The sequence below is a fragment of the Lepus europaeus genome, chromosome 1 (genome assembly GCF_033115175.1).
Source record: "Lepus europaeus isolate LE1 chromosome 1, mLepTim1.pri, whole genome shotgun sequence".
Taxonomy (NCBI): Eukaryota; Metazoa; Chordata; class Mammalia; order Lagomorpha; family Leporidae; genus Lepus; species Lepus europaeus.
This window is the reverse complement of record NC_084827.1, coordinates 30,753,424-30,825,512: the sequence shown is the minus strand read 5'-3', so window position 1 is coordinate 30,825,512 and position 72,089 is coordinate 30,753,424. Positions and strand designations below refer to the sequence as shown.

Here is a 72,089-nt window from a genome sequence, read left to right as displayed (position 1 = left end):
GAAAAAGCCTTGATAACAATAAAGCCCACAAATACAAAAAAAAAAAAAAGCCTCAATTCAGAAAAATAAGAGCCATATCAACAATGTTAGGCCCACCCAAATGCCCCTGAGGCATTGGTAGTATGTCTGGACTGAAGCTATATTGAATATTCAAAAAGTGGTGGAGTAATGGGTAGGGCTTAAGCACTCCCATTTCTGAAATAGTGGAAGTGTCATGGAGTCAAGTGCCTGATGGGAGTCCTTGTGGCCCCGTAGTACTGAGAGTATAATGACATTGTAATGACCTAAAGGTCACTAGGGAACATTTCCTGCAGTGCTGCTGGATATTTCTAGCTAGAACTGGTTGTAAGTTGATAACATTGTAGAAATTGCAGTTCTGCTACTTGGAAAGGGGTGTGGGCTTGCTGGTGCATGGGAGCTGGGCCTGCCCCATGCACAGAAAGGGATGTGGGGCTTGTGCACAAGAAAGAAAGGGAGCCTGGATGGTGCACAGACAGGAACCTGTCACTCAGGCTGGACTAGGCTGTCATAATATCGGCTTGCAGCTGTCCTGCAACAGGCCGGCTGTGGCAATAGAACATGTGATTGTCCAGAGCTGTCAATCATTGCCTCTGCAATAAATGTTGAACTGTCAATGACGGTTTGGGCTTGCCAATTTTGGACTTGCACTGCTTGGTTGTTCAGCTGGGGCTGTCAAACTTCAGTTTGGCTAGAGCTGTCAATCATTAGCTCCTTCCCCTAACTACCTACCTTCCCACAACAAGAGTTACATATGAAAATAGGAATAAAGTATACATTAAGATATCTATCTTACTCTTCTTGGGCTGTTGTGTAATAAAATTCCATGTAATGGGTATATCAACAATAGAGATTTGCTTCTCTCAGTTTTGGAGACTGGGAAAACCAAGGTCAAGGTGGAGCAGATTTCATATCCAGGCCTTCTTCCTTGTAAAATGGTACCTTCTTGTTTGTCCACTCATGGCAGAAAGGGCAAGGGAACTCCCTCAAGCCCCTTTGGTAAGATGGTGGAGCCCTCAGTCTCCACCTCAGCTCCACCTCTTAATACAGTCACACTGGGTGCTAGGTTACAACATAAGAATTTTGGAGAGACAGCAAAATTCAGACCATTCCACTATCTAAAATGAATTTATTAATTTTCTAAAGGACTGTATTTCTAAGAATGACTTAAAGTGATTATTTGTTCATTTAGTATTTGTTTATATATTTGCAAGAGTTACAGAGAGGGAGAGATAGAGATCGTCCATCCTCTGATTCATTCACCAAATGGCCACAACATCAGGGACTGGGCCAGGCCGAAGGCAGGAGCTTCATCCAAGTCTCCCACGTGGGTGCAGAAGTCCAACCTCTTGGACTGTCTTCCACTGCTTTTCCAGGCCATTAGCACCCAACTAGATCAGAGCTGGAGCCTCTGGGACTCAAACCTGCACCTCTATGAGATGCTGGCATCTCAGGTGGAGGCTTAAGCTGCTACACCACAGTGCCGGCCCCTAAAGTGATTTTTATTCTGTCACTAAAAGAAGTCAAAATAGTACACTCAGTTACTGTAGGCAAGGCTGATGTTTTTGCAAACAAAACTATGTGTAAGGAATTTTCTATGTGTGTAAGAAATGTAAATAGTTATATTACTAATGGAAACTTTGTTGATTTATATGAAAGGAAGCAAACATATGAGGGGCCTTCAAAAATTCATGGAAAATGTGTATTGTGAGAAAACTACATATCAATTAACAAATTTTTTGCACCACAATAAACCTATTTTATAACTTACATTTTCCTCCAAACTTTAGAAAGTACTCCAGCATGTATAAAAGATAACTTCTTTGCAAGTTCCATTTTAGCTTTAATAGACTCTTGAGAAGCTATTAATGTCTAAGCAGGTTTAGAATTTCAATAATAAAAGGATACTCTCTGGATGCAGCATTTTTGTGTTTTTAATTTCAAAGCCTCTGTTATGGCATTCACATACTAATTAGAGACATTAGTTTTTCCATTTTTTCTCTTAATCTTTTAAGCCACAACTTGGATGATCAGAGATGATAAATATAAATATTTAATATGCAGGGTTGTATGTAATCACTTGTATTTATCTAGCACTTTAAGTTTCCAGCTCCATCCATGTTGTTAGTCATTCACCCAGCAGCCCTGTGCCCATGAGCTTATCGGCTTTATTTCTTGCAGAGGAGGCAGGTACAAACGTCGAGATAATGGACTTGGGTGTTGGGCGTCTGACTTTGTTCCTTTCTCCTTGATCTTGATATATGATAGAAGACAATATCTGCTTATTTGAAAGAATCAGCTAATCCCTATTTGAGTCCTATTGACTGGGGGCAGGATAAGGAATTACATGATTAGAATTAGATTAATGGCTTGTTTTTTAAGGGTTGGGTTTATTTGGGAGAGAAATGTTAACAGTTTAACTAGTTTAAACTTAGTACTTCTCCTGTGTTGGGCTATGTTATGGTTAGTGTCCCCCAAAGGCCTATGTATTGAAGATTTGGTCCTCAGTCTTAGATTAATTGTTAATAGTTTAATTCTAATGATAGATGGATTAAGGGTAGAGACATGGAATATTTATGGTGTGTAGGAAGTGAGCCTGGTGGGATGTCTTTTGGTCACGGGGGTGTGCCCTTGGAAGGTAGTTCCCATGGGGCTGTTGGTAATAAAGGCTGAATTAGGCTTAGATGCTCTTTCTCTGCTTCCTGGGCCACCGGGCAATCCTCCTTCTGCACATATTCCACCATGCACTACTATTGTCAGACGCCAGACTGATGACACCACATGATCTTGGATTGGATCCCCCAAAACCGTGAGCAGAAACAAACCTCCTTCATTTGTAAGTTGCTTCTCTCAGAAATTTTGGTTAAAATAACGAAAAGTTGACTAACATAGACCAGGAACTGAAAATTATTAATGCTGTCTTCTGTTACCTGCCTTATTCAGCTTTCATTTTGTCCTTTCAGTCTTGCTACTTCAAATCGTTTCCCAAGCTGCTAACTTCTAGCCACTGAGCAGATGTCTGTTGGTACAAATCTATTATTTACTCCTCAGAGTCTCTCTGGAGCCCCAAACAAGAAAGTCAAGCATCCAAACTGACCTTGTCCCATCTGGGCTCCCAACCTCACTCAGCTCAGAGTTAATGCTGTAGTAATGTGACCCTTCTTGGAGTTTTTTATATCACTGCACCCACACCCTTGCTCCCTGTTCTGTTCCTACTTCCTGGAATATCTTTCTTGAACCTCAGGTGGGCTAAGTATCTCTGCCCCAAGCTACCATCCTTCCAGTTGTCAGGACAATAGCACAATTAACAGCACTGGCCTCACACTGAGTTTGATCTTACAGTCTGCCTTGTACTATTTGGGGAAATTTAACCTCCCCCAACCTTCCATTTCTCATAGTAAAATGGGTATTCACACTAATAGTAGTACGAATGCTAGGTAGCAAGGCAAATATTTTGCCTGTGTATGTTAAAGGGGCCACATGGAAGAGACAAAAGGCTCCTGTGGCAAGCAATATGGCAGCCTTAGAAGCAGAAGCAGGCCTTGGAAGCAGACCAGTATTTACACATCAAAGTCTGCCCATGGCCAGTAACTTTTGCAGGTGGTCACAGCCTCCTATGTCCCCATAGGTTTCAGGAGAATCTTCCCAGCCCAGCACCAAGAAGGCTACCCTGTCTGATAACATCAGGTGGTAAAAACTTGGGAGGAATTTCACACCCAGGAAGCCTTTTTCCAGAAGAAGAGGGAAAAAGGAGGGGAAATGGTGGGAAGAAGTGGACCCCATACTCATATAAACTGCAGCCTACACTTAAACTGCATACTCTCTCAGACTCATCTGAAGATTTGTCCGTCTTGTCTGTTTGATGTACTACCTCATTGACATTTGCTGCCTTGCTTACTGCTACTCTTTGTCTCACATTTAAAGTTCTTATGGGAAGACAAGAACCTCTATTCTAGCCATCTCTGCTAACACTTAACTCATAGTGGGTTCAGTGAATTAATATAAGTGCACCTCAAAAAGTTAATGGAAAATGGAATTCAAAGCTAGATTTATTTTTACACAAAACATGTTTGAAATCCATGATTTTTTTCATAATCCAAATTTCCCATGAATGCTTTAAGGATCCTTCCCATGAATGGATTTCAAAGTATTTTTTACCAAAATAAATTTATATTTTAATTTTATTTTTCCATGAGTACTGTGAAGTTCTCTGGTACAAATAAATCACTTTAACATAGAAACTTCCATGTTGTAAATGTATGATAGATATTTTAATTACAGTGATCATATTTTTACATAACTTACCATCATTAAAAATATCACTGTTAGAACATCTTTTACATTATTCCTTCCATATCATCTGCCACATGAGTTTATCTACTAGATTACCTGCTCCTATAAAGCAGCAGCCATCCTATCTTCATCTTTCATTCCTAAGGGGTATGTTGAGCCTACTTTATAATAGAAAACCAGTAAATGTTAGATGCTTACCATATTCCCAGCTTAAACTCTAAACTTATATTAAAGTGTTGTGCTCTAGAGTTTGCAGAATGGCTAAGTATGATGTTTCCCGTAGGCTGGAGGACCAGAGAATATATTCATGTACCTTTCCAGTTCCTTTAGTGTGGCCTCTAATGACTATGCCTGAGGTTTTCTCACAGTCATTCTCTGTTGTTTCTATAGGGTTCAGATTCTAGTGGACTTACATTCTTTAGCATTTAGAAGGTGTTTAAACATGGAATTCTGTTGTAAAGTTCAGCATTAAATAATATGATCACTTTGTGAAAATATTGATGGTATCATTTCATGCCTTTGCATAAAATCTGAAGGTAGAAACAGCAGACGGCAGCCCTCTTCTACAATATCTTAATTTCACATGTCAATAGAAATTATAGTTCTTTTCTATTTTGAGGATTTTTAAGTTTGTGGATTTTTCACTTATCCAAAAGCAATTCTTTTAAAGAGAGTAGATTCTTCAAATTTAAGGTCTTGAGGAACAAATAATTTCTTGTTTTAATCTTGGCAGGACTTATCAATTCTGATGGCATAGAGTACTAAATTTAAAACCAATATTGTTTAATGGATATGGATTAAAATTTACTACCAAATTCTATTATCCAAGTTGTCTAGTTGACATATTTTTGGTTATATTACTCAAAAGAAGTTCAGGAAGAGTTGTGTCTGTTGAAGAGACAAACCCACTTTTTCCTCTACCCCTCTTGGGTTCATTAAATAGGAAGGACCTACAAATTAGACTGGCAAATGACAAACTGAAAAGAGAAAAGGCAGAAGTTCATTTCTATGAGCATTCAGGCAGATACATGTGAGTACTACTGATGAGTTATTAAAGGAGTGGTTAGAACTTGGGGCTTATGAAGCATTTTAATGAAAGAAAAATTTATAGAGAAGTGACAAGACAGAAGAAAAATGCATTAGGCTTTTAGTGGCAGCAAACATGCAGAACCAGGGGAAGATACTGGTTGTTTTGGCTGAGTTTGTTATGTGGCTTCATTCCTCTGGTGCCTTCACTGCAAGAGTCCAAAATCATCTCTAATAATTAAGAATTCCGCTGATCTTCCTGGTAGAGACCGGGCAGTCAGAATGCTTCTTGTATCTGCTTCTTTCCAGCTGCTTTCAGCTCAGATAATCCTTCAAAGTGGCATGTTTTGGAATGGGCTACTCTAAGCCCTTTCATATAAGAAGTTGCTCCCTTGGAGAGTTTGTCCATACTGTGTCATCTCAATAAGTACTTTAGGATTTGAAATAATTGCAACATAATTATAGATATCTCTGTGGTACTAAAATTCAGCAAGAGATTAGAATAGGAACTTTGGAATTACACTGGTGAGTGTTCCACACCCTACTTACCATTTACTAAATATTACCTGGAGACAGTTATTTTAGTCTTTTCCTCATAGCTACCCTATAGGATGATATGAGTAATATTTCAGAACCTGTTGCTGTAGGCAGCCCCTGAAATTAGGTATAAGATTTAGGAGTTCTAGGAAAGATCTCATTTTTTAAGAAAGCTTTTATTTAATAAATATAAATTTAATGGGTACAGCTTTTGGAATATAGCGGTTCTTCCCCCCCTACCCATCCTTCCACGCCCAAACTGTCCCACCTCCTACTCCCTCTCCCATCCCATTCTTCATTAAGATTTGCTTTTAATTAGAAAGATCTCAGTTTAATCAACCCTATGTCACTTACACTGACTGATTTTAAGAAACAGGAGGGGTATTTCTTGGATGCTTTGGAGAGAAGAACTGCATGAGTATTTTGTTTCACCACAGTTTCTTGTTCTTCACTGAAACCTGATGGCCTCCTGGTCTGCTTATTCTTCAGATAGCAGTGCTGGGATACTCATAAGCCTTCCTGGGATCATGATTTGACTAGACTTGCTACTTCTCCCGGACTGAATGCTAGAACACCAAATGGCTTGGTCCATGTGTGTCATGGTTTCATCTATATAGGAAGGGTATGACAATCTAGTCTTTTTTTTTTTTTTAAAGTTTTTTTATTTATTTGAAAGACACAGTTACACAGAGAGAGGAGAGGCAGAGAGAGAGGTCTTCCATCTGCTGGTTCACTCTCCAGTTGGGCACAACGGCCGGAGCTGCGCCGATCCGAAGCCAGGAGCCAGGAGCTTCTTCTGGGTCTCCCATGTGGGTGCAGGGGCACAAGGACTTGGGCCATCCTCTACTGCTTTCCCAGGCCATAGCAGAGAGCTAGATCAGAAGAGGAGCAGTTGGGATTAGAACCGGTGCCCATATGGGATGCCCGTGCTTCAGGCCATGGCATTAATGCTGCACCACAGCGCCGGCCCCTACAGCTCTAGTCTTAATTCCTGACCAGGCTCCTACATGATTACTTACCCATCTGAACTTGTGTATCTGAAAGAGACACTATATCTCTCAAGGTTATGTTAGAAGTGGAGCCTTTTATTGAATGTTTTTGCCCTTAAATTAAAATACATATATTAGTGGCTAAGTTATTTTCTCTTATTTATGTAAACCAAATAAGTTAATAATATTTGACACCTTTTTGGACTAATACAGACTGATCTCTAATTCACTCAAGTATTATCAAAAACTAATACTTAAACATCTTAAGGATAACTCTCAATTTATTTTTTCCAAGGAAAGAAGTCATAATATTATTTTGGAAATTTAACATATTGATTATGAAAGAGTCTATATGGTGTTCATAATGTAGCAGTTCATTTGATTCTAAAACTTAGATGGAAAGGAAAAGGACTGAATAGCAAAAGTGATTTTGAAAAAGTATAATAAGCTTAGAGGTTTCAAATTACCAAAGTATAAGGTATACCAAAGAACCACAGGTATAAAACAACGTAGTAATAGCGAAAGTTTAGACACATTGATCAAGGAAACAGGTTGACAAATTGAGAAATAGACACACACAAACACAATCTATTGAATTTTGACAAGGGAATAAAAGCAAATGGAGCAACTGCATATCTATATGTAAACACATAAAGTTTAAAACATACCTTACAACTTTCACAAAACTTAAGATGTCATAGACCTAAATGTAAAACACAAAACTAATACTTCTAGATGAAAATTTAAGTGAAATTCTGAGTTTTCTTGGGTGTAGCAAGAGTTTTTATATGAAACATTGAAACCACTAAAAATAAAATAAAATTTGAAATATTTTGTTTTATCAAAATTTAAAATTGTGGAAGATACCGTTAAGAACATTAAAAGACAAATCACTCAGTTTAAATATTTGCAAATTATATGTCTGTTAAGATAGTTGTATGTTGACTACATAATAGTTTCAAAACTGTGAAAATAGAAAAAAAAAGTCAATTTTAAAAATGAACTGAAGATCTGAATAGACAATTTAGCCAGATGACCAAGTTTAACAATACCAATGGCAATAACATATATCAACATCATGAACTTCCTGAAATTATCCCATGAATATAACACCATTTATAATTCTGACCCAACAGATTCATAACTTTATTCTGAACATGAAGATATATTAAACAAATCCATATTTGAGGCACTTCCTAGAAAATATCTGAAAGTTACTTTTAAATGTGTCAAGGTCATGAAAGAAAATGAGAATTTTAGGAGCTATTGAGGAACAGAGAACTGTGAAGGTTATAGGTAAAGTAGGATCCTGCATTGGATCCTTGAACAGAGAAAGGACATTAATAGGAAAGATGCTATAATCCAAGTAAAGTCAACTTGCCTGGGCTGAGGGTTGCCCAGGTAGCTGAAAATACATTATTTTTGGATGTATCCACGAGGGAGAAGACTGAGTAAAATGATCCACTCTCATTGATGTGGGCAAACATCATTCAACCCATTAAAGGTCCAACCAGGACACAAGGAAGAGAAAGAATGAATTCTCTCTTTGTATGAGCTGAGACATCTGTATTTTCCTGTCCTTAGAGACTGTGGTTTTCAGGTCTTCAGACACCAAGCCTTACACCTGTAGCCTCTTCATTTCTCCAGCCTTCAGTGTGAAACTGAGAGGTGTACCACAGGCTACAATCGTTCTCAGGATTTTTTATCTGGATTAATTACTCCACTGACTTTCCTGGTTCTATAGCTTGCAGATGAAATATTGTGTGACTTTGTGGCCTCTATAATTGCATGAGGCCATTCCCATAATGAATCTCCTCATATGTATTTAGAGAAACAGAACCAATAGGATTAACATAAAGAACCTTGACTAATCTAGTATTACATTACTGTAATTTCTTAATTTTGATAGTTGCATGATTATGTAATATCTAACATTAGGGAATTCTAGGTGAAGAATATGAGAGAACTTTGTCCTATTTTTGTAATTCTTCTCTGAGCCTAAAGTATTTCAAAATAAAAAGCTAAAGGTGTATATAATTACATGTCAATTATACATCAAAAGAGTTGTCAAAAGTGTTAGCATTTGAAAAGGTATAAGGTATTTAGGATATATTAGATGAGTTAAAATAAGTACCAAGTAAACTAGACTGAATTTAGAGATCAGAAGGTTTTGGGAGAGAGTTCTCTAGAGATAAAAGGAAATTCAACAGAATATCTAAGAATCGAAAGTTTAGAAAAAAGTTCCAAATATTGTACAACCATAAAAAATGAAAGATTCATTTAACATTATACTGGAATGTTCCCTTTATGAGACAAAGGACTTACCTAACAACCGGATCCATACAGTAGTAAATGTAATTTTAACAGTTTTCTTCTACAAGGAGAGAATTTATGCACTTACCAGTCTCCACCTGACCCTTGCAGGTGACACACTGTCACCAAATGAAAAGTAGAGAGAAATATGCAGTGGTTTGTGGGATAAGGAATTATAGGTTCAAATATCTTTGAATTTGCATAGATCCATCAGAGCAATGATGAAACAGTATCAGCAGAATGGGTGGAGAGGGAGTTAAGAGAGATATGCACATTAGGAAATCAATATCAAAATATGAAGCAGATTATACACTAAAACTTAAATATAACAAAAAGTATTTGGAAAAGATAATTACCAAAAGTACTAAAAAAGATGCAGAAAAGCTGAAAGAAATTGAGGGCTGGATTGTTGATGAAATGGCAAATTTGAGACAAATACCTATTCTTTATTGTAAATATTTGTATGGCCTTTCGCTGCATATTCATATGTGTTATGAGTTGCATAGGATTTCTCTCCCCAAACCTCATACAGCTGTTTAAGCTTTGATGTCTTCACGCTCATGGTTGGTGGATGAAGGACGCAGATTTGATCTAATGATGGTGTCTGAGTGGGGACGATGATGAGAGGTCTGAGTCTTTGGGAGCACAACCTCAGAGGGTGGCGCTTGTGATAGGTTTGATTATTTGAGTTCAAGTTCAGCCTAAGGTTCTTTCTCTGCTTTCTGCCCCACCCTGTGATCCTGTCTCCACACCTGCCGTAACCAGCCTTCACTAGATGCCAGACTATGGGGCCACCTGACCTTGTAACCACCAGCTGTAAGCTGAAGTAAACCTTTTCTTTTCCAAAGAAGCTCCTCTCAGGTACTTTAAAGTAATGAAAAGGAAACTAAGACAGTGTTTTACTTTTTGTTGGAGTGCCTTGTCTATATAAACAATAATCTATTAGAGCCATAAAACTATAACCTATACAAATATGTTTGCATGTGTGTATTCAGTTCTTTTTCATATTTGTATATACACATTTTTTTAAAAAAGGATTATTTATTTATTTATTTGAAAAGTGGTGTTGCAGAGAGAGAGAGAGGTCTTCCATCCTGGTTCACTCTTCAAATGGTTGCAATGGCCAGAGCTGGAAAGATCCAAAGCCAGGAGTCAGGAGCTTCTTCCAGGTCTCCCATGCAGATGCAGGGGTCCAAAGACTTGGGCCATCTTCTACTGTTTTCCCAGGTCATAGCAGAGAGCTAGATGGGAGGTAGAGGAGCCGGGACTTGAACCGGTGCCCATATAGGGTGCTAGAAGCATGGCTTTACCTGCTATGCAACAGTGCCAGCCCCCAAACACATTTGTGTATAAACATGCATATACCTATATGAAAGAGAACCACATATATTCCATATATTAAGCTTTTTTTTTTTTTTTGACAGGCAGAGTTAGAGAGAGAGACAGAGAGAAAGGTCTTCCTTCCATTGGTTCACCCCCCAAATGGCCGCTACAGCCGACGCGCTGCGCCTATCTGAAGCCAGGAGCCAGGTGCTTCCTCCTGGTCTCCAATGCGGGTGCAAGGCCCAAGCACTTGAGCCATCCTCCACTGCCTTCCTGGGCCACAGCTGAGAGCTGGACTGGAAGAGGAGCAACCGGGGCAGTATCCAGTGCCCCAACCGAGATTAGAACCCCGGATGCTGGCGCTGCAGGTGGAGGATTAGCCAAGTGAGCTGCGGCGCCGGCCAATATATTAAGCTTTCTAAAGCTAAATCACCTGAATGTTTTCAAGTAAAATACTAAAATATTCAAGTCTTCAAGTTAATTATTTAGGCAGTAGTGTTCCACATCGCCAAACAGAAAGAAACCAACAGAAATTGGCAGTACATTTTCTTAAACTGAAAAGAACCCAGCTCCCATGTCTAGTTTTACTTGTGTACAACTGAGCAACTTCAGGGGCTAGTGTAGTAGCACAGCAGGTTAAGCTGCCACTTAACATCTGTATCTCATTTCAGAATGGCAGCTCCTTTGCTTCCAATCCAGCTCCCAGCTAAGGCAGCATAATACACCCACGTGCTTGTGCTCCTGCCATCCACATAGGAGCCGCAGATGGAGCTCTGAGATCCTGGCTTCAGCCTGGCCAAGCCATAGCCACTGAGGGCATCTGGGGAGTGAACTAGATGATGGAAGTTCACTTCCCCTCTCTCTCTCTCTCTCTCTCTCTCTCTCTACTCTGCCTTTCAAGTAAATACAACAAAACTTAAAACTAAGAAAGTTCCTTTAGTTGAAAATACCTTGAAAATAAGACTTGTATTGAAACTCCTTAAGTTTATAAATAAAAAATAATGCAGATGAGTGTTTAGGAGTAGATGTCTAGTGAGTAAGTGTTTGGGAAAATTTGACGTGATAGTATCATCCTGTAAGTACACTGTAACCTCATATAAACTGTGCTAGGTCACCATTGAGTGGGTAGTATATCTTGAAGAAGTTAGTTGACTTGCCAGTACTGAGAAATCAAATTTCACAAAGATTTCATAATTGCTGTGCTGAGTCGATTCAGGTCAACTATGAGAGCACATGTGTGAGCATCCTTCTAGTTCAAAGCTTCAAGGAAAGCTAACCTTTCCTGGTGCAGCAGTTCAGAAGAGTCAGGAGCCTCTGTCAAAGTGAGAGAAGGAGAACACAGAGGCAGATGCATATTATTCACGTGTTTCTTGGTTGCTCAGGAAATGACATTTTTAGGAAAGAAGTTGATGTTCAGAGTCTAACTTGGGTAAAATCTTCACTGTGGATAGAAGATTCTGGAAAAATATTTTAGTTAACAATAAGAAAAGAAGAATTTGGTGCTAAAAACACTTGTCTTCCAAGTCCTCAGGGTAATATGACTGCCAATAATTGAGCACTAAATAAATCTGTGTAATTTACTGACTACGATCCAATTTGGGCATCCCAGCTGCTGCTATCCTGGATGTTTATTCCAGAGACACATGGCCAGCTGTCCACAGCTTGGACATGTTCCTGGCTCTCAGATCATCCGTGAGACTTCTAGTAAGAACCCTGGATTCTCTTACTCTGATGGTTTGTTCTGGTACACTGCTCAGGTGGTGACCCTTAGCAATCCCTCTCCAAATGATCTGGTAAATCCCATTCTGATTTCACCCATCATTGCTGTGGGTCAAAGACCCTTCCTTTTCACTGTCTCCCAGGAAGATGGGAAATGAACATAATGAGCACGGGCTGGATGAATTTCTGCGTATTCTCAACTACTCCCCATCATACACACCCTTCTGGCTGCATTCTTTTTCTTTTCCTGCTTTCAAAGACATAAAATGGGCACTGGAGCAGACCTGTTCAAATCCCATCTCTACTACCTACTGGCCGTGTGTTTTTAGAAAACTATTTCTTTTTTCTGAGGCTGAGGTTCTATCTTACAGTGTGAATAAAATTCAATTTCTCTGTAGGGTTCCTGTCAGGAGTAAACAGGATTTTGCCTGTACTGTGCCTGGTTATACGTTGTTGCTACATAGTTGATAGTTATTTTGTTTTTACTTTTTCCTCTGTTGCCAAAAGTATGTAGTAAGAGGGGATTATTTACAAACTAAACCTGAAAAATGTGTCTAAAATGAAACACTGGATTGAACACCCTGCCAGTTTACTCTAAAACCAAGAAAACAAAATGTCTTTACGTTTGTGGTAGTCTAAGCTACTTAATTCTATACTAAAATGTGTGTGTTTAGATGCACACTTGCAAAAATAGTTATTATAGTATGAATTATTGCTTTCAGTGACGTTATCTGGCAAACTCTGGAAAAGCAGGGCTAATAATATTACCTTGAAGTTGAAAATAAAATTAAGAGGTCCTGCATTCTGCCCACTTTCTGAGATAGTCAAATCTCCTTCCTATATTTGTTGAGGAGGTCTTTCTCAGTAAAGTTTACACTGCCCTTGGTCCAGAATAAACTATCTTGCATTCATAAGGTTAAGTTATCTTCTGAAATATATGATGATTATGTTGAAGCTCTTTTTGGTAATGTTTTTCTCCTCCAAGTGATTTTTGTCAAAAATATGCTTTCAACATTCACTTTGATTGTAACTCAAACACTGTCACAGTGTTCCTCAGATGATGTCAATGCAATTTTGTAGTAAATAACATTATAATGTCAATGTATGACCAAGAAGGTGACTTGATATCAAGGATACACCCAGCATGGCTGTATCATAGACCATGGAAATGTATATTTATGCAGGCTTTTTTCAGATGTCAAAATTGAGTCATGCAAATATTAAATAACTGAGAGAAAAGAAATGAAGCCAGAGAAAACTTTGTTAAAGATTATGGAAATTCTACTGAATAAAGAAAATTTCAGTTTATGGCAGTCAAGTGCCTTTAGATTACAAAATGCTATCATATCTCCCATGACAACCCTTCCCCAATCCCATTAACAAGGCTTGATGTCCTTGGACCTGAAGGATTTTATGGAAGCAATTCATAGGTTCTCCCACTGTTATATGCTAGTAATAGAGAATTTAAAGGCATTAGGTAGTGAAGGTGTGTTCATTCTAAGACTTGTCCCCATGACGAGTTTCTTCCTTCTCCTGTCTTAGTACTGGAAGAATGGAATTGTGGTCTCAGGCCTCCTGCAGACCTCTGAGAAGAAGAAAGTCTGCTTCCTTTGGTTTAAAACTTGAAAATGACAGTGATACACTAGGGAGATTAATACATCAGATCTTGTCCACACTTCTTGTCCTTCAAAGTATGTTCAATAGATGGCATGCATCTGAATTTCCTGGATGCTTGTGGAAAAAGCAGATTTCTTCCTGTGTTCTTTCTGAACTGTCCTGAGTTGTAATATCTAGGGATTAATATTTATTGTCTCTCTCAAAGTATGCCCTGAGAAGGTCTGGACACTGAAAAGCATACCCTTTATTTGGTGTAAGAAAAACCCAAGCATTACTCATCCTGGCTCCAAATCTTACACTTTTTCTTTCTCTGCTAGGTTTACAGAGTACTATCTTCCTATCTAGATATCTACTACTCAGTAGTTTTCAAAGATCCTTTGAAGGGACATTAAGTAGGTAAAGATCTTTGTTGTTCTTTTTCATCATCTCATTCATTGTCCTACCAGACCAGATAGACTGAGAAGGAGCACCCCTTACAGCGTATTTATATTTCATGTTTATAAGTAACATGATCATTTAATCTATTGTTAAAATTGAAGCACTGTTGAGAAAGAGTGCCCTTACTTACTAAGTGGGGTTCCAAGAGAAAATCAAAACTCCCCCAGACATCCCTACATATGTGGTCATCTTAACTCTACTTGCATAGAACATTAATAGCAATCAAATTTTATCAATCTATTGTAACTTACAAATCTGCTTATTAATCAAGTACACTGACAGAGTAGTATAACTTAACACCTATTTATCTATGAGGTCAATTATAATTCTTATAGTGTCTTTTGTTTTCTCCATCACCTTCCTCACTCCACTCCCTTAAGTGTGTGCTTTTCTTTTTTTATTTGTTTGGTTTTTTTTTAAGATTTATTTATTCATTTGAAAGTCGGAGTTACACAGAGAGAGGAGAGGCAGAGAAAGAGAGAGAGCAAGAGGTCTTCCATCTGCTGGTTCATGCCCCAGTTGGCCGCAATGGCCAGAGCTGCACAGATCTGAAGCTAGGAGCTTCTTCCAGGTCTCCCACATGGGTGCAGGGGCCCAAGGACTTTGGCTTTCCCAGGCCACAGCAGAGAGCTGGATTGGAAGTGGAGCAGCCGGGACTCGAACTGGTGCCCATGTGGGATGCCAACACTACAGGCGGCGGCTTTACCCGCTATGCCACAGCACCTGCCCTGAGTGTGTGCCTTTCTACATAAAGCCCTTGGCCAGAAATATCAGTACCATCTGGGGGACTTCGGAGAAATCCATCATCAACTCCATCCCTATGTATGACTTGAGTAATTTGGGAATATGGCTCAATAATCAGTGTATTAACATGGTAGCCACTTGATTCTGATACACACTAAAGTTAAGCACAACTTTAAACCAGGAATGCTATTAAATTTTCCCCTCATCCATAGTTCTCTCTTTTGCCCTTCTGCATGATTGAATTTGTAATGTTATTAATTCTATTCCACTCTTACTCAGGTTAGCAAAATCGAAGGTAAGAGGTTTTAGGGTTAAATTTTAACTAAATTTGGTTTATTCATTTATTAGACAACTGTTAAGCATCTAGTGTGTGTTGAAATCAAGGATATGAATGAGAATGAGACACAGGTATTTCTCCAAGAGTTGGCTAGACCGACAGAAATGTAGACTATGATTTCCAAGAGGAGGATGCTATGGAACTGGGTATTATGGGATCAGGGATTCCTTACAGGGTAATCTTGTGGAATGCTCATAGACGCTCACCCAGATTTCGTAGAATTCTCACAGAAGCTCACCTTTGGAACTCTAAGCTCCCCACCCAGCTTCCTCTATGAAACCAAGCGGTCTTTCATCCCTATTCTTTCTTTCTTTTCCTTCCTCCCTTCTTTCCTTCCTTCCCCTCTTATTCTTCCCTTCATTTTTTATAAAATCCGTGATTTTATTTTCATTCTTCATTTTAAAAAATAATCATAAAACTATTTAACCTATGAAAAGAATTCTTATACAGTTGGAAAATGTGAATATTAGCATATTATTACAGGTTTTGGAATAATTATTCATCTCCGTAGGTGTGAAGTTGTATAGTGATTAAGTGGGAAGCAACCTTTATTATTACAAGAATAATGACATTCTTATATGTCATGATGGCTACAATTTACATGTACCTATTATAGCAAAATATGCAAATATTACATGGGAGCATATCAAACATGACAGTATATTAACAGTTGCTGAAACTAGAGAGGATTGTCCAGTGTTCATTATACTGTTTTAACTTTTCCAAATGGATCCTGGCTGTCTTATTGTTAGTTTCTAAGTCATCATGTGTTGTAGGCAGAAAAGCAGAGACTGTCACATAGCTGAGCTTTGGATTAAGAAAAGCAAAAGCATTACGGCTCTCCCTGATTCTTCAAAGACATCACTCATGTGAACTTCACACTCATCAAATGTGGAGATTTCTTTCCCACATTGTTTTTTAAGCAGTTCTATTTCTGAATCTGTTCCTCCTCCCTTCTCACCACCTTTCTGAGTTTTCTATGTGCACAAGAACTTTAATTATCACTTCTCAGTACTAGGGCCTACTCCATGTGTGGCTTCTCTTTTTGGGTCTCAACTGATATTTTGTTGAGAGAAAGAGAATGAATCTGATCTACATGGTTATTGTGTGTATGTGTATGTGTGTGTTTGAGTAACCCTCAAGCTACTGATCACTGGCTAACCCAAGATTTGTTTTCACTTGAGTGATTGTTTAAATTTAAATGGATATAACAAAAAGAACTTTAATAATGCTTGATATGTTAACATCTCTGTTACTAAAACCTATAACTTGACCCAAAATGCCAGAATTATATTCTCTTTAATAACTAGTTTCAAGATTATCTATATGTGAACCTTCTTCATGTTTATGAAACTTTTTCTCATTTTTATAATTTTCTTAATTATATATCACTTTTACAAACTTCATGCAATTTTTTTTTTTTAATTTGAGAGGCACACAAAAGTCAGAAAGACACAGAACAGACAGAGAGAATGCTTGTTTCCTTTCCAAACACCCCCAACAGCTAAGGCTGGACTAGGCCAATGCTAGGATCTGGGAATTCAATCCAAGCCTCCCATATTGGTGGCAGGAACCTAAGTATGTGATATAATACCTGCTGCCTCCCAGGTTGTGCTGGAATTGGGAGCCAGAGCCAGGATTTCAATCCAGACACTACAGTATGAGACATAGGCTTCCTATCCTATGGCTTAACCACTAGATCAAATGCCTGATCTCAAATTTCTTTTAATTAAAAAATAACTTTTTTTAAATAAAAAGGTCATTTTTAAAGATAAATTTCAATATTTATATCTGTAGATTTTTCATAGGTTTTATTAATGTTATTGGTAGCATATAAAAGTTTGAATCAAATAGATATAGATACTGCATATTCAAAATTAATTTTACTTTATAGCAAAAATTGCAACTTTCTCCTTGAAGTTCTTTTGTTATTTCACTCAGCTCTTACAGTTCATATTGTACTATGTCTAAATTAAATCTAATTCATTTATCAGTATTTAGTCAGCATTCCTATCTTATGATTTAAAACTTTCGTGGTGTAAAATTTGATGTATGTTTATGGAGGACTTTTCATTTTGAAGCACATCGGTAACATGTTATCTTTTAATTTTTCCAATGAATTTCAGAGCACCACTCACTATTAAGACCATTTAACCCAGTAGAAAATTGAAACTATAGCATGCTTTGTATGTCACAAAAGAGTGTTTCATGATTTAAGGCAAAATCCTCATTTAATACCTTTCCTTTTTTAAAGATTTATTTATTTATTTGAAAGGCAGAGTTGCAGAGAGTCAGAGGCAAAGATAGAAGTCTTCTATCTGCTGGTTCACTCCCCAAATGGCCACAACAGCCAGAGCTGGACCAATCCAAAGCTGGGAGCCAGGAGCTTCCTCCAGTTCTCCCACATGGGTGTAGGGGATCAAGGACCTGGGGCATCTTCTACTGCTTTCTCAGGCTATACAGCACAAAGCTGGATCAGAAGGGGAGCATCCAGGACTGGAACTGGCACACATATTGGACGCTGGCACTGCAGGTGGTGGCTTTACCCACTAAGCCATAGCGCTGGCCCCTATACCTTTCCTTTTGCCAACAGAATTAAGGCATTAAACATTGTGGTAACTAATAGAGCACCTAAAAGGGAATCTGTAGAAGTAAAATTGACACTCTCAGAAGCAATGACTTGAACAGCCCTTGTCTTGACTGTTGAGGTACAATTTTTTTTTTGTAATACTATTTTTAATATTCTTTACTTAACATAGAGTTAAACACATGTGTATAAAGTCAACTGAAAATAGATCTCAGTACAAAATAAGAGTGGAAATGGGAATAAGAAAGGGAGTAGGAAGAGAGGTTGGGAGTACGGGTAGGAAGTCAGGCATGGTGGGAAGAATTACCATGTTCCTAAAGTTATAATTATGAAGTGCATGGAGTTTATAACTCTAAAGTTGTATAGTTCTGCATACATTCCTACAGACTTACTTCTAAGGGTACATTTAAAAAACTTGCCATGGAACCCCAAATCCCCTTAAGCTGGATGGCAAAAAATACCATCTTAAATGTTAAAGTGATCATATGGATAGGATTAAGGGTCTTTTAATAATAATAGATAAAATTTAAATGAGTGAATGCTCCAACATGGGAAGCAGTGCACACAGCAGACTCAGAACAACAATCTCTTTAAAAGGCACTCTGACCTCAGAATCAGTCCTTAAGGCATTCTGGTCTGGCTAAAAAGCCCACAAGAGCATTTCAGGCATGGAAAGCCAAGACATGTGGCAAAACATGTCCTACATGAAGGACCATGGTGGGTGAGACCCCAGTGGAAAGAAATGGTGTTCAAAGAAGGAGGTACTTTTCTCTGAAGGGAGGAGAGAACTTCCACTTTGCTTATGACCTTGTCTAAATACTGATGGAGTTTGAGGATTCAAAAGACCTCCATACATACTTATATGGCAGAAGAGATGCCATGATCACAAAAGGCTTCCATAGCGTAGGCAGCTCATGTCAAGAGCTTCTGGTGATCTCTGATGTCATACATATGAGTGTTAATTGTTAAATTAACAACAAGATTCACTGTGCACTAACTTCTCATGCAGGACCTCTGTCCTCAAAGAGTTGTATTATAATTATATCTAAGTGCTCACAAAAGATATATTATTCTTAACCAAGAATAATTCTTTTAAGTTAACTATGTTTCTAAAAAAAAAAAGTGAAATTAACTTCAAGATGCAATGACTTTGAACAGCCCTTGTCTTAACTGTTGAGGAACAAGTTTTTTTTTTTTTTCATTTTGTTTTGTTGTGTTTTCATGCAAATTGTTGAATTCTCTACTTAGTATAGAGTTGGTCTGCTGTGTATAAAGTTAATTGAAAATGGATCTTAGTGGAGAATGGGACTGGGAATGGGAGAGGGAGGAGGAGGTAGGAGAGAGAGTGGTATGGCAGGTATGCTGGGAATAATCACTATATCCCTAAAGTTGTACTTATGAAATGCATGAAGTTTATATTCCTTAGATAAAAAGTTTCTTAGAGGGGAAAAATAAACTTAAAAAATAAAAAAAATCAAAAAAGAAAAATCATTAACCAAATTGCTAAAATTTAAAAGACTCAAACTAATATTGAGTAACCCTTATCCAAAATGCTTGGTACAAGAAGTATTTTGAATTTGGAATTATTTTTTTAGATTTCAGAATATTTATATGTACATAAAACACTATCTTAGGGATGTGACACAAAGTCTAAACATTAGATTCGTGTATGCTTCATATACACCTAACATACATAGCCAGATGGTAATTTTATATAATAGTTTTAGTGTGTTTGCATTTTGATTGTGGTGTCATGTGACACTCAAAAAAACTATTGATTTTAAAACATTTTATATTTTGTATTTTTGGATTAGGGATGCTCAACCTGTAATAATTGTTGATAAAGATGTGGAGCAATTGGAAGACTTATCTGATGGCATTCGATGTCAGTCTAGTCTGAAAAATAAGGAATTAGTATTACATTCAAGCATACATGTAGTGTAAACAGTAGTATGAATTGTAGACTACAGAGCATTTTCCATTTGCCATGAGAAAATGTCACAAATATTGCCTTAGTTCATGAATATCTGTGGAAATGCAATTGTTTCCAGAGAGTTGAGACAATTGCCAATAATTTTCCAAAACAAAATGTGAAAAATGAAAAAATTCATTTGGTATTACTGAGGAATACAACATGCAAGCATCTCTTTCATAGGTTTTGGTGACGAAGGATTTGGCACATTAAGTAACATGCTTTTCCTTTTTTCCTAAGTGTTCCTACCACTCCAATCATCCCTACAATTTGGATCAGTTTCTAGCATCTCTGTTAGCAATAGTATTGAGACTGTGTTATCATTGCTTTGAAGATATAAAAGGTCAACAGATATGGAGAATAATTTTCCTGAGATTTGAATAGTGTTTGTTGGCCGGCGCCATGACTCACTTGGCTAATCCTCCACCTGTGGCGCCAGCACCCCGGGTTCTAGTCCTGGTTGAGGCACCGGATTCTGTATCGGTTGCTCCTCTTCCAGTCCAGCTCTTTGCTGTGGCTCGGGAAGGCTTGTGCCCTGCACCCACATGGGAGACCAGGCGGAAGCACCTGGCTTATGGCTTGGGATCAGCGCATTGCGCTGGCCGTAGCGGCCATTTGGGGGGGTGAACCAATGGAAAAGGAAGACCTTTCTCTCTGTCTCTCTCTCTCACTGTCCACTCTGCCTGTCAAAAAAAAAAAAAAAAAAAGAATAGTGTTTGTTGTAGAGAAGAATCTATTGGTTCTTCTGAACTAGTCTGCATCCTGGAACCTGAGTGACTAAGAATTATAGACAATGATTATTCAGCGTTCACTGTATATTTTACATAGCAGCCAAACTCACATTATGAAAAATTTCATGGCACTTCATAAAAAGTTCGTTCATAGCATCCAAAGTTTATTGTATTTTAAGTTGTGTTGAGTGTCACTTAAGAGAAACAGCCTGCCATCTGGGGCTTTGAGTAGTCAGAAAACAGACTCCTAGATAAAGTATGAAAAAGAACCTAGAATTGAACTTGCCACAAAATTGTTGCAAAGTATCTTTTACATTAGTTCACATCTGGAATAGCAGTCTCTGTGTAACAGCACTTCTAATTTGGGCCTATGTTGAATCAGCTCCCTGGTCTGCAAAGATGAGGCAAGTGGATTGATGATGCTGCAGCTTGAGGAATTTAAAAGCCAAAACCGAAACCTTTTCAAAGAAGTAAATGTAGCAATTCAAAAATATAGCATCCTTAGCCCTTTTAAAATTGTAATCCATGTGATAATTTTCCAAGTTGATTACAGTTTTCAATAGGCGTGAGTTACTAATTTTGTTTGTAAAATTCATTTTCTCAATATTATGCTAATATTTACCCACGAGGAAAGGTGCCAAAAATTAGAAACCAGATGGCAATAAGTGAAAAAGTTTATCTTCAAAGGTGTTTAAAGATAGTTTTGTGTTTGTCTGATTTTTCTTATTGCTGGGTCAGAAGTCAGAACAGCCCTGTGTAAAGCAGTCCTTTCTGAGTGTGTAAAGAACTGATAGAATTAGCCAGGGTTACTTTAGTAGGCAAGTGATGATAGGAGCTGTCTTCTGCAGGTTTCCTAAATGGTAGAAATAGCTTGGGGCTAATTTTTATAAAACAGATTAACGGGGGGCTGGCACCGCGGATCAACAGGCTAATCCTCCGCCTTGCGGCACCGGCACACCGGGTTCTAGTCCCGGTCGGGGTGCCAGATTCTGTCCCGGTTGCCCCTCTTCCAGGCCAGCTCTCTGCTGTGGCCAGGGAGTGCGGTGGAGGATGGCCCAAGTGCTTGGGCCCTGCACCCCATGGGAGACCAGGAGAAGTACCTGGCTCCTGCCTTCGGATCAGCGCGGTGCGCCGGCCGTGGCAGCCATTGGAGGGTGAACCAACAGCAAAGGAAGACCTTTCTCTCTGTCTTTCTCTCACTGTCAACTCTGCCTGTCAAAAAAAAAAAATAAATAAATACATAAATAAAAAAAAGAAGGAAAAAAAACCGGTTTAACAGGGGAAAAAACCACCATGATGTGGCTTCTATCTTAAAATTTGATTAGCTGGGAGAAAACTACTACTTTATTTTCTTAAGAACTAATAGTTATCAAATTCTACTCTGAGATTTTCCTGTAAAAATAAATATTTCAAGTGCTGAGAAACCAAAACAAAATGAATATATCTACTTGGCTGTTAAGTGCAAAAACGACCTTAGTTAATCAATGCTATTTAAAATTTCCTCATCTTAGTTTCTTCATTTACAAACTGTGTTTTAGAATAATAATGTCTTCCTTATAGGTCTGGTATGCAAATCAAAGTAGAATTTTGTTAGACATCTAGCACACACTTATAAATAATATTACTGCTGCTAAATTATCTCATCTTAAACAATTGTGTACTTTTAAAGCAAAGCTATGAAAATGTGTCTTTGCATAAGACCTTTAAAATTTTCAGTTATACTGGAAGGGGCTGGTATGACATATCTTTTTTAAACATTAATTCACAGGAAATGGTCAAAAGCCCATATACACATCAAAGCAGGTTGATGAATCTACATGAGATGAGAAAGTAATATCTTGATTAGCAAGAAACCAAGAACTGGTTAGTTTGTTTCAAAATCCATCATTTTGGTTGATTAGAATACAAACAGAAAAAAATGGTCATGAGATAAGTTGTTCACTTTTCAACTAATTTAAGAATTATTAAAACCTAATGGCCACATGCTGTTAAAACTCCATTTAGAAATTAGCAATTGATTATATGGCACTTTGTAATTCTTAAGGTCTCTTCATTAGTAATGAGTCTAATTTAATCACATTTGTAGAGCAAAAACTAAGCCTTTGAATCCAAGGATAGTGTAGAGCCAAGAAAATTGGTCCTCCTGATTGTCAGGGTAAAATATTGATCTCTATGCAGCACCTCAGGAGGGCCCTTCTCCAATGATCTCAGAAGCTAATCCAAGCCAAGGTGTTAATGTTTTGATGGTTCTTCCCAGGAATGTTAATCTTTGAAAGAAGGATTTATAATCTTAACAGTGGAATGAATAGCAAGTCAGGGAGAATTTTAGCAATCTTGAGAAAACTTATTTTTGAAGGTTGAATTATATAAATAGGTAACTGCTGTCCTCTCTCTCTCATATGTCTATGTGTAGATATACAATATGTCCACACACATATGGAGCTAAAAATAGATATACATTTATATACACTATGTTATGGAGATATATGATCAATGCATATAATATAATATTTATCTATATATTATAATGTAATGGTTATCTTTGGTGTTTCTGAATATCCTGTTGAATGCTTGAAATGTCCTGGTAGAAACTGAAGATTCTATTCTGGGCAGTCTGAGACAGAATGTAGGAGGATCCCTCAATTCACAACGCCACTGTATTTCTTTGCCTTGCTTTGGGAGTCTACTGATACATGGAGCTTCAGTGCTCAGTGAAAACCCAAGAGGAACTCTCCATAGATGCCTGCAGCTCCTTTCCTACATAGCTGTTTTCTTTCTGGAGCTCTGCCATGATCTTCCAGCCAATTTCCCCTGCCTCAGGCATCTGGCATCTCCTAACATTTTGCTGGGTTGTACAGGCTCTAGTGTTGTCTCCTGCCGTTAAGTGATTTTTTTCTCTCTAAAAATTAAACTCTTCAATAGAAAGAAACACGTAGTTATTGTTTGGAAGTACTTTGTAAACTATACAATTTAGTATTATCTCAGAATGAACAGCAATTTTGTGGAAGAGATTGTCAAAAAATTTTACTTAATTCTAATAATAGTTTATTGTTATTAAAAAGAGTTGACACATTGTATTTTCCGAAAGCACGGTTAGGCTGCATACTTTTTCTCGAGGCATCTTAAGGTCATTAAATAAATAGATTCTGCAGTTAGCTCACGGTAGCTTCAATTTTAATACAGAACATTTATCTTTACTATTATAATTCAGATCTGCAAACATTATCCTAATTATGAAACCAAACATGATTGAGGTATACCTTAGTCCTTTTTTTCCTGAGCTTTGGATTAGATGACTTCTCCCTGGGTGCCCAAATCCCAAATCCTTTCCCCCCCTTTGTGCCCCTGGGAGGGCAGGAAGTTTACTCCATTATCCATTACCCCATCACCTATTCCCCCACCCCCCAGGTAAATTGTCTTCATCCCAGGAAGCAGGATCTCCCTCAGTGAGGCCAAAGTTTATAGTTGGAGTCCAGATTCCTCAACTATCTCAGTTTGTAAAGATTTTCATTTTCTCAGACCTCTGGCAGCCAATTCCTAGAGGGTTTCACATTAAATTATTGAAAATTGTAATTCATGATATAATTATCTGTATACACTAGACCTTTTTCTCATTCTCAGCATTTCCTCTAGTAGGAATTTTCTTTATTCTTATAATTTCATATGTTTTAAATTAAAAAATATTGAGAATGTGTGAGAGAGAACACTGTCATCCACTGTTTACTACCTCAGTGCCTACAGGGGTAGGATCAAGCCAGGCCAGTGCTGGAAGACAGGTGCCTTCATCACTGAAGTCAAAATTTAAATGGAAATCCTTAGGGAAAATTAGTTTTTTTTTTTTAACATGAAAACACTGTCTCTGTGAATTATCCAATGTTTAATATTCTCTCCAAATAGAAAAAAAATGAAGTCTTAAAAATTAGTCTCTGAAGCATTAAGAGATTAATGCTATGGAAATTTTGAAAAAGAATGATGAGAATGAAGAAAACCCAATGAGAACAGTAGTTATTTACTCAAAGCTTTCTGCAGAAGGGCGTTAGCCAAAATCACTTGTGTTTGCTAGAGACTCAATGGCAAGGAGAGGAGGAGTGGCAAAACAAAGGCAAGTCTTCCAGCATGCTCTGATTCCACGTTGTTATTTTGAGGAATGTTTATATTGCTTTCTATTCCATTTCAATCTAAGAATAAAGTTAGGTGATAACCAATCATTTGAAGATGGGAGTTTAAAATAATTTCTTGAAGTCAAACATGTTTATATTAACAGTTTGTTGGATTTTATTACTTCATTGATCCATTAATTTAGTATGAGCTCATTCTTCTCCCCTCCCCCCCAATTTGGAAACTGAATTATTTCCTTATCATTTTTGTGTCCATTGACATAGTTAATTTTAGAACATACAGAAATACTTAATACCACAGACAGTACATTTGCAAATAGTATATGTCACTTAGTAAGGTTAAACTCTGTAAAGCTAAAAGCTTTACGTTAGGGGCCAGGGCTAAGCTTCTGCCTGCAGCACCAGCAATCCATACAGGTGCCCGTTAGTGTCCTGGCTGCTCCTCTTTCGATCCAGCTTTCTGCTTATGGCCTGGGAAAGTTGTGGTGCAAGAGCATGGATCCCTGCACTTGTGTGGGAGGGCTGGAGGAGGCTCCTGGTTCCTGGTTTCTGATCAGCTCAGCTCCAGCTGTTGCAACTATTTGGGGAGTGAACCAGGAGATGGAAAACTTTTCACTTTGTCTCTCCCTTTCGCTCTCTGTAACTACTTCTCAGTTAAATAAGTAAAATCTTTAAGAAAAATAGAAGAATCTTTATGTTAAAGATTTATTCCTGTATTTAGGACATGTTTGTTGGTTACTTTCACAGGGCTTAAATTATATCAAGAATTGTAAGACAATTTATGTAGAAGAAATAAAGTATATGTACCCAAACCTAATTAAAAAAAAAAAAAAAAAAAAGATGGCAGTTTCCCAGAGCTGATTCAGAGAGCAAGACCTGTGAGTGAGTGATGAGAGTTCATTTCTTGCTTTGTGTTGAAGGAAGAATTTGATCTTTATTTTGAATAATGAACAGATGTTAGATGTGGAGATGATAAAAGATGATTAGTGTACTTGCAGCAAAGGAGAAAATTTCTCAAAGGTACAGCGTCGGAGAACTCTGGGATAGTTATTGGAAGCTATGACTTTGATTAGAAGCCAGCTGAATCGGAGGGAATAGGAGAAAGGAAGACTGGAAGAGAAGAGGAGCCGTATCTGAAAGGATTTGAGTGGCAGATGTAGACACTCGGTTTCATTTGCTAGGTGATGAAGAACAATTTTAATAATGCTAATGGATAACATTACTTACTGCTTACTGAATTATTACTGTGTGCCAGGTCCTGCTGTAAGCACTTTATATATATTAGGTTGAAACTCTCACAACTCTGAGTTGATTGTGACATTATCCTCAGTAGCCTCGGTGGGTAGAAGAGGAAGCAATTCACTCACTTATCCTGTGTCAAACGACTATCAGATCGCTGGACCCACTTAGCCTTACTCTGCAGCAGTACTATCAAACAGATCTTTCCGTGCTGCTAGGAATGTACTGTGTTTCAGTTGTCTGGTATGGAAGCCACTAGCCCCATTTCTAAGCACTAGTGCAATTGAGGAAACTGAATTTTTAAAATCCAGTTGATTGATTTAAATTTAAGTAGCCACAGTGGGCTGATAGCTAACTAGTGAACTACATAACTACATAGCTCCCTATAGTGTATTCTTTATCATTATGTATATGAGCAAAGGTGAGCAATGATGCTCTAAAGCAGCGCTTTCAAAAGCATGTTCTGTAGAATATTGGTGCAAGAGATGGTCTCACAGTCCTAGTAAGACAAAGAAAAAGTGCTTATTATTTTTTCCAGTTGGAAACTGAATCCCACATATGTATTCTTAAGACTCCTGAGATAAGCATATCATTTGTACTTAAAAAAAAAATGTGGTTTCTCTCCAACACTTGATTCGGTGTAGTGGTATTTTGCTTAAGATGCTAATAATGCTGGCCCAGGAAGATTCAAATGGCAGCAAGAATTAGGAAGTGGTGAGGAGAGTCCAGAGCCTACTGAGCTTGCAGTTCATTACTGACCTTGACTACTTGAGAATTATTCAGGATCTCAACTGGACATGTGCCAGCGATGATGGAAAAGTGTGTGTGTTTCTGTTTGTAGTGAGAAGGACATCTAGGAAGCTTAGTAGGTCTTCAAGTATTATTATATGGGAGAATGGGTTAATGGAAATAGTGCATAAGAAATGAAATATTTAGCAATTATATTTAGCAAATATTTTTAATTTGCTAATTATTTAGCTAATTTTTAGCAAATTTTAATAGCTAAATATTTAGCAATTATATTTTGTAAATATTTAGCAATTATACTTGTTTTACATTCAGGTATATTAAACATTCAGTTTGAAGTGTGGGTTTGTTCTAGAACATAGAAGAGAGATTGTAGTTGTAGGCAGAGATTTCGGATTCGTTTACACAGAGGAAGTGATTGAAATCTTGTGAGCAAATAACAATGCTTAGGACTTGGGAAGACCATGAATATAAGAAGGCCAAATACAGAAGCTTATATTGAGAGTCTATATGTAAATGTATGTAGGTTATGTTGTGTGTGTGCACGTATTTCATTTGAAATATTATGAAACATGGGAGGTAACTTGAAGTTCAAACAAACCCCTCCAGATATAATTATATATTTATTTTATTTTATGTCAATAAATTCCTATGTTTAACTCTTAAGATTATTAAATATTAATTGAGCACTTACTATATGATCATATTGTTTTAAGTGTTAAGAATATATATTTGAAGCAAACAAAAAACTTTTACCTCAGGCATATTTTATTCACTTTAGATTTTGTACTTTGATTTACTAGATTTTAGTAATCCTTAATAATAACTTAGGTAGAAATATTTTACTGAATATAGAATGTTGTATCTAAAAATCTGCAAAATATTAGAAACTTCATGGGAGAACAGAAGAAATCATACAAACATCTTATTATGGAGACAAATAGACAAACATTTCTGCATAATATCTGCATTGACTTAAAATGTGAAGAAATGTCAGACACAAAAAGTGTATCAAAAGAAGTTATCACAGGTTTTCCATTGGAAATTTTTTAAAAGCAAGTACAGAAAACTTAGTCTGGGAATATTAGACTCTCCATGTGTGATTCTTTCCCTCTTATCCTATTTAAATGTTTTTAGAAATTGCATAGCTTAAGAAAGGTTTTAATGAATCATGAATCCTTACTGGTTTAGACAAAATTGATATCATAACATCAGATAAGTTGTGTGTTTCCTTATAATGTTATTATATTATTATTTAATTATATCATTTATAATTATAAATGATTTTTTAAATTATATCATTATATATTAAAGCTACAAGTCAAGATATAAGTTGAAGTAAGGTACTAAAATTCAAAAATTAGCTTTATATAGGTGAAAAATTTAATTCTCATATTTACTATATCTAGGAAATAATATTACCATTGAAAGAAAAATCTGTAGGCTTTTTTCTCCTCACTATATCATTTTAACAAATATGAGCTACTTCTAAGTAATGGGTTTGCTTGAAATGTATACCCTCATCAGGAGCTTTATACTTGCCAGGAGATGGCACTAAAACACTTTGTTCTATACTCCCCCCCAAAAAAAGAAAATTCTATCAGCCAAAGGCCAAAGGTTACCTTAGTAGTGCTGTATATACCATTGTATGAATTAAGTGTTTTGTTTTGTTCCATTCTGTATGCTTCAATCACTTATGTTGCATGTTAAGTTTGTTATTTTTCTTGCTGTGTCTTTAGTAAAAACTCACAGGAATATGCCTCAAAAATGAGGTTTCATTTTGCAATTTATTTTGACAAAAGGTCTAGCTTTAAAAAGAAAAAAAAAAAGAGATAAAATTTTACATGTTAAAATCCAGAGGTTTCCAGGTTTATAGATAATAATAAGCTGTAAAGGTAACAATGGAGATCAAACTTCATATGATTCAGGTAAGGACAGATAATGTGATAAGTACTGTGAGTCTTAATTTCCTACCACTTGTAATTCTTGTAGTGAGTGAATACATTTTGTTTTCTCTAAGAAAAAAATTTAATTTTTCAGAGCCAGTAAGTTATGAGATAATCTTATTGAAGTTTCAATCCTTAACATATATATGTTTTAAATATTTATTTATCTCTTTGAGAGGCAGAGAGGTGGAGAGAGAGAACAAGACGGCCCTCTCATTTTTTGGTCCATTCCCAAAATTCTTGCAATGTTTGTGTTGGGCTCAGGCTAGTGCTGGGAGCCAGGAACTCAATCCAGAGCTTCTAAGTAGATGACAAAGATCCAATCATTTGAGCCATCACCTCTGCCTCCCCGGGTCTGCATGAGTAGGAAGCTGGAGTCAGGAGGCAGAGTGGGATACCAAACCCAAGTACTCTGATGTGGGATGCAGGCATCCTGATCAATATCTTCTGTTAGGCCAGATGCCCTCGCTTACACAACATTTTTATTTTAAATTAAATTAAATGTTTTTAAAATTTTTATTCTGTTATGCTATTATATGGAATATCATAAATATGTTCTTGCTAAATTGTCATGAAAATTGGATGCATATTCATGAATAAGACTCAAAGGAAAGTTGGTGTTAAATATTCCATGCAGATATTATGCCAGCTGATGGAAATAGGAAGATAAAAATGTTTGGAATCTCTGCCCTTAAACAGCTCATGGTAGTGTGTTAAAATTCCAGGTCTTCTATTTCCTATGCAATACTTGTGGATGGTCAGTTTTAAAATTTGCCAATTGAAATAGATATATGGAATCTCATAATTTGAATTTGCACTTTATTTATAATGTGGAGCACCTTTTCATGTACTTATTTTCCATACTTATGGTTTTTTTACTGTTGAAAATTTTTTGCTTTTTTTTTAAAGTTTATTTGCTTTCTTATTGGATTTCTAACTTGGCTTTCTTATTGGATTTTTTTTTTTTTTGGCTTTCTTATTGGATATTTTAAATTACCTATCCTCTTGATCGGTATCCTTTACTGGATATATGACTCATATATTTTCCTGTCTGAGGCTCATGTCTTCATTCAACTTAGAGTATATTTCAAAGAGAAGATGTTTTTGATTTTCATGAAGTTTAGACTATCAATTTTTCCCCTTGGATATCTTTTTGTTTTTATTGTATGGAAGAAATGTTGGCCTAATCCAAAGAATAAAGATTTTATAGTATATTTTTATCCAGAAGTTGTATAGCTTTAGATTTTTATATTTAGTTAAACATTTTGAATGATTTTTCTATGATACAAGATTTGCTTTTTTGTATGGGTAACCAATTGCCCCTGCGCCATTTGTAAGTAAAATTATCTTTTATTCACTGAGTTGCTTATGTCTAAAATTTAGTGTGTATATATATATATATATATATATATATATATATATATGGGGGCTATGTCTGAAAGCTGTTCCAGTCTGTTGATCCATTTGCTGTCTCTGTGCCAATATAACATTGTGCTGATTATTGTAGCTTATAATAAGTCTTGAAATCCTATAGTATGATTTAGTATGACTTTGTCCTTATTTTTCAAAGTTGTTTTGAATATTCTGTCATTTGCATTTCTGTATCAATTTCAGAATCAGCTTTTCAGTTTCTGCCAAAACCAAAACCAAAACAATTCTGCTGGGACTTTCTGATTATGATTGCATTTTTGCTACAGATCACTTTACGGAAGACTCTGCGTCTTCACAATATTGAACCCGATGGTCTTCAGACTTGCCATATTTCCTCTTTTATTTAAACCTCAATTTATCTCTGCAGTGTTCATGTCATTTTTAGTATACATCTTTTGCACACATGTTTTTGGTGCTATTATAAATGGTGCTTAAACTTTTTAATTTCTGAGTTGTCTAATTAGCAGAAATACAATTGATTTCTCAAAGTAAGAATTGCATGACACAATGTGAAGCAGGCAATGATGACTGTAGTTGATACTGTGGCAACAGGGAAGACAGAACTCAATCTGAGAACAATTCCCCCAAACAGACATTGGTGAGAATTAAGGGCTGAAGTGGAGAGATTGTAGTCCACCTGTACTTTCTAACTGGACTTACAAAAGGAAAAGTAAATTTTCTTTTATGTTTATGACAGTTTTACAACTTGGTGCAAAATTTCCATCATAGGCCGACTCCTACCCATCTACAGAAACTGGGAGATGGGTTTGCTGTGTTCCTTGATCATTATATTAAAAATCGATGGCTCCCAGATTGTTGAGAAAAAAATTTCTGGGTTTTCAAAAGGGTAAGATGTACTAAAAATTTACAACTCAGAGAGAGAGAATTTCACTTACAAGCTTTCTCGAGTAAATGCTGTAAGAGAAGGGAAAGGAAGAAGCTTGCTTAAAGTGTACTCAAGCCCAGGGAATTTTCATATTTTTTGAGTCCTTGCTTGCATACAGCAGTCCCCTCTTATTTCTGGTGTTGATTCCTACCCATAGTGAACTGTGGTCTGAAAATTCTAATGGAAAATTACAGAAATACTATTTATGTCTGACACATCCTCAGAAAATCAGTAGCAGTTTAATGCAACATCACAAAACTAGTCATGCATCACTCACTTCACTTCATATCATGGGCATTGTGTCTTCTCAGATCATCACACTACAGTAAGATATTTTTAAAGATTTTTTTTACTTTTTTTTTTTTTTTGACAGGCAGAGTGGATAGTGAGAGAGAGACAGAGAGAAAGGTCTTCCTTTTTGCCGTTGGTTAACCCTCCAATGGCCGCTATGGCCGGCGCATCTCGCTGATCCAAAGCCAGGAGTCAGGTGCTTCTCCTGGTCTCCCATGCGGGTGCAGGGCCCAAGCACTTGGGCCATCCTCCACTGCCTTCCCAGGCCATAGCAGAGAGCTGGCCTGGAAGAGGGGCAACTGGGATAGAATCCAGCGCCCCGACCAGGACTAGAACCTGGTGTGCCGGCGCCGCAAGGCGGAGGATTAGCCTGTTAAGCCACAGCGCCGGCCTAAAGATTTTTTAAATTTATGTAAAGGAAGAACAACAGAGAGACAGGGAAAGACTCAGAAAGGTCTTCCGTCCACGAGTTTTCTCTCCACCCAAATGGGCACAACAGCCAGAACTGGGCCAGGACAAAGTCAGAAGCTGAAAAATTCCATCCAGGTCTCCCACATTGGTGGCGGGGACCCAGTGATATGGAAGAACTGGACAGGGAGTAAACAAAGACAGAAATGTTTCTTCATAATTTCCATGTAGCTGTGCAGTTTAACTCTATCCCCTTTCCTGTCAATCCAGTACACCCACTTTTCTGTAGTGCACCTGTGTGTCATCAGAGACCAGGAAAGAGAGGCCATGATGGTTACACAGAAGTTAAGCTCTAGGTAGATGAGCCGTGAAACTCCCAGAAAGTCCTAAACCAAACTCTCAACTTTAAATACTAAACTACACCATGCTCACGTATTCAAATATTTTTTTTTTTGGCTTGTCCACTGGCTCTTATTTTTTTAACTTTTATTTAATAAATATAAATTTCTAAAGTACAACTTTTTTTTTTTTTTGCCAGGCAGAGTTAGACAGTGAGAGAGAGAGACAGAGAGAGAGAGTTATAGACAGTGAGAGAGAGACAGAGAGAAAGGTCTTCCTTCTCTCTCCCCTAATGGTCGCCACGGCCCACGCTATGCTGATCCAAAGCCAGGAGCCGGGTACTTCCTCCCAGTCTCCCATGTGGGTGCAGAGGTCCAAGCACTTGGGCCATCCTCCGCTGCCCTCCTGGGCCACAGCAGAGAGCTGGACTGGAAGAGGAGCAACCGGGACTAGTACCCAGTGCCTCAACCAGGACTAGAACCTGGGGTGCCAGCGCCTCAGGTGGAGGATTAGCCAAGTGAGCCACGGCTCTGGCCCCAAAGTACAACTTTTGGATTATAGAGGCTTTTTCCCCCCATAACCTCCCTCCCACCCACAACCATCCCATCTCCCACTCCCTCTCCCATCCCATTCTTCGTCAAGATTCATTTTCAATTATCAATATACAGAAGATCAATTTAGTGTATCATATATTCAATTAAGGGTACCACCCCCAACTTATAAAAGATACTGATAATGTGGGAGCGGTCCTTCTTTTGCTCTTAGCTTCTGCACTATGCTACGGATCCTTCTGTGGTCTCCTGCCACTCTCTCTCCTCATAGGCAATGCTGGCCTGCTCATGATGGGTACCTCTCCATGTCGGTTGCCCTTGCTAACATGTAGGTATATTCACTCTCTCTGTTAAGTAAATTCTTCATTCACTTGTGCACTGTATTTAGACCTCTGCTTTGAATGCTTATCTCTGTAGAAGCAAGAATTTAGAATAAAAAGTAAGATACTTACACTCTTAACACAAGCACTTGGGCCATCATCTGCTGCCTTCCCAGGTGCATTAGCAGCAAGCTGAAATGGAAATGGATCTGCATGGATTCAATCCTGCTCTCTGACATAGGATGTTGGCATTGCAGGCAGTGGCTTAACCTGCTGTCCCACATTGCTGCCTACCAGTTAGATATTATAAGAAAAAAGAGGTCACATTCATGTTCTATTATTATATATTGTTATAATTGTTTAATTTGGTTATTAGTTATTATTGTTAATATCTTATTGTGCCTAATTTAAAGTTTAAATTAAACTTTATCATGGGTATGTATGTGTAGAAAAGTCATAGCACATATGAGTATATAGTCAGTAATACCTGCAATTTCTGACTCCCACTAGTGTTCTTGTGTAGTAGGGGAGTGGGGCTCAGTTTTTATTCCAGGCTCTTGAGTTGCATAAAGAGAGGAATTCTTAATGCTTGCATATATTAAGATAAATTCTATTCAGAAGATGATCACACATGTGATCACAGAGAGAGACCCATCATGAGTAGGACTGGGCTCAGGAGAAAATGGATGAGGGTAGAGGGGAGAAAGAGAGAGAGAGAGAGAGAGAGAGAGAGAGAAAGTCTTATAGTCACTTGTTCACTTCCCAAATGGCTACAACAGCCAGGGTTGAGCCAGGCCAAAGCCAGGAGCCTATAACTTCATCTGGGTCTCCTGGATGGGTGGCAGGGGCTGAAGTAATTGAGTCATCTTCTGTGCTTTCCCAAGTTCATTAGCAGGGAGCTGGATGAGAAGCGGAGCAGCCATGGCTCTCATATAGGATGTTGTGCTGCAGGTGGCAGCTTAACCTGCTGTGCCTCAATGCTGCACCCTACACCCATCTTTTCAGGAATGACTGATCCATCTTGTTTCCCTGAAAGTTCTGAAAATAGCATCGTTGGAATAGCTTCATGTTGTCCTGGCACTTACTGTCTCTGTTGATTTAACTTGTACAGCTCTTACAGATGCATTTCTTGTGAGCTTCAGTTTTCTTTCTGGATGTTTTCACAGTATTTTTTACGGATTCATTTTACTTGTTTCATTTTCAGAAGTGCCCAAACTTCTTTGTGCTTCTTTTCCTTGAGGAGTTGAGGGGATGGACAATCCGTAGTGTTTAGAGAATTCTTCTTCATCAGTGCTGTATAAGGGAGAGTCGGTTATTTCATCAGGTTCCTCTTTCTCATTTTCACTCAGCCTGTCAATGCCTGGGATCGTAGAATTATCAGGAAGATCAAGCGCACTAGTAGGCTTGTGCTTATCACCAATTCATCTTTCACAGAACAAAAATGTTCTTGGAATATGTTGTACTCTCTCCCTGAAGGACGTGGAAGACTCCTAATCTCACTGTTACCCTAGTCCATGGGTCTTAGTAAGTCAGCTGTGATTGGCTGTCTTTGCAGAGCTTGCACATCCCTGGGGGCCTCACCTAGACTGTTGGGACACTTCCTATTCTGGGTGCCCATTTTGTCTAATTCATGTTCTATTAGTTTCCCATGACATTTTATACATAGTGTCATTTTCAGTAACATAAAGGTACTTTCTAATTTTTTATTTGGTTTCTTCTTTGATTTATGGGGAATTTAGAAGTATATTTTTTAGTTTCCAATTGTTTGGACATTTTTGTGATATATGAGCATCTCTATTCCTGATTTCTAATTTGATTCCACTATGTTCAGATAGTATACTTTGTATAACTTGAACCATTTTAAATACTTGTGACTTATTTTTATGGACAAGCATGTGTTTCTGTGTGGGATCACAAAGAATGTGGTATGTTCAGCTGCAATTGGGTAGATTATTCTAAAAATATAAATTGCATGGAATTGATGGTTAGAGTTCTAGTAAACATCCTTGTTTTTCTACTGTTTTTGTCCGTTTTTGAGACAGGTTTTCAAACTCTTTTTTGGTGTATTTGTTTCTTTCTCCTTGTAGTCTCAGTTTTTCTATCATATATTTAGAAACTTAGTTATTAAGTACATAAATGTCTGGGATTGTTATGACATTTTAGTATCCTGCTTGCCATTATGAAATGAGCTTAAATTTTTTCATGAAATCAACTTTGCCTAATATTAAAACAGCCACTCCAGACTTTAAAAATTATTTGTAACATAGTATATCCTCTTCCATCCTGTCACTTTTAATTGTTTTTATTTTTATATTTAAATTGGTTTTCTTATAAACAACATATTTTTGGATTCTTGTTTTGTCCAATCTGACATTATTTGCTCAGGATGTTTAGAGCAATTCCATTTAGTGGGATTATAGACATGGTCATTTTCATTATTGGATATAGTATATTAAGGGGGCAAATCTTTATGCTTCCTTAATTTTGTTCCTTTTAAAGCAGAGTGAGTTTAGGATATCACCTAGTTGCATCATTATACACATGTTTCAGCTCTTAAGTTGGGTGGCCACATGATTTTACCAGCAACAGAGTGTTGAGAGTGAAAGGTAGGCTATTCATAAAATTTCTTGGAGTAACAGCTATAACTAAACAAAATATTGGGAGCCAGCGTTGTGGCATAATGGGTAAAGCTGCCATCTGAAACGCCGCATCCCATATGGATGCCAGTCCTTGACTAAGGTGCTCCACTTTCAATCCAGCTCTCTGCTGATGCACCTGGAAAAGCAGCAGGAGATGGCCCAAGTGCTTGGGACCCTGAACCCAAGTGGGAGACCAGAAGAAGCTCCTGGCTCCTGGCTTCAGTCAAGCCCAGCTCTGGCCATTGTGGCCATTTGGGGAGTGAACCAGGGGATGGAAGACCTCTCTCTCTATATTTATCTCTTTAAAAAAAATGAAAATATTGATCAAACAAGACCACGCTGTCACCAATTTATAACTTTGTTTTTACATATCATATTTCTTTTTATGGCTTTTCAAGCAGATTTTTTGAGTGAACTTAAAGTTGGAGAGACTGGTCCTGCTTACCACATACCCATCATATCCTGCTTCCTAATACTAGTGTCATTACCAGGTTATATAGAACAATTTAAAGCGAACAATTGTTAGACATCTGCAACTTTATCACCACCTGTTTGTTAAGAGTCATTGAAAAATACATAAGAATAAGTAGAGAAGTTTGGCCGGCGCCATGGCTCAACAGGCTAATCCTCCGCCTTGCGGCGCCGGCACACCGGGTTCTAGTCCCGGTCGGGGCACTGATCCTGTCCCGGTTGCCCCTCTTCCAGGCCAGCTCTCTGCTGTGGCCAGGGAGTGCAGTGGAGGATGGCCCAAGTCCTTGGGCCCTGCACCCCATGGGAGACCAGGAGAAGCACCTGGCTCCTGCCATCGGATCAGCGTGGTGCGCTGGCCGCAGCGTGCCTACCGCGGCGGCCATTGGAGGGTGAACCAACGGCAAAAGGAAGACCTTTCTCTCTGTCTCGCTCTCTCACTGTCCACTCTGCCTGTAAAAAAAAAAAAAAAAAAAAAAAAAAGAATAAGTAGAGAAGTTTGCTTATCCCATATTAATCAGTGAACTCATAGGATTTTTGGAAATGCTTGAAGCTATATAAATATTTTCATTAAAAAATCAAACCAGTCTTTTTTGTTATTAAAGTAAAATATGTAATTCAATGAATTTCATATTTTATGTGTATAAGCATATATCTATATTGGTTAAAGAAGGGCGAATATGATCTCACTAGTCCATTTGATCAATTTCTGTTCACAATTGATCATAATGATAGGACTAAGAATCAAAGGGATCACATAATCAAGACTAGTGTCTGAAAATACTAACCGATAGAACAAAAAAGGGAGAGAATGCTCCAACATGGGAAGCGGGATATATAGCAGACTCATAGAATGGCAGATGTCTTAAGCAGCACTCTGGCCTCAGAATCAGCCCTTAAGGCATTTGGATCCGGCTGAAAAGCCCATGAGAGTATTTCAGGCATGGAAAGCCAAGACACTCTGTCAAAAAAAAAAAAAATGACCTAAATGAAAGATCTCTGCGAGTGAGATCCCAGTGGAAAGAACAGGTCATCGAAGAAGGAGGTACCTTTCTCTGAAGGGAGGATCGGTGCATCGCGCTGGCTGTAGTGGCCATTTGGGGGGTGAACCAACGGAGGGAAGACCTTTCTCTCTGTTTCTCTCTCACTGTCTAACTCTGCCTATCAAAAAACAAAATAAAAACAAACTAACAAACAAAAAGAATGTGGTATGTTCAGCTGCAATTGGGTTGATTATTATAAAAATATAAATTACATATAATTGAGTTAATGAAAATTTCTGTCATTCCCGTGGCACAATGGACTTAGCAACTGCTTGCAAAGCTTCCATCACATATTGGAGTACTGGCTTGAGTCCCAGCTGCTCTGCTTCTGATCCAGTTTTCTGCTAATGCACCCAGAAACACATTGAGTGATTGTGCAAGTACTATGTGGAGACCCAGATGGAGTTCCTTGCTCCTGGTTCAACTGGACCAGTCCTGGCTGTGTGGTCATTTGGGGAGTGAACCAGAAGATGAAAGCTATCTCTCTCTCTCTCTCTGTCCCCCCCTCCCCATCTCTCTCTCTCTCTCTCTCTCTCTCTTTCTAACTCTCCCTTTCTGTTGCTCTGCCTTTCAAATAAATTAATGATTTTTTAAATGAAACTTGTGATATTCTCAATTATAATCTATGAAACCTAGTTATCTGGACACAACTATAAATAAATTTGGTTTTTGTTTGTCTACTTCAGTTTTATCTTGTTCTGATAAAACTGATATACCATATAAATGAATTTCAGAACATTCTCTGTGAAATGTTAATGCTAACCATTTATCTGTAGTTTGAATGTTTCCTGATTATAATATTTTTATAATTCTATGTTTTAGAAATTATCTGAAGTTATTCTTTTCTTTGGTATAAAATAGACCTCAAAGAAGATTAAATTTTCATATTTGTAATAACTGTGAATAAATGTTTCTTTTTAAACCTCCCAAAATTAAAATAATCATTACTGATTGTCTTTATTTTTTCTGTATACATAATTTTCATTGGAGATTAGGTTAACAATGACAAATTATTATAAAAAGACTTCATTGAAATTAGTCCAAGTTGTAAATGCAAATAACAGCTGTTGGAAAACAAAGCTTAATCAGTATAAATAGCTTGCAAAGATAGATTTGCATTCATGAATACATAAGTATTAATGACAAGGAGAAAATAATTAACAAGCAATTATTTCATTGTGAAAACTAATTTTTACTATTATTCCAGTTCTTTCATTCATAGTTTGATATTTCTCAAATTGTTCAAAAAATAATTTTTCTACGTGTTCTTTGGTCCTGGAAACTATTATGGGACTCTTTGTTGCAAGCTGTCTCATTCACTTCTCTGAGTGCACCCTGCCCATTTCTCTTCTGTTTCCAACCTTTGCCTAACCAACTGTTCATCTCTCAGAGACTCATTTAAATATCGGTTCCAAGAATGCCTCCCCAAAGTCTTCCATGATTCCTCTAGTAGACCGTGTGCCTCTGTTAACCACTGTCATTGTAACACTAGACTTTTATAGCTGTTATAACAACTGTGATTACAATAACTAATTATTTCATTATTCTCTGTTTGGGGGGCTATACTGTAATATGAAGACAGTTGGAATTAGGTTTTGCCACTGAGTCCCAGAACCAATGTAGAGCCAGGCACAGAAGAGGTCCTCAGTGACTGTTAATTGATTTTATTCATTTATGACTAGAGAGAAGAAGGTGAGTGGATATTATATGGCACAACATGATTGGATAAGAGTTTCTAAAATCCTCTAAGAGTATATGAAATAAGAAATGTGAAAGTACTTAAAGTTAAGATTATTATTCAAATACATTTCTTACAACAGATTAACTTACCATTTAATTGATATTTAGATGCCTTAGTGAGGTTGATCTGGTTTATTGGTAAGAGCTGGGAATTATGAGTTTGAAGTTCTGCCTGTAGCTAGTTTCAGTGGGAAATGGTAAGAACTGCCTCTATGGACTCAATCTAGAAGTAACCTCAGCTAGTGTTCTGTATCATTCTAATTTTTTTAGATTCTTAGAATAACTGCATGCGGTGTGCAATTTTGCTGATAATACAATTTATTCAACATGTATTCAGCACCTGGAGTTACTGAGACGCTAACTACTTTGAGAGCACAATGTCTAGTACAGAACCAATACTAAGTCTGTTGAGACAATTGTTGCCATTTTGTGTAAGAAGGTTACCTAGTAATGTTTCTGCTTTCAGTTTTTAATGTGACTTAAAGTCTACCCATTCCGAACACAGTAATTTATGTTAATATATACAACTATGAGAAGGTTCTCATTTATGAAAATTTCAGCTATCGATTTTATGTTTACTCACTTCCTCTCTCCAAGTTTATGATCATCTGAGGATAAGATTTTTCCAGTGGAGCTGAATTTATGTTGATAAACAAATTGTGTTCAAAACCTTCCTCATAAATCATAAATTAATAAAACAGATATGTGGTGTAATCCCCCAAGTCATTTTTACTGAGCTTATCAGGAATATTTGAATTGCTTCCAACACATATATCTACATGCAAATGTGCACATGTAAATTTATAGCAAGTCTCAACTTTCATGTTTTGAAGTCCTGCTATCAGGACTCACTTGTACATTGGTCACACTTCATTTCCTGTGTTCCGGTCTCGCATTACCACGAGCATGCTACCACTTGTTACTGCAAATAATTGTCAGATAAGTTAAATGTAAATAAACAGATATAATGCTATAGAGGGAAATAACTATACTAGTAACTTGATGAAATATTTTCTATGCATGAACTTAAAGAGAAAATCAGTGCCTTTTATTAGGATAATCTCAAGACAGAAAATTGTGTGTATACTGCTTTAAAATTTTCAGTGTAATTCAATCAGGGTGCCAGGCCAAGCTGAGTCAAGACTAAATGAATTGGACTTTTGTCCTATTTAAGTATTTTGATCCTATTAATAATCATGAAATAGTGAGTCATAGTTTTTCTACTGATGTGCTTGTCTTCAGAAAAAAATCCTCAATTTATTCGTTTCTATCCCTAGGCCCATCAGATCATGAAAAAAAAAATTACTAGGATGGATAAGATAATCAAGAAATTTATCTAACATAATCAGCTATTATTTAATACTTTAGAAATATTATGTGTAAAACTGACCTATTACAAGAATGTTGTAACCAGTCTACTTTCACTTTCTCCATTTGATTCTTTATATTGTCTCCAGATTTGTATTTTTGAAACTTGTATTTGACAATGTGAACATTCAATGATTTTTTCTATCCAAGTAGATGTCTTCAAACTTCAAAAAAAGTTATTAGTTTTAGAATATTGACAATGAGTCTTCTAAAGAAATTTGTTAGACATATCAATTATTTCATGTAGTAACAGGTAGGTATTACTAATTGCTAGGTGACAAAAATATAATTCTTTTTCTCTATTTTCTTAGAAATACTGAGAAAACTTATTCAAATATATAAAAAGATGAAAATGGAAAAAAACATTTCAGCACTGTCATTCAATATAGGGCTGCATAGAACCCTGGAGGTATACACCAAAAACTACATGATGATCTATCAAATATAATTTCTTACATATCATTTGACAGCTCAGTTAGATACCCTCTTAATATCACTGAAAGCAAAGAAATGGAAAATATAGGCTTTGCTAAAAGTTTTTGTTTTATTTCAGGCACTTTTTATTTTCCAAAAAAATTGGCATTCATATATATAAACACCTCATTCTTTCAAAAAATTCTACAGCTATACAGCTGTTTGTCCCATTATTTGCATAGGAAATGACCACAATACAAAAATAAGAGGGAAAAAGAAGCAAAACAGCAACCAATTTATGCTTTTTATTTAGGTGTATTTCCACATATAACATTTTGAATCCTTTTACAACTTATTTATACCATTTGCCATCTATTTACACATTTTAAGAGAAAATTTTCTAACAAGCAAAACTACAATTTATCAAGCTATGAAAATTATTTTCTAAAAAATGTACTATATTACCACAAAATAAATAAAAATGGAATATTTTGAAACAAAATTAAATTTTTATTTCAATTAAGACCTCTTTTGGCATTTTGCTTATGTATTATGCCCTTGGTTAACAACATCAGCATCACATCACTGTTTTATGTTGCATATACGTAGCATTTGCTGCCTCCAGGTTTCAACATAGCATTTCTATTTAAAAAGAGACACGGAGTCAGGATTAACAACAAATTAAACAGCACTGTAATTTAGATTAAATTACTGTCTCACTGTATATTACAAGCAAAACCCACGTAGTTTGTCATTTATCCGACAGCACTTAGCAAGCTAACATCTCAGTATATGAAAACCTCATCATCAGTTCAGCATTGCCATATGTGAAAACTACAGTCCTTCTTAAAAATGATACTGTGTTTAGCTTATTGTAAGAGGTTTAACTTTTGCATATTGTAACTGTCTTTAAGCTCTTTAGTTTATAATTCATATAAAATGTCTTTTTGTATTTAAAATAAAAACTCCTATATTCATCAGTGCATGAAATTTGCTTTTGAAGTTCATTTGAATGATTATTCCTTCCCCTTAAAGAAATGAATTTGGTGATGTTGAGAGGTATATTACCACAAATTCTGTGAATGTACTCATGGTTATTTTCAAAAAGAAATAGGATTTTTCCCCAAAAGAATCCTAAAAAACTTGTCATCAACCTGTAAAGCTGATTTGCATATTTATAAAATCTTGAATAGCAAATATATGCAACTCATATTAAAAAAACATTTGTGCAATGGCTATTATCTGTGAATTGCCAAGTATTGCTGCACACCTCTCAGGAATCATCTATTCTTGAAAAACCTACTTGATGTCAAATAAAATCTTGAAACACAATCCATCCACCCTTCTTCGGGTGCCTGCCCACTGACTTGTTTACCAAATACTGTCCGGTTAAATGGTGGTGCCCAGGTGAACTCCAGGTTGGTGCCCTGCCCCACCAAGGTGTGACTGCTTATCAGGAGATGACACTGGCTTGAGGAAAGCCATGGACATTACAGGGAGCATTCCAGATTCTGATAATGACCAAGTACGCGAGTATTCATACAATGTAGTCCTTGTTTTCTCAAATATACAAAATATGCATTTCCGGTTTTTTAAAAATTATTATTATTTTAGGACTAGTTTTTTAAAAATTATTATTATTTTAGGACTAGGTTAAGTTTTGTAGCTGAAAAAGTGGCCAGAGGGACTGCGGAGTATCAGGCAGCTGGGGGTGGCGGTGCTCAGTTCTGGTGCCACTCCCAGGGGGTCCGAGCAGGCCCAGGCGGTCAGAACGCGAGATGCTGCGGTTGCACAACTCGCCCTGGAAGGGCTTGGTGCCCGTGTGCTTCCGGTAGCGGCGGGTCAGCTCCTCGGAGTGGGCAAACCTCCAAAGGCAGCCTTCCTGTGTGTTCTCCTAGGGCTTCTCACCAGCATGAGTCCTCAGGTGAGCTTTTAAATGCGAAGACTTTGTATAATGTTTTGTGCAGTCAGGATAATCGCAGTAGTGGATGCGGGGTTTCTACAAGTCAGGGTTTATTCCTATTGTATCTGACAGGTTGGCTGGCAGGGTGGCAGGTAAACTTGGATTGTGAATTGGCAGTTTGGAAGCAAGTGTAGCAGCTTAGGATGGCGGTGGGGTTAAATTCTGGAGCATCTCTGCTTGTCTATCGGGACCTCCAGGCTCCGAGCTTCGTGGTGATGGGAGAAAAAGTAAGTGGCCTGTTGTGGCAGAAACCGACTTGTCATTGTGTATGCGAAGGGGGCATGCCCTGGAATTGTTATAGTGCAGTGTGTGAACGGCAGAGGTGTGTGTGTTCAGGCCTGCCGTGGCGGCCGACATGGATACATCAATGAGTGTCCATCCCTGCTGTCTGGTTTGTAGAACTGGGCATATCTAGATCCGGTGTGCATGCAGTAGCTGGTACCTGTGGCCCTGCTGAGATGGGACAGAAAGATGAATATCTGGTGTAGGAAGCTCTTGTTTGATGAAATATCGTTCGCCTCTGGAGCTGCGGTCTGGTGGAAACTGAATGTACTGGTGAACTTGGAGGGCCTGGGCTGGGGCGGAGGAGGGACGATCTTTCACTCTGGTGGCTGAAAATGGTAAGGGTCTCTTGCTGTGTGTTGCACACGGTCTCTGGGATTTGCAGAGGCCAGTTCTCAGGTGAGTGATGGTCAGGGACGATACTGTAAGGTATATGCTGATACTGTAGGGTAACCTTTCTCTGTCAGTGAGGAACTGGTGGAGGCGCTGTCTCCTCTATACTTTTTATGCTCTGGAATTATTGGAACTGGAGGACGCTGAGGTGTCGAGTACTTTTCCATCTCACTTCTTTTCTGGATCAGCTCCTCCCGCGGCTGGACTGAGGTGGGCGCCACTGCTGCGGGGACTCTGGGAATGTGGACTGCACCTGCACCTGGTGGTGGGGCGCTTCAGGGAAAGAGCGTGAGGGAGCACAGGCCGGTTCGCGGTGCCCAGCACTATCTTGAGCTCAGCATATGCGGGCCTGTCCAGCGGGGACAGAGGCTGAGGCACGGGTTCCAAGCCCCAAGCCAGCGCTCATGGTCAGCACCCATGTCGCCGTGGGTCCGGGGGGGGGGGGGGGCGAGAGGGTCGAAGCTCTGAGTGCAAGGCGCTGGTCCAGTGCGCTTCCTACTTGGCCCGCAGACACAGGAGGGGAGGCTCCCAGGGGACCCCTCAGCCAGCCGCAGGCAGTTTTTGAAGGTGCGCGGGAAAAGACAAACTTCTGCTCCCCCACGTTTAAATGCCAGCGTCCTCTGGGCTGGCGGCCAGTTTCCCAGTGCGCTCTAGCTCCCTGGAGCCCGCTCCCACCAGAGTGGATCTCTGTGAGCGAATTATCAGCACGTGTGCCTGACCCGTGACAGCTCTTAGAGTTTCTCCCTTTCTGAAAATTTCTGAGCTAATTATATCAACTGCTATTGTGATTTAGGTACGTGCCATTCTTTTGAATCAGGGAGAAGAGTAAGAAAACTGGATGAATTTTACTTTCTTTTACTTGAATGGGGGGCGGAGGGGAAGAGGAGAGAGATTTTCCATTTATTTGCTAGTTCACTCCCACAATGACCACAACAGCTAGGTTTGGGCCCAACCAAAGCCAGGAGCCAGAAACTCCATCTTGGGACTATTACATGGGCGCAGGGCCATCTTCTGCCTTATCAGGAAGCTGTATTGGAAGAAGAGGAGCCAGGACTGGCACGGGCAATCCAATATGGGATGTGAGGTCTCAATTGTTTTATCTGCTGCAACACAATACTGGACTCTCCCAGATCAGTTTAAGAAAACTGATTTTGCCCATATGTGCTTGGAAAATCTCTGAGCATTCCGGGGAATGCATTACTTTATGTGAAAACCTAAGATGCAGACTGGAGGACCAAGTCTAAACTCACTAAGCTGACATAGATCCTTCCTGATTCTGGCTTAATCCACTTCCTTGATCCTCCCTCAGCACAACTCACCCTAGCTACACAGGGATAGATCTCGCTAACCTAGTGACTAATTCCTAGATGTGAAAACTCTTGGGACTATGGTGGTGGCATAGCTGGTTAAGCCACTGTCAGCAGTGCTGGCATCCCATATGGACACCAGTTCCAGTTCCGGTTGCTCCACTTCTGATCCAGCTCCCTGATAATGTGCCTGGGAAAGCAAAAGCAGACAGCCCAAGTGCTTGAGCCCCTGGACCCATGTGGGAGACCCAGAAGCAACCCTCCCTGACTTAATTATTTTTAAAGATTTTATTTATTTACTTGAAATGCAGAGTTGCAAAGAGATACAGGGATGGAGAGAGAGACCCTTCCATCCAGTGATTCATTCCACAAAAGGCTGCAACTTCCGGGCTGGTCAAGGCTAAAGCCAAGTTTCTAGAATTCTATCCAGCTCTCCCACATGGATGGAGGGGCCCAAGAATCTGTGCTATGTTCCATTGCTTTCCCAGGAGGGAGCTGGATCAGAAGTGGAGCAGCAGGGACTTGAACAGGCACTTACCTGGGATGCCAGAGTTGAGGTGGCAGCTTAACCCACTGTGTCAGAACTCCCACCTTGACTTTAGAGGGCAGAATTTCTAATACCTGTGTTGCTCATGCTGATCTAACCACGTTGACATTGTTTATATTGTTATTGTTTCTTAAAATTTTTATCATACTGCCTTATTTAAGGGATTCTGAGATGTGCTTTTCTTAATTTTATAACCCTACTTTCCAGATTGGAGTTTTCATTAAATAGTTGATTAATGGATATAATTGATTATGTAAATATTATAAAAATATGCATCAAATGTCATATTCTTATCACTATATATATTTCACTTTAAAAACTGTAAGTGCTTCACTTTGCTACTCAATTTCTTTTTTGTTATTTTACATAATTTCTCTATGTTATTTGAATAAATTAGGTTTGTTAAAGTTTATGTTACATTTTTAATTAGTTATGTTTATCATAATATTTTACCTGACCTCTTGTAATGTTTCCTTGTTACATTTAGATTTTTATTGTTTCTTTGAGTTTACAAAATACAGTAGAACACAAAGTTTTTAAATGGCCATTGTTCCAAAAATTTATTATTATTATTTTGATTTTAGAACTTATGTCCCCAAAAAAGTAAGGCTGTACTGTAAATGATAATTAAACTGCCAGGCAATCAGACAGAACCTGTTTAACATACACTAATCATAAATATGGCATAATGGTACTATTCCGGTTTTGTTTAAAATATAATCTTAAGAGTGGAAGGAAAGACAGTGTTCATTTTACCCAATAAACTGTGTTCTGATTTCTAAGCAAATAATGTTGCAAGTACATTTCTTCTTCTTCTTTTTTTTTTATTTGACAGGTAGAATTATAGACAGTGAGAGAGACAGACAGAGAGAAAGGTCTTCCTTCTGCTGGTTCACCCCCCCAAAATGGCCGCTACGGCCGGCGCGCTGTACTGATCTGCAGCCAGGAGCCAGGTGCTTCCTCCTGGTCTCCCATGTGGTTGCAGGGGCCCAAGCACTTGGGCCGTCCTCCACTGCCCTCCTGGGCCACAGCAGAGAGCTGGACTGGAAGAGGAACAACCGGGACTAGAACCTGGCACCCATATGGGATGCCGGCACTGCAGGTGGAGGATTAACCAAGTGAGCCACAGCACCAGCCCTGAAAGTACATTTCCAAGGCTATTGTAACTTGGGTGAAGGAAGCTTAAAGAAAACAGGAAGCAAAATGGGATTTACTTCCTGCTACTCCAGTGTGGCTCCCGGAGAAGCAGCATCCATCACCTGGGAGCTCATTAGACAAAAATCTCAAGCTCACCCCAGACCAACTGAGTCAGAACCTGCATTTTAACCAGGTGATTTCTTATTTATATCAAAGCTTGAGATGCATTAGAGATCAATGGTGGCTTTCATCTTTTTTCTGTCTGCATTGGGAGAGGGATGGCTATACTGTCAAATATCTGCATAAGAGGGAGAACCATTTGCCATCACCAGTTTCTGAGAATTTTTCATTCAGGGGGAAAAGAGTATTTCTCCCACAAGGGGCTGTGAAAGGACCCAAGAATTGATCTCTTCTCTCCACTGGGTGATAGTGTTCCTTTATAAAAAGGAAAAAAATTGGATTGATTCAAAACTTGTCAGATTAGATGTGATTCCAAATTATGGGCTTAAGAAAGTGACATCAATGATGACACACATTCGTATTTTATGATAAATAGGTTCAGAGAGTTTATTGAAATAGTTTAAAATATCTAACATAGCTTTGGTAATCAACAATTTAGATGGAATCAATACTCAAGCAGAAGTTATAAAATTTTATACAAACTTTATTAATAATACACTCTATACCTTTCTTATATATATATACACACTGTTAGTCCAGGATGAGATATTAGTAAGAAACACCAAAACAAATATCCTCAAACTGCTAAGTAAAAGTAATAACACAAAAAGATCATCAAATTTACAAATAAATGGTATACAGTTGAATTTTAAAAATACATTGGGTAGTTTAAAAACATTCAAAATAAATGAAGGTATATTAGTGAAATAGTCACGAGATATATTATTGTACACCAAACAACTCAATTCCTTGATGAAGATCTCTGTACCCTTCTTTCACTCTTTTCTGGATATATCATTTGAAATGAACTACAAATCACCTCATAGAACAAAACAATTGGAAAATGGCATCTGTTACTTAGTTGCTTAACCCAGGATTTTTGATGCCTAAATATTAACTGGCATGACAGATAATGCAGAATGGAAGACTATCTCCTCTGAGATTTACTATATGAGTATATACTGCTAGTAAATGTAGTGTTTGGTAGCATTTATCTTTAGTTTCTACTGAAGAAGTATCCATGTGTGTTTTTTTTTTTTTTTCTGTTAGGAAAAAATATAATTCTGATTTTCTTGAGAACAAAAATTTTGAAAAAGACAAAACTAGCAACGGGGCTCTAAATACAAGTTTTGGCTGAGTTACAATTAAAATGCTGAATTCTCTTGTTGCTTGATTTACAGTGACACACACAGCAATGGTGCATTACTAAGTGTTCTGTTTTTAAGAGAATTCATGATCAGATTTGTATTATTGAAATATTAGCAAGAAGGCATGTTTGCATTCACTTACTTAATTACTCCCTTAACAGCCAAAAGAAATGCACCTGCACCAATGGCTATTATCAAAATGTGACTAGGACACCTCTGCATACAACTCTCCCTTTGTACTTCTGCCCCTCTGCTGCCCGCCCAGTGAGGAAGCTCTGGTACACACTGCTCAGAGGTGGTTTAATGGTTCCAGGCCCAGGATGCATCTTTTCTATCGATTGCAACAAAAAGATACAAACAGACTAAATCACCAGCTCTACTCTTTATCATACATTGCCATCTCAGGACATCTATAAAGTGTAGATGTTGTGAAGAATGAACTTTGTCCAAAATAAGCATGGGCATTTATCAAAAACTGCACATATACACCTGCTGGTCTAATCTAAAAGTATCTTCTGAATATAGAGATACAAATAATAAGCCCTTCCCTTTACCCTCCCCTTCCAGCATTCCAGTGACTAAGCCCAGGACTGTGACATCTCCCTCCAAGAGAAGGGCCAGCAAGGGTCACTCCCAGGAGTTAGTCCTTCCTAAAAACTACCTACCAAAAGGGGTGTTTACATAAGAATTATCTCACTATCTCTGCTTTTAACATACTTTGGGCATTAGGACTTAGCTTAGCATTGACACACAGCAATATTAACTAAAACATATGTATATAGCCATGGGTAGACAATCTGAACAATCTAGCAGGAAGGTAACCCTGCTATGCGTAGTTCCTCAGGACCCCACCTCCTGCTGCCCACCACCCAGTGACTTCAGCATTCTCTGCAAGACATCAAGTTCAATGCCATTCCCAAAATGCAACCACTCCTATACTTAAACATACGTTACTTTTAAACACCTAGAGATCAGATGTTTCCAGTAAGGACTTCAGCTTCCCGCTATTTGCACAGTAGCCACTAAAAAACTCACACATGTAACAAAAGTTCTAATGTGAAAGTGTGTTCTCAACAAGAACCTTCTGGCCTAGAACCCATTCTCTTCCTATCTCTACCAATCAAGTGGACAGGCTGAGAGGGAATTCAGGCTGAGAGGGAATTTTTTTTTTTTTTTGACAGGCAGAGTTAGACAGTGAGAGAGAGACAGAGAGAAAGGTCTTCCTTTCTGCTGGTTCACCCCCCAAATGGCCGCTACAGCCAGTGCGCTGCGCCAATCCGAAGCCAGGAGCCAGGTGCTTCCTCCTGGTCTCCCATGCGGGTACAGGGCCCAAGCACTTGGGCCATCCTCCACTGCCTTTCTGGGCCACAGCAGAGAGCTGGCCTGGAAGAGGGGCAACTGGGACAGAATCCGGCGCCCCAACCAGGACTAGAACCCGGCGCCCCAACTGGGACTAGAACCTGGCGCCCCAACTGGGACTAGAACCCTGGATGCTGGCGCCACAGGCAGAGGATTAGCCTAGTGAGCAGCGGCACCGGCCACTTAGAGGGAATTTTAACTATTTCACTTCCATAAGTGGTTGTAAAAACAATCTTCCCTATGAATTTTAACACAAAGCATACTCAATGCATCCCTTTACTAACTCTACTTTTGTCATACACCAGCAATCTCTTTAACATCTAGGAAGATTACATGTTGTCAGGTAGGACTTGTTTGCCCTTTATATACATTATATACATAGCAAAGGAAACCAAATGCCAAACAGCATGGACAATGGTTAACCTTGCCCCACTGCAAACACGTGGGCACAAACACTGCACTGTGTATTGCTCAGACAAGGTGTTCATCATTCCATTTCTGAAAGACAGTATTTCTAATGAGTGTAACAAAAGGATATCTACAAAATGTATTATTTATTACCTCTACTTTTAACATACTTTCTACACTTCTAAACATCTAGAACGACCAGATGTTTCAAATAAGGACTTACATTTATGCAGTATATACACAGTAGTGTTGAATAAACTGTACACATGTAACTGGTTATATGAGAAAGTGTCTTTTAAACAGGAACATTCAAGAAGGACTAGAGAAACCTTCATTTCAACCAACTCCTTCTCTCCATCACCAACAGGTAGATGTTGGTACACGTGTCACTGTAATGTGATGTTACAATTTCACTTCCAAAATTTTCAGAAGGCAGTCTTTCTATGCATTTTAACACACAATATCCAAAATGTGTTCGTTTACTGACTCTACTTTTGTCATACATTAGCAAACTCTTTAACATCCAGAGACTAGACATTGTAAAATTAGGATTCTTTTGTCCAGTATACACACAATATATACATTACAGCAAAGTTAATTGAAATGCTTGTAACATGTAGGACAATAGGTAAGCTCAAGTTTTATAGCACACACTAGCAAAAGCACATTTTGTAATTTCTTTCCATGTGCTTATTAAAAATAAACTTCATGTGTCACCGAATACGTCTTTTGAGAGTATGTATGTTTTCATAATAGAAAAATATATAATATGAACAATAAATACTAATAAGATGTTAACATCAACTTTCCTGGCTCTAATTTTTGAATTCCTATCCAAGAAATGTAAAATATCTGTTTAATGAGACAGGCAGAAATTAAATTCCTTCTTTATTCTAGGAGATATCATGATGCATGTAGTAGAAATAAGACCATACGAGGGAAACAGAGACAGCCCCCATATTCTCCTGTGTATTTCCTCCCTTCGTGGTTTTGAACGGGTCACTTGATGTCTCCTGTCCTGAAAGCAGCTTCTGAACAGAGACATTTATAGGTTTTTGGAAAAATTTAATTGACACACAAAATTGTACATATTAATGAGATACAGTATGTTAATTCAGTAAATATATACAATTTGTACTGATCCAATCGTTAATTGTCATTTCTATCTCTTCAAACAAACAAGGTTTTTTTTCTTCCTGTTGGGAAAATACAATCCCCTCTGTTTAATTCTTTACGAAGTACATAACAAGTTGCTGTAAACTTTAGTTACCCTGCTATGCTATAGAAGAGTAGAATTTATTTCTCCTATCACATTGTTTTTGGTACCTGTTATCTGGACTTCTTCTGTCCTGTCCCACCACTTCTTAGCTTCTAGTGATCACTATTCTACATTCTACTTCCATAAAATCAACTTTTTTAGATTCTACATATAAGAGAGAATGTGAGTTGTTTATCTTTCTGATCCTGACTTATTTCATTTAATATAATGTCTGTTCATGTTGGTACAAATCATTCTTTTATATTGCTAAATAATATTCATATTTATGAAGTTTTCCAAGTCTGTCCATCAGTGAACAGTTGGTTGATTCCCTATCACAGCTGCTTTGAATAATGCTGTGATAAACATGAGAGTACAAGTATCTTTTCAATATGCTGATTTCATTTTATTTGGATAAACATCTGGAAGTAGATAGTTGGATCATATTGCGATTCTCTTTTCAATATTTTGAAGAACCTCCCTACTGTTCATGTTCTTGCCAACAATGTATAAAAGTTTTCCTTTCTTTGTTTCCTCACTAGCCCTTCTTGCTGTAGATGTAAAATTAGGGAGCAGTGTTCTAAAATTTGTAGACACACACACACACACCCATAGTTACATATATGTAATTTTACATTTTCCAGTATATATTGTTATGCATGAAATATAAGTCAGAATTATTTTTCTGATAATAATTTCAGCAGTAAATATTCATTGATATTATTAATTAACCTAAATAGAATAATGGCCTTTTAAATATATACTATATGGATTAAGAAACAAAGAAACACTCAAGAACTAGTTGACTTGTTGTATATTTTATTTACAAAATATTTGTGTTAAAATTTATGTATACAAACCCTTTAATTTTAATGTCATTCTAGCTAGCCAGTATCACATTGGTTTAGTTATTCTTGCAATAGTGATTTTACTTCCTAGTCTTTTTATGGTGTCAACTAAAAAATAATTAATAAGTCTGTCTGAAAGATTTTGCTTTTTGAAACAGTCTGTGACATGTAAAAGCTGTCTAATTAGTGCACACTTTGAGAATTTAATTGCCTGCCAATGAATTAAACCATGTTTCTCAAAATGTTTCTTGAGATTGCAATTTACATTAGAGATAAGCTCATGAGAAACATTGCTATTATAAATATTGATTAAATTCATATTCTATCTGTTGTTCAAAAGAAAAAAAGAACTTTTTCTGCCAATTTATATTCATGATCCAGACAAAATAATTCATAAAGGAGATTTTTCCCCCACGTAAAGACATAAATTTGAATTGTGTAATAGATCTGTTTCTAAACTCTGAGTGACTTCTTTATAACATATGGCCATTACTTATTCAAAATTATTTAATATACTATTACTCAGAAAAGTATAATATCACTACATCTATAAGTGACAGTACTAAAATAAAATAGCTTAACATTGCTGTCTGATGTTTTTAATAAATGAGATACTGCGAGTATACTGAGAGTTACTGTTGAGTGAAACTTGCTAGATGCTCACTGTCAACATCATATATATTACAGATACACTTTTATGCGTTAACTAGCACCCTCTTTGAGGGTAAAGATCAGATTTAGTTTACGTTTTAAATCCCAATTCCTTTCTTCAAGCAGAAGAGTATCAAAATCACATTAAGCGATCTTAAATTACAAGTTTTCCCCTCAAATTATTTCTGAGAACACAACTCATAAGTAAGTCTTTGTATCCATTCTTTTTCAATTAAGTCATTTTATCTTTTATATTTTTTATACATGAGTTTATAATCTCAATGGTTCTAGATTTACAAAGTCTTCATGATTCATATCATATATTCTTATGGAATATTATTGTGGAAAGGGATTACTCTCCCTTGATAGTATGTGAGTGGCATAAAGTATAATTTATTGAAATGTAGTTATATGGATGATACTGTTAGAATAAAGTCCTAGTGTAGGGAGGGAAGGTTTAATGGTGATTTTATTCATGGTTCAAAGTATTATTCACTTTTGTCTGAATAATTTAAACTACTTTTAGTGCATTGAGAATGAAGGTAATAAAGTGTTTATCATCTTTTCATGGAGTTTTTTTTTTCTGAATTTCTGTTTCATTAGAAAGGATCCCTGAAGGGGAATTACTAAAACAATGGGTTTGAAAAATTTAAGCATTTCTTAATCTGGGGTCTTTTCATATTTTGACCTTTGTAAAATTTACTACTTTTTGCTTTGTTTCTGCTGCTGACATTTTTCAAATTTATTGAGTATTTGTATATTGTATTCTAAGAATTTTACACTTGTTGTGGTAGGTTGCATCCAAAGGCGAAGTGTCACTCTTACTTGTCAGTCACATCTTCTTGGAGTGATGCTGTTTCATCTACCTGAAAGTTTTACTTACTTTTTATTAATGAATAGTCATGTGATTCACTATATTTTTTGAAAGATCAACTAACATTATACATATATGATTAAACCTATGTTAAGTAAAGTGTTCAACAAATAGTATGGGAAAAGAAAAAAAAAACCTGTTCCTCAAAGTTGAGATAAGGGCTATTCAAAGACATTGCTTCTAAAACTGTCAATTTCACTCCTAGAGATTATCTTTTAGCTGCTCTATTAGTTTTCACAGGTCAGGGAGAGTATATGTTATTTGTCCCTTGAGGACTGGCTTATTTCACAAAGTATAATGTTTTCCAATTTCATCCATTTTGTTGCAAATCACCAGATTTCATTTTTTTTTTTACTGCTGTGTAATATTCCATGGTATACATTTCCTATAATTTCTCTATCCAGTCTTCAGTTGATGGGCATTTGGGTTGATTCCATATTGTAGCTATTGTGAACTGCACTGCAATAAATATGGGGATACAGATAACTCTTAAACTCTCATTTCCCTTGGGTAATTCCCAGGAGCGGCAGGGCTGGATCATATGGTAGGTTTCTGAGATTATCTCTCCAACTGTCGTCCATAGTGGCTTACTAGTTTACATTCCCACCAACACTGGATTAGGGTGCTTTTTACCCCACATCCTTGCCAACATTTATGGTTTGTTGATTTCTATATGAAAGCCATTCCATTGTGGTCTGAGAAGTTGCATGGTATGATTTCAATTCTTTTTTTTTTTTTTTTTTTTTTTTTTTACTTTGCTTGACTTACTTCATGGCCTAGCATGTGGTCAGTCCTAAAGAAAGTTCCATGCAGTGATGATAAGAATGTGCATTCTGCAACTATAAGATGGAAAGTTCTGTGGGTATCTGTTAGGTCCATTTGGTCTATAGTGTTGATTAACTCTGTAGTTTCCTTGTTGATTTTCTGTCTGGTTGATCTGTCCATTGCTGAAAGTGGGATATTGAAGTCCCTCATTAGTCTATGTATTGGAGCCTATGTCTCCCTTTAGATCCATTATCATTTCTTTTAAATAGCCAAGTACCCTGTAATTAGGTGCATATAAATTTATAATTCCACATCTTTCTGTTGAGTTGATCCCTCAATCATTACATAGTGCCTTTCTTTGTCTCCCTTAACAGTTTTTGTATTAAAGTCTATTTTATCTAATATTAGGATAGCTAAACCAACTCTACTTTGTTTTCTGCTAGCATGGAATATCTTTTTCCATCCTTTCAGTTTCAGTCTGTGGGTATCTTTGTTGGCGAGATATGTTTCTTATAGGCAGCAAATAGATGGCTTTTGTTTTTTAATCCATTCAGCCAGTCTGTGTCTTTTAACTGGAGAGTTAAGGCTATTTACATTCAAGGTGACTATTGATAAGTAACAACTTGGCCCTGGCATTTGTCCATAAATATTCCTATTGTTTACTTTGCATTTCCTTTGTATTTGACTGACAGATATTCTGCCTTCACCTTCTTTCATAATGATGACCATTGTTTCTGTGTCTATGTGTGTAGCACATCCTTATGCATCTTTTGTAAGGCTGGACAGGTAGTGATAAATTCTTTCAATTTCTCTTTGTTATGAAAAGTCTTTATTTGACCTTCACATGTAAATGAAGCTTTGCAGTGTATAGTATTCCAGGATTTTTCTCTTAAGACTTATAATATATCTCTCTATTCTCTCCTAGCCTGTCTGGTTTTTGATGAGAAGTCAGCTGTGATTCTTTTTTTTTTTAAGATTTATTTATTTTTTATTTGAAAATCAGAGTTACACAGAGAGAGAAGGAGGCAGCGAGAGATAGAGAAAGGTCTTCCATCCTCTGATTCACTCCCTAGTTGGCCACAATGGCTGGAGCTGTGCTGATCCAAAGCCAGGAGCCAGGAGCTTCTTTAGGGCCTCCCACACAGGTGCATGGGCCCAAGGACTTGGGCCATCTTCTATTGCTTTCCCAGGCCATGGCAGAGAACTGGATTGAAAGAGGAGCAGCTGGGAGTCAAACTGGTGCCCATATGAGATGTCGGCACTGCAAGTGGTGACTTTACCTGCTATGCCACAGTGCCAGCCCCCCAGCTATTGGTGATCCTCTGAAAGTAATCTGGCATTTCTCTCATGCACATTTTAGAATCTTTTGTTTATGTGTTACTGTGGAGAGTTTGACTACAATATGTTGTAGTGAAGACCTTTTCTGGTTATGTCTGTTAGGAGTTCTGTGTGCTTCCTGTAATTGAATGTCCCTTTCTTTCTCCATATTAGGGTAATTTTTCTGTAATTATTTCATTAAAAAAGCCTTCTAATCCATTCTCTCTTTCCATGCCTTCATAAACTTCTACAACTCATATGTTGGGCTGTGTGATAGTATCCTATAGATCCCCAATAGTGTTTTTTTAGTTTTCTAAATCTTCTTATTTTGATCTAACTGCAAAATTTACAGCAGTTTGTCTTCTAACTCGGATATTCTTTCTTCTGCTTCGTTGAGTCTGTTAAGGCTTTTAACCACATTCCTTATTTGTTCTATTGAATTCTTCTTTTCCAAGATCTCATTTTGATTTCTTTTTAGTATCTCATTTTCATTGGAGAAATTTTTTTCATGCATACATGAATTTCATTAGTTCACGGATTTACTTCTGATTACTTCTAAGTAATCCTAAAATCAAATTTTTTTAAATTCCATTTCTGGTACTTCTTCAATCTCTCCATCTTTACATTCTAGTATTGAATTGTTTTGTTCTTTTGAGGGTATTATGTTGTCTTCCTTATTCTTGTTTCTTGAGTTGCTGTGTTTATTATTCAACATTTGTAGTTATACTTGATTTCTTTTCTGTTTTTTTTTTAATTTTTTTTTCTGTGATGACTTTTATATTTGGACTATGTCTCTGTGGCTTAGTAGAACTTCCACTTTTTCAGTGATTACCCAGAGGCCTGTAGTGGGTATGGCCAGGGAGCTGTGTTCAGTGCTCCAGGATGAAGGGAGTGTCCAAGGTGACACCCAGGTTGGGCATCGTAAATCTCCTTTTTATTTATTTATTTATTTATTTATTTATTTTTGAGTCAGAGGGGAGGTTTGTTCTGCTCTCTTGATGTAGTCTCACACTCCCCTCTTCTTCTCAAAGGAGACCACTGCCTGGGTGTTAGTCCCATTGGGTACAATATTCATCTGTGCTTCCCCAGGAACCACACAAAGAATCTATGCAGTCCATATTGTGAGTACAGATCCCACAGCAATGTCCCTTACCAGGGTTTCAGGGAGCCCAGACTATGTTGAGCTGCCCACAGTGACTGCCCGAAGTTCCAGCTACACCCTGCACCCTCCCATGCAGCCACAGTGTTTCACAGTCCTGGCATACAAGCCTCCCATAGTCACGAGCACCCAGCTCCATGTCATTTCTCCCAGCCAGACTCAGACATCTTTGCTCGGCTGGTTGTTGGGAGCAAGGACACAAGCCAGTGCAGCTGTTACGTACGTACAAAATGGCACCCGCCTTCTCTCAGCTAGTTACGGGATGCCAGTGCAGTGTGGTATGGGAGAAATGTGCCCTCTTTTTCCTCCTCTAGTTTGGCAAGTACATTGTCCCACACATGGCTCCAAGCTGGGCCCATGCCAGGCTGTTCCCATAGCTTTATCACCAGTAGCTTGGGCTGCTGCATTTAGTTCTCACTTCACTCCAAAACTTGTTCTGAGGCTCTCGCCTCAGATTGCACTCTGTGTACTTCTTTTAAACTAAACTATCTTCCCTCAGAATAGAGCAGTAAGCTCCCTCCTTATTCTGCCACCATGGATTGCTTTCATATTTACTTTTTAAAAGTAGCATGTTACATAAAATGTTCAGCACAGGCCATCAAAAGAGATACCTTTCTCTGAAGGGAGGAGAGAACTTCCACTTTGACTATGGCCTTGTCTAAATAAGATCAGAGTTAGCAAACTTAAGAGGCTTCCATAGTCTTGGCAGCTCATGACAAGAGCTTTGGGTGATTATTGATGCCATATATAAGAGTGTCAATTGTTAAATCAACAACAGGAGTCACTGTGCACTTACTCCCCATGTAGGATCTCTGTCCTTCATGTGTTGTACTATGTTAATTAACGGTAAAACTACTAATAAAACAGTACTCTATTCTTTGTGTGTCTGTGTGGGTGCAAACTGTTGAAATCTTTACCTAGTATATACTAAGTAGATCGTCTGTATATAAATATAATTGAAAATGAATCTTGATGGAGAATGGGATGGGAGAGGGAGTGGGAGATGGGATGGTTGCGGGTGGGAGTGAGGTTATGGGGGGAGAAAGCCGCTATAATTCAAAAGTTGTACTTTGAAAATTTATATTTATTAAATAAAAGTTAAAAAAATAAAGTGTTCTGCAAGACAGTTTTGTTTTTTCCTAAGTTTCCATTTTCTGATGTCTCTTTTGTATGTATTGTGTACTCTAATTCATCATTTCATCCTAACCATTCTATATTTTTTACTTGTGTGGACAATCATCCTTGAGGTCAAAATCTTCCAGAATCTCCTCATTGTCATTCCTCTGCTTGACAACAAAGATGTTCAACAAAGAGAATCTGGCTTTCAATTTTGCAGTTTACTTTCAAGCATGTAGGCTACACCCTCACCAGTCTAAGCCATCTGTATCCATCTTCTGACTTTATCAAATGTGCTCTCCTGATGGCTTCGTCGTGTTATCTCTAATTGAAATTCTACAAGGTGTATTTCAATTTTACATTTCTTCATGAGAGCTAATTTAGTCCTTAATCAGTGTTTATTGGAGCAACCATTTATGGCATATATATACTCTGTTATAAAGAAATTATCCTAAGTTACCCCCACAGTACTGATTTCAGCACCTCAGGGACTAGTCATGCCCTGTCTTCCTCATGCCAGTGTGGGCTTTTATACATAATGCAGTGTCAATATATAGTTGTTTAATTGAATTAAATCTAACTGGTAGTTGGCAAAATCCAGCTTTATTAAAATGCTTTAATTCCGCCCTACAGGAAAAGGTCCCAAATGTTCTCATGGATTTTCATATTTGGTTTACATGCTGAGCCAGAAGCTTTGAAATTATTATTGCACTGGCTTAGAGAACATATTTATAAACATTCCTTTGGGTAAATTCCTTCCCTGTCTTTTAAATAAGGTAGAATCTTTGCAAATAATTCCATAAGTAATACATGCTAAATCATCATGTATTTTGGGCAATAACACTCAAATACAGTTAATAATTATAAAGGAACTCCTGGCCGGCGCCGCGGCTCAATAGGCTAATCCTCCGCCTACCTGCGCCGGCACAACGGATTCTGTCCTGGTTGCCCCTCTTCCAGGCCAGCTCTCTGCTGTGGCCAGGGAGTGCAGTGAGGATGGCCCAGGTGCTTGGGCCCTGCACCCCACGGGAGACCAGGATAAGTACCTGGCTCCTGTCATCAGATCAGTGCGGTGCGCCGGCTGCAGCGCGCCGGCCACGGTGGCCATTGGAGGGTGAACCAACGGCAAAAGGAAGACCTTTCTGTCTCTCTCTCTCACCGTCCACTCTGCCTGTCTAAAAAAAATTAAAAAAAAAAAAAAAGGAACTCCCGAATCTATGGAACCATGAAAATAAACCTCTATGCTTGCAAAGATTTTAATTTAGCAATGCTAATAGGAAATGATCTCTAAAGAGGTATTTTAACGAACAGGAAATCTGTGCACACATGTTTAAGTATATCTGTATGTGATATTTGTGCATGCACACACACACACACACACACTGCAGTGATCCTTGATAAGTAGCAACAAGCTAGATGAATCATATGATTACCCAAGTTTACTGCCTTCAAAGAGTTTTCAAACTGTGATAAAGAGAGAGGGGACCTAGACAAAACCTAGCAGACTGAAATTGAGATAATAAGGACAATGTGGAGAGGCCAAAGTGGTTGAAGTTTGCAAGCAGAGTTCCAGAGTGGGGAAAACCAAGCAGAAAATCTCTTCTCTCCTAAGGTCTTCCCCAGTATTTAGCTAAATGCAGATGATAACACGCATGTGAGGAAACTCCCCACGCCTGAGGAAAGGATAACCCTGAGTTAACACTCTCAGTGCTCATCTGAGACTGGGAAGAGTGCCTGTTTTCACAGTTCAAGCAGATAACTTCACGTTTCAGGGGGTTTGGTAGCACAGTCTTTCTTCAGAAATGGGAAATAATTAGCCTAGACTGACAACAGTTTGTTTCCTAGCTAATGAATCTTCACATCAAGGTTTAAAAAGCTTAAACCTGCTGATCAGGATCAATTACATTTGGTAAATTGATAACTCTTCTTGCTGACTCATCAGTACACGGAGTTTAAGTGGTAGCCATAGCTAATAGTTCAGTGAGAGCATTAATGTGTTCCTTGGCGAAAGTGAGTCCCCTTTGGAGAATAGAAATCTGAACTCATAGTGTCCAAAACTGTTGAGATATGGAACACAGGGTTCCCAAGTGTATCATTGGAAGTGATGGTTGGTGGAACCACTCTTGATATCACCCAGAGTTCGTAGACCTATGTTTCTTTCTTGTTTGAAACACAGCAGAACGCAAAAGTCTCGGGTTCAGTATATGTTACGGCAGAATATGCTTCATCCTCACCGGAGACTGCCTCACACTGGTGTATCTGATGACCTTCAGCAGGCCCTTCTAATGCTCTTTTAGGCTGGCAGCTCCTGGGTAGTGCTGGATAAGACTTGTGGATTTTATGGTCATAGGTGACCAAAGTCTAAGTCCTTAGTTTTTGTAAAATGAGTTTCCTGGCTGGATTCCTATCTCGTGTGATACCTATAAATTACAAAGTAATGATTTTGCTGGACTTCTTGCAAGTAGAAAAAGCAGAACTATAACTAGACTGGTTATTTATGCTTCTAGCAATAAAGTGCTAAGTCTTTATGGACAGATGAGACCTGAAGTTGCCAAATGGGTGCCCAGGAGTTGGTTAGTCTCTTCAGGAATAGTCATGGCTAGTGGCCAGCATTGGTGTCATTGGCAGGCACTTTGGACATTCCGGGGGCAGCAGTAACTAAATCTGCCTATGCTTTTGGGATCATGGGTAGCTTTCATTGATACTTTGTGTATCATGCCAGCTCTAGTGAGGAGGGGTTATAGCAAAATCTGTGTTCATCTTTCTCAATCAACTTTATGCATGAACAATCAACGTGGCTTATGACAGGCTAAGATAGACCAGGTCTTTTGAGATTATGGCAGAGATAGAAGACTTAACCTATCCCTACAGCAAAACTCTGTATGTGTATGATCATTTTCTGTTACATTGAATTCAATTTATGGGTCCTCTTTTCTGACTAGGATGGAAAAGAATCCACTTACAAAATTAGTGCCTACATACCATGTACCTGAATCCAAATTAACCTGTTCTAGTGAAACTCCACATTTGGCAGGACGGCTGCAATAAGGATACAATTTGCCAGAATTATAAGTATTCTACAGTTATCCTCTAATCTGACATACTTCTAGCTGTTCTGAAGACCACACTGGTGAATTAAATGATGTTTGAAGGAACCACAACTCCTGCATCCTTTAAAATTCTCAAAGTGGCACTATCTCCATAGTTCACCCCAGAATGTGGTACTACTCTTGATTTATTGCTTTGGCAGGTGGTTGTAGGCCGTGTCAATACTTCCACTTGGTTATCCCCACTATTACTATTACTCTTTCTTCACTATTACTTTTTCCCCACTATTAGCTCTTCCTTCACAGAATAATTTACCCAGTCTTACCCGAGTAGGACAACCTCAATTACATATTTAGGGACTAAGAGCAATACTACAGTGTGAGTGTGTGGACCTGGTTTAGTGGAAGCCAGAATTTGGCTAGGACTTTATTTCTTCCTTTCTTCCATATACTCCCATTCTAACATAGAAGTCATGATGACATTGCACGTCTTCAGGTATCAACAATACTTCAAACCTGATGCTCCCCAAACATCTGGTATGGAATTGCTTCAGCAAATAGCTGCAGGTCTGTTTGAGGAAGACTGGGAATTATTTAATGTGTCCTTGCCATTATGTTGCAGGATCTTCCACTACAGATTTGTTTAGCTCTTTAGTCAGTAGGTTCTTGTCCTGAAATTGGGCAGATGATCATCTGGAATTTTTTTTTTATTATTAAACTTTTATTTAATGAATATAAATTTCCAAAGTACAGCTCATGGGTTACAATGGCTTCCCCCTCCCAAAACTTCCCTCCCACCCACAACCCTCCCCTTTCCCGCTCCCTCTCCCCTTCCAATCACATCATGATTCATTTTCGATTCTCTTTATGTACAAAAGATCAGTTTAGTATAAATTAGGTAACGATTTCAACAGTTTGCCCCCATATAGCAACACAAAGTGAAAAAAAAAATACTGTTGGAGTACTAGTTATAGCATTAAATAACAATGTACAGCACCTTAAAGACAGAGATCCTACATAATATTTTTTTAAAAAAAAATTAATTAATTTTCTATGCCATTTCCAATTTAACACCAGGTTGTTTTTTTTTTTTCATTTCCAAATATCTTTATATACAGAAGATGATCATCTGGCATTTTTTAAGGCGATCACTCTCAGCCTTTTGCTTATTTTTTCTTGGTCACTTCCATTTTACATTGTTTATTGTCATAAAACACATGAAAATTACTATTTAATCCTTTTCACTGTGCATTTCATTGGCATTAGGCACATTCACATTGTTATGCAACTAAAACAGAACATTTCCAGAACTTTTTCATCATTCCTAACTGAAACTCTCCCTAGGATGGGGAATGTCCAATGTGAGGCTGTATGAGGCCCACAAGCTCATTTGGTCTGGCCTTGTCAAGGCAACTGCAGGCAGTACTCAAAATTCAATAAATCTATAGCAGTCTAATTTTTAAGTTGATAACTTTGTATGGCCTGCACATGATGTTATAAATATTCTAATCGCCTTTGCAGAAAACTTGTCCCCCACCCCTAACTCTCATCCCATCCCTCCCCACTGCCCCACATTCAGCCACTGACCTATGATTCCACTTTCTGTCTCTTTGTCACTTATGATTATATATTATATTAAGCAGTACCCTTGATAAGTGCCTGTTTATTTTGTTCCTAGGGATGTCATGTTCTATTAACCATCTTCATAAGTCTCTCAGGCACCCTTGGCTGCCACTCTGATTTTGTTGCTCATTAAAATAATTGTAACCACCTGGCTTCTGGCAGTTAAGCCACACCACCTGGGCCTCATTGCTCCGGAGTGCTACCGACCCCTTTGCTCTTAGAAAGCAAGTATCCGTGATAGCCTCTTCCATCAGCCCTGGCCTACAGGGGAGAGCTGCCACTGAGTGTTTCAGTGATGCTAATGTGCCCACACTAGCAAATTGCTTGTTGTTTTGGTAATAGTGTGTCCTCTTGGGCTTCTTAAGGGAGAGAATTCTCTACTGGGTCTATGGCTTTTCACAACACAACTTGCAGTTAGCCCAAATCTCTAAGCTTTGCAGTGCCTTCCTGTACCATCTGCCACAGCAATTCAAGCACTTTAACCTCACTCATGCTGGGCCAGGACTTTGTTCAGGCTTCTGCTAGAAATCCTAGCAGCAAGTTTGTTTTACTTCCTGGCTCTTCCCTAAGATGTTAAATTCGATAACTAGTGAGGGTAACTCCAGGTCAAAAAACTCTTTTCCAGTGTCATGGCTCAGACTCTTTGATTTGATACATCTAGGATCTATTTTAAAAGTATTCCCTTAGCTCCTCAGTTCACCGAAAAAAATGAATGACTTTAAAGGAGGAAGTTATTTGACCTAGTGGTTAAGACAAGGTTTAGTATGCCTGCTTCCCACATCAGAGAGTTTTGGTTCAATTCCCAGCTCCAACTTATGATTTTAGTTTCCTGTGAATTTGGAGTCAGGTAATCAGTGGCAATGACTCAGTAACTGGATTCCTACTACATACATTGGAACCTGAATTGAGCTCCCATCTTCCTGGCTTTGGGCTTAGGTCTAGACCCAGCTGTTAGAAATATATGGGAGTGAACCAATAATTGGGAGCTCTCTTTCTGCCTCTAAAAAAAAAGAAATAGAAATAAAGAAAATCTTATTTTGGTGCAAGAAATTTGAAAATGCATGCATAGTTTTTTCACAATACACATTACCACAAACTTTTTGTAGACCCTGCAAATATGCCTGCTATGGATCTTATCTCTTTGCAGGTATAGTCTATTTCCTCCCTCATTAGCCCCCATACTTCCTGTATCTTAGCATTGGCTGCAGTCTGTGTGCCTGGAGAGGAGGCCAGGGAAACTGCTGAGAGGGCATGTGCTGCTCTGTGTAGGAGAGTGGGATGATCTCTGTGTAAGCTTTCTGCATGTGAGTAGTGCAGTAATGATGAGCAGTGGGAACAGACTGTATATTCCAAAGATTGAGCGAATGGTGCAGAGCCATAATCTGTGGATACACCTACTTGATCTCCCGCTACCATGTGACAGCATTCCAGTGTTGTGTGAGAGCCCTGGCTTGGATATTTAACCATCTTTGAAGTTAAACAACTCTATTCAGTACTGGTCTTCATCTTCAGTTTTTTTCTGCTTGCCCACTCCATAAGAGAAGGACATTGCATCAGCCACCAAAGAGACTTTTGCTCTCACAATTACCTTTCAATCGTTTGTCAGGTTCTCTCAGCTTTTCATTATCCACCTGAAAGGGGAAAAAAAGAAATTAGTAAAAAAAGAAATCACTTAATTCCATTATCCTTATTTTCATTGATTCCCTTGCACAGTTCAAATATCCAAATCCTCATACTATTCAGGCAAAATCCTTCATCGTCACTTCCTTCCTGGTGGCCACAGGTGAAAGCTTTAACAATTGGGTGGCTGTACTCCGCTTGCCCCTCAGGACATGGTCCACATTGCCTATTTTTTTTTTTTTGACAGGCAGAGTGGATAGTGAGAGAGGCAGAGAGAAAGGTCTTCCTTTTTGCCGTTGGTTCACCCTCCAATGGCCGCTGCGGCCGGCGCATCGTGCTGATGCGAAGCCAGGAGCCAGGTGCTTCTCCTGGTCTCCCATGGGGTGCAGGGCCCAAGCACTTGGGCCATCCTCCACTGCCTTCCCGGGCCATAGCAGAGAGCTGGCCTGGAAGAGGGGCAACCGGGATAGAATCCGGCACCCCAACCGGGACTAGAACCCGGTGTGCCGGCGCTGCAAGGCGGAGGATTAGCTTGTTAAGCCACAGCGCTGGCCCACATTGCCTATTGAGGAGTGAGTGATTGAGCCATATCCCATCTTACAAGTTGCCTTTTGAGACCATTGCCGGCACAGCTGTACTCACTGAGTTACCACGAAGTCAGATGCTGAGAAGAAGAGTGAAAAACGTTTACTGGATGGTGATGTGTATGAATGGAAACGCAGGTTAAGGAAGAGGCAGGCAGACTTACTCAGAAGCTTGCTGCACTAAGAATGTCTGCCAGCCTGGTAGAGAGCTCTGGAGCAATCATCTGTTAGAGAAAAGTTGAGTTGGATACAGTCCCTTTTCGTTGGCTTTAATCAGCCTTTGGCTGGGAGCCAATGTAAGAGTTTAACCTTGGCTCAACTGCTTAGGCAGACCTTGAAGGAATGAACAGCCGGAGGTTATCAGCTAACCACACTCTTCATAGCTGAGCAGCGGGTCTCTTCCTGAAGAGAGAGCTGCAGGCCACAACATGATTTCTGCCAAAGCTCCCACAAAGTGTGTGCTCTTTACTTTGATTTTAGAATCCGTCTCTGATTTTCACAATACCTCCAGAATCCAGAGCTTGAAATGCTGCCTTTGCTTGGGGTGTTCTTCCCTCGTAGGAGAAGGCAGACACAACCTGACAGAAGCCTGGCAATATTCCACTGCACGAGAAAGTGCCTCATGGGAAAATACATTCATTTGTGCTGTCATTATCTTACTGCTTCTCAGTGTATATGACTTGCGCCAACCTGTTACTTGTCTTTTCATGCATTTAATTCATGATTTTTCAATGAGATGCAGAATTGAAATAAAAAGAGTAGATGCTGCCAAGATATCCTACATGGGAAGTATTAAACATTTTGATTATATTTAAAAGCATAACAGACATTTTTCACATACACTAGGCATTTTGAATTGGAAGTACTCTATTACTTGCTGGAGGAAGTCCACACGGAGATAACACTAACAGTTAGACAACTAGAATGTATGCTTTCCTGTCCAGACCACTGTCTAGACAGTAGATAACAGGGTAATTCAGGACTGGACTATTACATTTAACTTTTATACTCTTTATGAAAATAGAGTTGCTCACTGAATGAGTAGTTAGGGAATAATATTGTGGAAAAATTTTCTAGAAGCACGCAATCATTTCACTTTCATCTAATTCAACACGTATTGTATTTGCTAACCAGGGCATTTCCTCAAAGACCTCTGCTTGCCTCCCAAGCATATACATAACTGGAAGTAACCTCTATATACTTGAAGGTGAAAATATTTAATACAAATATGGTATAAGATGTTAATTTTACTAATTGACCTTTGCCTTTCCGGTCTTAGATATGCAACATGAACTTGGAAGTAAAGAATTTCATTTAAAAGCTGCATACATCATATATTTTACTAATCCACATTGTCTTTGCCAATGTGTTATGCCACGTTTTGTGAGTTTAGAGGTCTTAGGATTGACCTAGTGTGAACAAAAATGCCAATGTGTTGTAGGAGTGATGGTAATTACAGTCTAAAACAACTGTGCCAGAGAAGGGTGGACACTTAATTTCTTTTCAGTGAAGTCCTTTGATGGATTTGAATATGCAAATCTGGGCTTTGAGCTGAATTTCAAAGTGGTGCTCTGAGTATAATTTGTAGTTCTTCTGAAAGGAGAAGATAAGAGTGGGGAATGATGACAATGGAAAACAGGAGTCAACAAGACAAGGAGAAACTGGAATTCTAAGTGGAGCAACAGGTCAATAAGAAACAAATTCCTGGAGTGGGATGGTCAGAAATTTATTATTAAAAATTATATTATTTCTGTTTCTTTTCTTTAAGGATTTATTTATTTGAAAGGCAGAGTTACAGAGAGACAGAGGCAGAGATAAAGATTGGTCTTACATCCACAGGTTCACTCCCCAGATGGCCACAATGGCCAGAGCTATGCCAGTCTGAAGCCAGGAACTTCTTCTGAGTCTCCCACATGGGTGCAGGGCTCCAAGGCCCTGGGCCATCTTCTCCTGCTCTCCCAGGCCACAGCAGAGAGCTGGATCAGAATTGGAGCAGCCGGGACTCAAACCGGTGCCCTTGGGGATGCTGGCACTGCAGGTGGTGGCTTTACCCCTATGCTACAGTGCCAGCCCCCTCTATTTCTTTTTTGTTAGTCCTGTGTAGCCCTTTCATATCATCAGCAGAATGTGTCATGTATGCAATACAGATGCCTTCTTTGGAAGCCAGAGCATTTTCTTGTAGTTATTGTGAAGTTTACTTCATTGTTTCAAAGAATTACAGAATGAGATTGAACTAAAATTCTATGACTAGACTGACACAAATCAGAGGGAGACATCATCAGAAAAATGATTAGACTTAATTTAGCAAAAGGAAGAGATGCCATGAAAATACATCTAAGACAAAATCATTAACCCAAAACAGCCTTCTGGAATTTTTCACAAATAGTAAAATAAGAATTCCAGCCCATAAGCTAGGTATAAAGGGGCAAGCCACTTAGTTCAAATCTGGTTTCAACAAGCACACTTGAATCCAAGGGTGGGGATTCACCTAAGCCTCATAATAAAACCAGAAACTCAAATTCTAGAAGTTTTATCAGTAGCTCTTCTCAATTTCTCAGGGTACATTAGCTTTTACTCATCTTACCAAAGACTTGCTTCCTCCACATTGTGAGAAACTTGCCTTCTAATGATTCCAAAGCCCTGGAAGAAGTTGTACTTATGCCTGACTGAGGTCACTTCAAGTTATCTTGTCTTTGGTAACCAACTGTGCCATTGTAAGCTGTGTACTCTATATTAACATGAGGATTTTGTTTTATAGGACCAGCATTTTTGGATAGATTATTCCTCCCTTCCTATAATCACCTGTTTATTCTTCTGATAGAAAGATTAGGATCATTGAATATCCCAAAATGTATTAGGTATTTTAATTCACGGGTTATAGAACATTATAAATTGCTTTTTCAAATCATAAATCATGTCACCCTTGAAAAATAACATATACTAATAGAATTTAGGGATGTTACGGCAAATAATTAATAGAACAATTGAGACTAATTAGTAGCAGGGTTGAGAGGGAGCTTGGTTCCATAGCAACTCAGGGACCATGACTGACAGAGGCTCCACTGTTTTATATGCGAACCGTTTGGAACACATGGCCTTTCCCAATAAGCACAAGGGCAGTACAGTGTCTTGCACTAGCAAAATGCTTTGCTCTGGAAAAGACTTGTGTAATTTCATTGGCCAGAACTAATCACATTGTCTCACCTAACTGTAAGGAGACTGGGAGTATATGTGAGCTTATGGAATAATCAGTGAGCTTATTGTCTTTGCCACGCTACATTCCAGAATTATACTTGGCTGAGCGTGAGCAATTTTAATGAAACTAAGAGAAAAAGTAAATTTAAATGCTAAACTCTTTGTTCTTTTCTCTAAATTCCAAGGACACAACACATGTACAAGATGATGTTATATTTAGACTCCCAACCCAGTTTTCTCCTAATTTTCATGGTGGAAAAGCCATTCTTTCTTGCTCTAAGAGCCATCTAGCTCCAGAATTGGATGCCGATTACTCAGAGTTCTGGAGACAAAGAGCTGAGAGCTCTAAAGTAACTCTGCCTAGAGAAAAGAAACATTTTTAAAAACCAACAAAACTAAACCATTGTTTCTATGGTGTAAGTTTCTTTTTTAAAGAAGGTTTTATTTATTTGTGAGGTAGAGTTACGGAAAGAGAGAGGAAGAGACAGAGAGAAAGGTCTTTCATCCGCTGGTTCATTCTCCAGATGGCCACAATGGCCAGAGCTGGGCCGATCCAAAGGCAGGAGCCAGGACCTTCTTCTGGGCCTCCCATGTGGATGCAGGGGCCCAAACAATTGGGCCATCTTTACTGCTTTCCCAGGTCGTAGCAGAGAGCTGGATTGGAAGAAGAGTAGCTGGGACATGAGCCAGCGCCCATATGGGATGCCAGGACCATGGATGGAGGTGTATCCTAACAATGCCACAGCACTGTCCCCTGTAATGTAAATTTCTGATTGAAAACTTATTTATAGGGTAGCAAACAAACCTGTATATACATTTTTGTTCCATTATTCACTTTCTGTTTTACATTCTTAAAAGATTTATTGATGTATTTGAAAGGTAGTCAGAGAGAGAGAGAGAGAGAGAGAGAGAGAGAGAGAGAGAGAGAGAGATGGATCTTGTACCCACTGGTTCATTCCCCAATTCCCCAAATGCCCTCAACATCTGTGGTTGGGCCAGGGTCATCTAGGCCAATGCCAGGAGTCTGCAACTTGATTCAGGCCTCCCACATGAGTGGCAGGGACCCCAGTACTTGGACCGTCAGACCATCCTCCTCTGTCTTCTAGGTACATTAGTAGAACACTGGATCAGAAGCACAGGATAGCCAGGGCTCAAACCAAACATTCCCATATGGGGTGCAGGCATCTCAAACAGCTGCTGAACCTGCTGCACCACTGCATCTGTTCCTCTTATATCCGGAATTTCCTTTTAATGAAGATCAAGCTGACTGAACAAATCCAATCCTCATCTCCAGTGGTTCACTATAAACTATCCCCCTTTAATCAACCTAATCCCATATGGTCTGTCTTAGTACAGAGATTGATAAAATCTAAATGAGTTCCTGGTGACCTACAACAATAATCAGAGATAACACATTATAGTAACACTGGAGACAACACCAGGATTTCTTTGGAAAAGTGATAACACCTAGAATGTAATTCCTTTTTACTTAATAACAGTTTAAGGAGCAAGCTGAAAGGAATGTGCTGATTTTAGCAAGTATAAAACATTGAGCTATTTAATAAAATATCACAAACTTGTCCTGAATTAGTTGTGGTAGCATTTCAAATGGCATGCAGAGAGAGAGACTTCTGGTGGGAAATCCTGTAGAGAGTCTCATTTATGATATATCAAAAGTTATTTTCAGTTCATTAAGATTTGAATGTATGCTTATGTTACAAACTAGGAAAAAACTTGGTGGAATATAGGACTGCGTGCATTTCTTATGGTATACATTTTTTTCTTTGTAATTTTTTTTGTCTTAACATCTGAATCATGGTGATGGATTCTTAGGATCCATCTGTCACAAACCTTAATCAACATTTATTATTAAGAAGGGAAAATTTGCTAGCAAAAACCATTTAAAGTGTAAAATTTGATATTGAAAAATTTCTTTCCCACAGAGGCTTTTAAAAATGTCTATTAGATGTTCATCTATGGAAATAGTTCTTACTTTTGCAAATAGGTGATTATTTCACATGGTAGAATCATCACTAACAAAGTAGAGAATGCATGGGGAAGGAAGGAACAAAGGCAAAGCACACAGCAGAGAGAGAGAGAGAGAAGAGGGGAGGGGAGGAGAGGGGAGAGGAGAAGAGGGGAGAGGAGAGGAGAGGAGAGGAGAGAAGAGGAGAGGAGGGGAGGGCTAGGGAGAGGAGGGGAGAGGACTGCATTCCCAAGGAGCTGGCACAGCATAGGAAGGATACAGGCTCTTAGATGGCAGAAGCATGTGGAATTGAAGCCAAAAGATGCTTGAGTTCCCCATAGTCTTTGAGCAGTTACTCTGTGAAGCGTATCCCGTCTCCAGTGAAATTATCAAATGGATTCTATGAGCAGCACCCTTATAGAAACCAACAAAAATGCTACTATCTGCCTTGAAGGAGCTGAACTAAGGTTTCACTCTAGAGCAGAGACAGATGGAACCTAGCAGTCATCTGGAGATTTGAATAACTTGTGAGGAGAGTACCAGATTCACTCCAGTAATAAATCTGTAGTCTTAAATTACATTTTTAAAAATGGCTGAATGGTTGGTAAGTCCCAAATGATATCTCTGTGACCCTGGCAGGTATGAACTATTGCATCAAGATTTGTTGCTTGGCATGAACCCAGGATAAAGCAACTAATTATGTAACATGCTCCTAGGAATCAGAAAATTCTCATCACTTTCAAGATAGGCAAGGGCCTTTGATTGATACTGGACAAAAAAGCAGAAGTTTGTACCAGCCACTAAAATGTTAAATAAAACCACACACATTAATTAGATGTCTCTCTTATTTTTTTCAAACTCCCCATTTCACAATACTTCAGTAACGGGTTTTCATTTTTAAAATGTGCTCTTTTATAGTAAATATTTTGCTCTGGATTCGGTTTAATCACAAGTCACAATACTGAATGATGCTCACAAAGTCCCATATCTGTAAGGAATGCAATATTGATTTCTCAGGTTTTTCATATCAGTAAAACATGATTAAAGGATTCTGGCATTTATACATACCACAAATAAATCACTTAAAGTTAGTGCTGAGTTACATAAAATCCAATCTCATTTTAGTAGGTTTTTTTTTTTTTTTCATCCAGGGCAAATCCTGAATACATGGCAAATTGAAAAACTGAGGAAAATTCAGTGTCTGATAAACTATGTAGTCATTCCTGAAATAAATATTATTTTAAATCTTGCCCTTTTGATAATCTTTTTTCATAATTTTGTAATATTATATCACAGTATGTGAAGCCTACTGAAAACATCATAAGGTTTACTTGTTGATGCATGGTCAGTGTTTATGTATCTTTGATCAACATGCAAATCTAACTTCTCTCTAAACCCAGGTGTGAATACATTCACTTCAGTGACATCTCCTATATTCCCCACCCACAGATTTAGAAGCTAGAAAGCTGTCTAATTTTGATCTCTGCTGCCATATAGTAAAATGTCTTTGGACTTTACTTATTATTGTTTGCATTAAATATTTAAAAAGTTTCATTTTCCAAATATGTATCCAAGAGGCTGCTAAGGAAAATTCTGGGAAAGATAAACTATTGAGATTCTGAACTTTTTTCATTAAAAAGCTATAATGTCAATGAGTATCTGTTGTTTTGGGGAAAAAATGCATGTAAGACTTTTATGTTTGTTTTTCTTTACATTGGTACAGGTTGGCTGTGGGCAGACCCGTGAATCTAATGGATATTCACTGACTTAAATAGGTTATATTATGTAGTAAAGGTGATGGGACAGTCACTTCAGCAGTTATATCATGTAAATTTTATCCTAAAATCAGGGGGTCTACTTGAGGAACACTGCTTTGCTGCTTTGAACAAAGAAATAGTTGTGTCTTGGAGGATATTATGTGTCAAGAAGATCTGAGTAACCCCTAGGCCTGCAGAAGGGTCCTTAGTTGTCAGCCATGCCAGTACGCATTGTCCTCAGTTCCAAAATTCCAAGAACTAGATTCCGCCAACAACCAATGAGTTTGGAAAAGGACCTTCAAGCATCACATGAGATTATAGCCCTGGGCTACCTGCTTCTTGATTGTGGCTTGGTGAGATCTTGAGCAGAATAGTCTGTTAAAATGTGCCAGTTTCTTGACCCACGAAACATTGAGTTAATTTGAAAAAAAAAAATGTGTGTTTTGGTAGGTTACTAAATTTGTGATCATTTGTTATGTAGCCATAGGAAACATAAAGCAACAAAGACAAAGGCCTTTATAAAACATGGATGTTTATACTACTTTTTATCAAAGTATCCAGAATGTAGAAACAACTCAACATCAGCTACTGAATAGACAAACAGATGGTAAAATTATATAATGGAAAATTACGGAGCCACAGAAAGGAACATCCTCTGTATACATTAAACAACATGAATAAATCTTAAATCTTCAGCTAAGTGAAAGAAGCAGGCATTGGGCAAGCCTTGTTAGAGTCAGAGAAAAGAGACCCGTGCTGGATAAGGACTTAGGGGAAGGTAGAGGTGCCTGCCTAGCAAATGAAGAGGAAGTATTTTGGGGTGAAGGGAATATCCTATATCTTGTTTATGAAACTGTTAAACATTTATATATACATTTTAAAACTCACTGCATTTTGTATTTAAAAGGGTAAATCTTATTATACTTTACTACACTTCAGTATATTTTATTTAAAAAATATTGTATTTCTCAGTAATGTTAAATTTTTTTTCTA

The 72,089-nt window shown here is 38.2% G+C and overlaps 1 pseudogene; it reads right to left on the bottom strand.

Annotated features, from left to right (window-relative positions):
* Window positions 1-42,240: 42,240 nt before the first annotated feature.
* Window positions 42,241-43,648, bottom strand: LOC133762391 (Krueppel-like factor 5; annotated as a pseudogene).
* Between the last annotated feature and the right edge of the window lie 28,441 nt (window positions 43,649-72,089).